Source organism: Apodemus sylvaticus, chromosome 7, assembly GCF_947179515.1.
Source record: "Apodemus sylvaticus chromosome 7, mApoSyl1.1, whole genome shotgun sequence".
Lineage (NCBI taxonomy): Eukaryota > Metazoa > Chordata > Mammalia > Rodentia > Muridae > Apodemus > Apodemus sylvaticus.
The window spans coordinates 50,690,637-50,751,584 of record NC_067478.1 but is presented as its reverse complement, the minus strand read 5'-3'; the positions used below and the strand labels follow the sequence as shown (position 1 = coordinate 50,751,584).

At 44.4% G+C, this 60,948-nt stretch overlaps 2 protein-coding genes across 4 annotated transcripts in view; both read left to right on the top strand.

Moving 5' to 3' along the window:
- Nucleotides 1-11,715: 11,715 nt before the first annotated feature.
- Nucleotides 11,716-30,339, top strand: LOC127688787 (glutathione S-transferase alpha-4). 3 transcript variants are annotated; one of them, XM_052187769.1, is made up of 7 exons: nucleotides 11,716-11,888; nucleotides 21,284-21,390; nucleotides 22,451-22,502; nucleotides 24,177-24,309; nucleotides 25,657-25,798; nucleotides 28,198-28,329; nucleotides 30,048-30,339. In XM_052187769.1, the coding sequence occupies exons 2-7, from the start codon at nucleotides 21,304-21,306 to the stop codon at nucleotides 30,168-30,170; spliced, it is 669 nt and encodes a 222-aa protein (XP_052043729.1). In that variant the 5' UTR covers nucleotides 11,716-11,888; nucleotides 21,284-21,303; the 3' UTR covers nucleotides 30,171-30,339. The 3 variants fall into 3 exon arrangements, with proteins under 3 accessions (XP_052043729.1, XP_052043727.1, XP_052043728.1); XM_052187767.1 differs by lacking the exon at nucleotides 11,716-11,888 and adding an exon at nucleotides 12,708-12,799; XM_052187768.1 differs by lacking the exon at nucleotides 11,716-11,888 and adding an exon at nucleotides 20,576-20,612.
- A 24,495-nt stretch (nucleotides 30,340-54,834) lies between these two features.
- Nucleotides 54,835-60,948, top strand: part of LOC127689641 (glutathione S-transferase alpha-2) — a 12,485-nt gene continuing 6,371 nt past the window's right edge. Inside the window, exons 1-3 of the mRNA XM_052189317.1 lie at nucleotides 54,835-54,931; nucleotides 60,083-60,134; nucleotides 60,932-60,948. The exon at nucleotides 60,932-60,948 is cut by the window's right edge and continues 116 nt beyond it. Of these exons, the coding sequence (XP_052045277.1) occupies nucleotides 54,845-54,931; nucleotides 60,083-60,134; nucleotides 60,932-60,948 (156 nt within the window). The 5' untranslated portion in view covers nucleotides 54,835-54,844. The remainder of the gene's footprint in view (nucleotides 54,932-60,082; nucleotides 60,135-60,931) is intronic.

The window sequence follows — 60,948 nt, the reverse complement described above, 5'->3', positions numbered from 1 at the left end:
AGTAATGTGTCTCCGTGGTGCTCTAAACAAGGTCTGTAAACTTTACATAGAATAACTTTAGATTTATAAAAATGTTGTGAAGTTGAACCACAGAGCCCTCAGCCCTCTCTGGTGCTAATGCCTTACATAACCATGTTAAACTGAGAACAGTGTCCCTGGTGCGGGAGTAAGTGGGTGGCAGTCTTTATTATGATTTCAGTGTGTGTGTCTACTAAGGTCCTCTTACCAGTCCAGGATCCTATAGTGTACCTAGCCATGTTTCCTCGGTTTCCCCAAGGCTAAGATGGTTTCTCAGCCTTTCCCTTGTTTCAGCCCCTTGGCATGATTGAGACTGTCAGTGAGAATTCTCTGGGAGTAATTCCTGCCTCTCACCTTGTCCCTGGCTCCATTGTCTCAAAGAATGTCCCACGGTAGGATATGCCTGATTTCTACCTTGTGATTGGGGGAATTGTTTGTGTTGGGTTTTTCTTCTGTTTGTTGTTGTTTTAACAGGTGCTACTCAGCCTTTCTCAACAACAGGAGGAACAGGACATCCAGATGTCCTCCTTGGAAAACAAAGGTTAAGGATTAGATAGCTGGTACATTGTCTGTGCTTTTCCATTATGAAGTTCCTCTTCATAATAATCAGGTAATCCCTGGGAGATATCCCAGCACTCCCTTAACATTTCAGCATCCATTATGATCCTTATCAAAATAGGTTATTAGAACAGTGGTGGTTTTTTAATTTTATAATTTTATCGTTAAGTGGCACTAACTTTCCATTACTTAGCTATAATGCTTTTGCAAATCCGCTTTTATTTCCTCCTCCTCATTATTTGTATCTAGTATTGGATTTTGGTTTTGCTCAGATCATCCCAGATTTGGCTAGGGAACCTCATCGAATAATACCTTGGCCTTCCTTTCGCCCTCTGCTCCACTTCACTCCTCACAGAACAGACTCAGCCTTTGCCCGCAGGAGCCCTGCCTGCCCCTTTTTTGTGGGTTGCATTATTTGGAAACCAAGATGTGGGTGCTAATGGGTTCTTTCTCTCTTGCTTTTCCAGGACATTTACCTTTGTATTTCCAGTCTCTCACCTGGAATGACATTTACCTTCCTGGGAAATTCATATTCATTCTCTCTCTGTCTCTCTGTCTCTGTCTGTCTCCCTCCCTCCCTCCCTCCTACCCTCCCTCTCCTAATTTATTTAGTTTGATGAAGAATTTCTGGACTCAGAGCAGTTGCACAATGGTGGGTGTGATCGTGGAAACAAGTGTGCACAGGGCTGTTTGTTTTTTAATAACTGATATTTATGTGAAAGGGCAAAGGCAGAATATTTGAAAAACCATGTCCTAAAGCCCTACAAGCAAGAAAGAACACAGAGTTAAAATTGCCAGACAGTTGCTCAGAATCCTAAAGTGCAATACAACCAAACCGGAAGGGCGGTGGATCCCCACTCTGTGTCGGTTTCCCTTCTCATACTATATAATATATATATATATATTTCATTTAAATATATATTATACATATATATATTTAAAGATTTACTTTATTTATATGAGTACACTGTAGTTGTCTTCAGACATTCCAGAAGAGAGCATCAATTCCCATTACAGATGGTTGTGAGCCACCATGTGGTTGCTGGGAATTAAACTCAGGACCTCAGGAAGAGCAGCCACTGCTCTTAACCACTGAGCCATCTCTATAACTCCTAACTATGAGGAATTTTTTGTAGTTTCATTTCAAAACAAGAAGAACCGGATGGTGGTGGCTCGTGCCTTGCATTCCAACACTCTGGAGGCAGAGGCAGGTGGATCTCCAAGTTCTCTTGAGTTCAAGGCCAGTCTGGTTTACATAAAGAGTTCCAGGACAGCCAGAGCTACACAGAGAAACTCTACCTTGAAAAACTAAAAAGAAGTATAGAATAAATAAATAGACAACTAACAGGAGGATATAGAAATGTGGAAAGGTCTTCTTAGCAAATTCCCTCTAACCATGGTATAAGTACTAAGGAAAAACCCAGATGGAGGGGTCGCTTGCCTTTATCCCAGGAGAGGCAGGTGAATCTCCTTGAGTTCAAGGCCATCCTGGTCCACAGCACTAGTTCCTGGACAGCCCAAACTGGCTACACAGAGAAACCCTGTCTCAAACAAGCAAAGTTCAGAACTGGGACAGGGCTTGTGTGTTTCCCTGTCTCCTGGTGTCATTGCCATCATGGCATCTTTTCTGTAAGGACTTCGTGAAATGAGAAAGACTCACCAAATACCCTGTGTCCCAGGAGCTCAGACTGGGTCTCGGCTCTCAAGCGCAGGCTGATAAAATAAGCACTGTTAGTTACCCTTTGTCATCAGTGTAACCACAGATCCCACGAGCTGACCAAGGAACATGGCTAGAAGCCTGCACCTTCTGGATTTGTGTTTTGGACTCCCTGGTTCCAGGAGCTATACATGATGGACAGTTGTGTTCAGAGTCGCTGTCAGACAGATGCATATACATGTGTGTACCCATGTGTGTGTGTGTGAGCACACAGGAGTTCATTGTAGAGGGCATCCCCCTTACCTGTTGTGTCTCTTTGAGGAAAAAAAAAATCTATTCTTACAAAACCCCACACGTACATGTTGCCTGACTTATGGTCAGGTCTGGGTGATTGCCGTCAGTCCCCATGTTCACAAACAGAACTGGAAATGAGGCCGGGCCAATGGGGACAGCATGTAACTTGGACTTCTTATGTTGCTCCTGTCCCTCCCAAGGCATCTGGAACTCCTCGGGTCTAATTCAGTCTAGGAGGTGTGTATCCAGATGTGTCTAGATGCATCCCTTGGAGTACAGTGAATGCAAGACCAGAAATAATTTTTTCTTTCCAATTTCATAGTCTCATCCTGACCTACAGCGGATAAATAATGATGATTCCATTTCTGTATTCTCTCATGCCAATTCCCCCGCCCTGCTCTACAGTCGGGAATGTCCTCTTAATTAATGATGCTTATAAAAGACTGAAAGAGCTGGTTGTGGTGGCCACGCCTGTAATCCCAGCACTCTGGGAGGCAGAGGCAGGCGGATTTCTGAGTTCAAGGCCAGCCTGGTCTACAGAGTGAGTTCCAGGACAGCCAGGGATATACAGAGAAACCCTGTCTCGAAAAAACCAAATCCCAAAAACCCAAAATAAAAAAAATAAAATAAAATAAAGCCACCCTTAGCACTGTGGTATATGTTTTAATCCTGGCACTTGGAGGGCAGAGATAGGTTTGAGACCAGTGAGGGCTATATAGTGAGATTCTGTCTCAAAAACCAGAAACAAAAAACCCACTCTCATCTCGTGCCTTAAGTATACACATGAAGAAGCAGAAAGCCAGGATAGAGGTCAGTGCAAAGATGGTGAACTGGTTGTCTGCAGTGCGAATGCCTTTTCTCCAGGACGGATGGCCTTCCATACAGATCAGGCATCAGCCTGCTAACTGGACCTCCACACAAGCCCCGCTTGCCACCTGTTTATATGAAACTCATGACCTTAGAACAGGCTTTATTTTTTTTTATTTTATTTTTAAATCAGTGTTTTTTGCCTGCATGCATGTTTGTGTGAGGATGTCAGATCTTGGAGTTACAGAGAGTTGTGATCTGCCACTTGTATGCTGGGATTTGAATCCAGTTCCTCTGGAAGTGGAAAATAGCTGTTCTTGCCTGTCCTGCCTCGGGTACCATTCACCATAGTCTCATCACGTGCCCTTTGGCTGCAGAATCCTACTGCCACTCTCACTTCGCCATCAGTCAGCAGATTTTGATAATAGAGTAGAAGGGTTAGGGGCAGTCATCTTTAGAAAACAGCATGAGTTTGCTCTCTGGTTAAGAACGCTGCTGCTCTTTTAGAGGACCAGGGATTCATTCTCAGCATCCACACAGCAGCCAACCACCAGCTGTAACTCCACTCCCAGGAGACCCAACATCCCCCTCTAGCTTCTGTGGGTACTGCACCTACATGGGGCATAGACGTACATGCAGGCAAAACACTCATAAAACAAAAGTTGTTCTGAGATTATAAAAAGTAGAGATTAAAAATAGCTCACTAGAGTGTTGAGGATTGGCCTTAAGTACAGCAATGCCTCTTACATGAGACAAGGAGTGAAAAGGAATGGGAAGCGGCTGTGGTGGTACTCTGCTTTAATCCCTGTGGATTGAGGGAGGCAGAGGCAGGTAGATCTCTGAGTTCAAGGCTGGCCTGGACTACATAGTGAGACCATAGAGGGGCGAGGGGAGGGAAGGAGAGAGTGAGTGAGAGAGTGAATAACTGAATAATCAGCATTGGCCTCACTGATTAAAAAGTCACAACAGGCAAGTAAGGTGTGTGTGTGTGTGTGTGTGTGTGAAGTGCACAGCCATAGTTTCACCATAATTTCATCACATCAGCTTTAAGTACAGAATAAAATAGTGAGGTTACAGAAGGTCCAGCATATAGACAAACGAAAGATGAATTATCCAGGGCACTGGCATCTGGGATGAGGCGATGCACCTAATGCGCCAGGTCATAGCATGTCCTGGCTAGTTGTATGTCAACTTGACACAAGCTAGAATCATCTGAAAGGGGAGAGCCTCAATTGAGAAAATGCTTACCTAAGATTCAGCTTATCATGGTTTGTATATGCTAGGCCCAGGGAGTGGCACTATTGGAAGGTGTGGCCCTGTTGGAGTATGTATGGCCTTGCAGGAGTAGGTGTGTCACTGTAGGTGTGGACTTTAAGACTCTCATCCTAGCTGCCTGGAAGCCAGTAAACTGCTATCTGCCTTCATATGGGGATGTAGAAGCTCCTCCTGCACCACACCTGCCTGGATGCTGCCATGCTCCTACCTTAATGATAATGGGCTGAACCTCTGATCATGTTTTCCATATAAGAGTTGCCTTGGTCATGGTGTCTCTTCATGGCAGTAAAACTCTAAGACACAGCCATAGAGCATTTTTTAAATTAATTATTGATGGTGGATGGTCCAGCCCACTGTGGCTGGTGCACTCCCTGGGCTAGTGGTTCTGGGTTGAGCAAGCCATGGGAGCAAGCCAGTAAGCGGCACACCTCCATGGTCTATCAGCTCCTGCCTCCAATCCTGTCCAGTTGGAGCCCCTGCCCTGACTTCCTTCAGTGATGGATGATAGTGTAGAAGTATACATCAAATAAACTCTTCCCTCCCCAACTTGGTTTTTGGTCATGATGTGTCATCAAAGCAATAGAAACCCTAAGACATTGCATAAAGCTATGCTCTCTAAAAGGCTTTGGTACAGGTGACCATAGAAACACCAGACTCTATCCTGATCTGTTTCTGGCTGTGTGTTCCTGGATGGGGCAGTCATCAGGGGTCAGGCTTCTGGGAACATTTCCAATGAGTAGAAAGTGGATCCCAGGGACAGGGTCTGAACAGATAACACCCAAGGTAGTCTTTTTTGCATTTCTTGGTGTTCTCTTCTCTCATTGTTGAGTGTGATTCTTACTCTTTCAGCCAAAGTCGCCTACCCTAGAACACACAGTAGTTTTCCCCTTTTCCTGTTAGGACAATATAATGTACTAGCTCATATGAATAAGTAAATCAATGTAAATATTAGCTGCACATATAAAGCAGTCTCCTGACCATGAGATCCACAGCACACCTTGCATATCCCTGCATCTCTCTCACCCTGCTGAATTTATTTTCCTCTTTATTTTCTTTTTAAAGATTTATTTATTTATTATTATTATATATAAGTACACTGTAGCTGTCTTCAGACACCCCAGAAGAGGGCATCAGATCTCATTACAGATGGTTGTGAGCCACCATGTGGTTGCTGGGATTTGAACTCAGGACCTTTGGAAGTCAATGCTCTTAACTGCTGAGCCATCTCACCAGCCCCTCTTCTTTATCTCCAATTAAAGTAGGTTTCTATGGCTGGAGAAAGAACTCAGTGGTTAAGAACATCCATTACAGCCGGGCGGTGGTGGCGCACGCCTGTAATCCCAGCACTCTGGGAGGTAGAGGCAGGTGGATTTCTGAGTTCGAGGCCAGCCTGGTCTACAGAGTGAGTTCCAGGGCAGCCAGGGCTATACAGAGAAACCCTGTCTTGAGAAAACAAAAAAAACAAAAAAAACAAAAAAAACAACAAAAAAAAAAAGAACATCCATTACTCTTCCAGAGGACCCAAGTTCGATTCCCTTTATCCCAGCACTCAGGAGGCAGAGGCAGGGCTACCCAGGGAGCACATCAGGCAACTCACACCTGCCTGTCTCTCCAGCTCCAGGGGAAGTAACACCTCTGGCTTCCGTGAGCACCCATGCATGCGGCATATATCAACACAGACACATATATACATCTAGTTTGAAAATTTTTTATAAAGTCAGATATTTTTAAAAATTTATTTATTTTATATATGTCAGTACATTGTAGCTGTCTTCAGACACACCAGAAGAGGGTATCAGATTCCATTACAGATGGTTGTGAGCCACCATGTGGTTGCTGGGAATTGAACTCAGGATGTCTGGTAAAGCAGTCAGTGCTCTTAACTGCTGAACCATCTCTCCAGTCCCTAGTGCAAAATTTTTAAAATTTGAAATAGAGTAGGTTTCATATGACAACATACTTAAATCTTATTTTTTTTAAGTCATAACAGTTTCTGTCTTTTAATTGATACATTTAAAACAATTCACATTTTAAAGTAATTATTAGTATATTTGGTTTTATCGCTACCATGCCTGTACCTGCCTTCTGCTTGTTGTCTTTGCTCTTTTGGTTTGGTTTGGTTTGCTTCGGTTTGGTTTTTGGTTTTTGGATTGTTGCTTGGGAGGTTTCTTACAGAAGCGTACGATCACTGAAAACACCACTCGGGCATGAGAAATGACTCACAGCAGCTACTGGAGTTCAGTAATTGTTTGAAGGCAGCTCCGTGTAAGTCTCCTCTCCCCCAGCAACTGTTTTCTGCTTCTGTAGCTTAAGCTAGTCGCCTCATGTGGCTTACAAACTTCGTGAGTTCCCTGAGTCTGGTAATGCTCCCTCTGCGAGGTTAAGTTTCCGACTGGATGGAATTTCTGCACGACGCCCCACCCCTTTCGCGACGCCCCGCCCCACCCCGCCCCTTTCTTATTCATCCTCTCTGCCTTCACTTCTGCAGTGTTTCCCAAACCTTGGAGAGGGTGGAACTTATTTTGTTCCTTTTCCAGCTGACGTTTGACCTCCCATGCCCCAAGCAAATCACTTATTCTCAACAATCTGACCTGTTATGAGTCTCCATCTCTCACCCCGCCCCCTTCACAGAAAGTACATTCCCCTCCACAACAGGCTGGAAGCAGTAGTCATCTGTGGTCAAAACAGACTGATTTTACGTTAAACATGTGTTTAGGACAGTTCAACACGTAAACAATAGCAGTAGCCTCCCTGCTGGAACTGCAGGATTGTGGCCTGGATTACATTACCAAACATGGCTTCCTTAAATCCAACTGGAAACTAGTAGTTGCACCCAGGATAGCCACAGCATTATTGCCTCTGCTACCTTGCCTGTCATGTTGGTAGTGTAGGATGCAAGATTCACAGCTAAGCAGCAATGCCAGCAATGGCGCTCCCCCTTATAGCCTGTGTATTACCTTCTCGACTATAAAAGTCTCCATCAAGGAAGAAACTTCCAGCTTAGTGCTAGTTTGATTTCTCCAAGTCCTGCAACAAAAGAACGCAGTTTCTTCAGCAGTAGGTATGCTCCTTCCAGCTCTGGTATTCGATCAACAGCGTAGTCAATAGCCTTGGTGGTTTGTGGGGCCTCAGGGCCTGGGTCATCAGCTCCTCTGGAGGTAGCCGCCCAGCCCAGCACTGGGATTCTTACCTGGCAGCTTTAGGGCCGCCTCTGGGATTTCCCTTTCTTCTTTTCTACCTTACAAAAGGATGTCTTCATCCAAACTCTGGAATTGCTGGGGTTGTTATTTATTTATTTATTTATTTATTTATTTATTTATTTATTTTTGTTCTAAATATGCTTTCAAATCTGCAGAACTCTCAAAGGTTAGCAATATATAATGGAACCTTTTCATGGGAAGCATTTCTGAATGTCTGCTGTCATCTGTTACAATCAAATGCCAATTATGGGGATAGTAAAAAGGAAATATTACTAAAAGTCTAGTATAGAATAAAAAGATCTCTCTCTCTCTCTTCTCTCTCTCCTCTCTCTCTCTCTTTCTCTCAGAGGCTGGAGAGTTGCATCAGCAATTCAAAGCTTGGTTTGGTTCCCAGCACTAAAATGGCAGCTCACAACTGTCTGGAATTCCAATTCCAGTATAACTGATGCCCTCTTCTTGGATCTGTAGACATTGCACACATGTGGTAGACACACATGCTACACATAAACATGCTACACACACACACACACACAAATAAAAATTCATCTTTTTAAGAAAGAAAGAAACATCTCTTCATTTCTGTCATCATTGTCAAAAGAGCAGAGCTAGGTACAGCAGCGGTGTGGGAGGAGGACGGCTCACCCTCCCTCACTCCCAGACGCTGCCGCTGCCGTCACAACAGCATATCTTCCCATACACTTTAGTTTCAACAGGTCTGGCTCATAGTGCTTGGCTCAGGCCAGGATAGTAGTAGAGGAGCGCTATGCTCTCCCTGCTACGTCTGTTACTGGAGCCAGCTCCCTGTCTCTGACAGGCCATGGCCCAGGACCATGGCTATAGCCTCTCTGTCAGCCACCTCTGGCTGCTAAAATGGCTTAGCTCAGGGTGTACAGTTTCCACCCCAGTACACTTTCTTGCAGGAAAGAAATGTACACCACACACATGGGTTACGCCCTAATCTTTTTCACCTGCTCAGTTGTATTTTCTACTTTAACCCCTGATTAAACTCCCATTGAGGCCTTCAAGCTTTCCAGAGGCAAAAGAACACAGAACAATCCTTTCCCTTGGAATTCTGCCTTGACAAAAAATCATGCCACATGTCTGTTCTTTTGAGTGACCTAGATAGGCCCCCTTATCTGCTTTCCCTTGTCTTCATCCACTCCTAAATGTTTTACTCCCCCCATGACCCCAACCTGTGTGCTCATCTGAATCACATAGAGCCCCTGAAGCCCCTCTCCGTGACATAAAGATCACATCCCACTATGGGGCCCAGCCAAACCACCGAAACCCCATACCGAATGATCCCTGCAGAAATAACCTGCCTCTGCAACTTTCCTGCGATGTTACAGCTTCCCTTCCCCCTTTTGGAGCATAGCTGCCTCCAGCCTTTGGAGAGGGCAAACGGAGATCCAGTCTGACTTCAGAATGTTGCAATTCCCTTTTTCATGGTGGCATTCCCTTCCCTGTAACGACTCCCCCCACCCCCAAAGGTGGGAGGGGGCAGGGGGTGGCAGATGCCAGCTTTGGGAACAGACAAAAAGCAACAAATCTGTGTCACTGAGGCTAACACCCCCCCCCCCTTGATAGATAACCAGCAGTTCTCTGGTGCAGATGACTCCTGCCCTTGAAGGGAACGGGGAGCAAACTTCCTTGAAATGATAAGAGAAATCATAAGGCTCTTGAACCATGAGAGAAAGGCAATTAAGTGTTTTCAGACAGCGGTGATCAGTTTGTAAAAGTACACTAGCTCCTGATAGCCCCATAAAGTTACTTCCCAGGTCAGGAAGGTCCCCTCCCCAGCTGCACAGTTCCGCCCCGCTATCTGAACAGACATTAACGGGTTTGAAGGATGGTCTTCCCTTGTCGTCTCCCCAGTTATATAACCCCAACAACGTTCAAGGATCCCTGCTCATGCATACGGGCTTATATGCACTCCGAGCCCATGGACACGGGCATGGACACGGGCATGGACACATCGCATCCCTAACCTGCGCAGTGGGAAAGGCTTGTGATCCTGGTCTGACTCAAGAAATAAAGGCTCTCTGTGTTTTTACATTGGATTTGGCAATTCTTGGCATTCTTCAGGGGTTCCTGAGAACTGGGCATAATGACCCCACAACAGCTAGAGGAAGACAGCCACCCTATGATTTCCCCCCAAGGACATCCCACCCTTGGACAGCTTAGCCTCAGTGAGATTTGTTTGTTTTTGAGGGAGGGGTATCTCTGTGTAGCCCTCACTGTTCTGGAACTTGCTCTGTAGACCAGGCAGGCCTTAAACTCACAGAGATCTGACAGCCTCTGCCTCCCCAGTGCTGGGATTAAACACATGCTCCAGCACTCCCTGTCGTTGGTGAGATTTTTTTTAATTACCCATAGCAGGAAGCATAAGATTGCTTCTCTTGGCACATCTTTGGATCTATAAGTCCTTGTTCAGGTGCCACTTGTGATTTTCCATGGAAAAATACAATGTCTATTCACCCAAGATAGGGCAAAAGGGAAGTTATCTAGAAGCCCGTTTATCTTGTTAAACCACTTAGTTTACCATGGTTACTTACAGGAGCTGACTGAGGGATCACTTACTGGAGTAAGGGAGACAAGACAGGTCACTGAGAAGTGCCCCTCAGCATGGGTAATGGGAGCCGCATCCAGAGCTTATTGGACAGCCTGAAGTCAGCTGCAAAGGCTGCTTCTCTCTCATAACTGCCTTACCAACTTAACCTCAAGGAGTAGTTTCATGAGTCTTGCATATTTCTTAAGTTCCCCAACTCTTGCAAGCCTCATCATCCTCACCATCCTCCCAGGATCCTTTGCCACAAACCAAACCAAAGCCTGCTCTCACCTTAAAGAGTTAAGATGATTGTTCTACAGCCAAATTTGGATGATACGGTCCCTGAACATAGATTTAGTTCACCCCAAATTCCACGTTCCAAAGCGGAAGTGAGAGAGTAGGAGAGTGTAGACTCTAGGCAGACTCCCTGGGAGGCAGACAGACAGGGAAAAGGACTGTGGGTAGATGATAAAGGTGGCAGATTCCCAAGAGGACCAGCTTCTTCCTCAGTCAGGTCTGGTCACACATCCTCCATAAGCAGATTAAAAGAGCTCATTTAAAAGTAAAAAGCAAGGGGCTGGAGAGATGGCTCAGTGGTAAAAGAGCACTGACTGCTCTTCTGAAGGTCCTGAGTTCAAATCCCAGCAACCACATGGTGGCTACAGTATATATAATAAATATATAATAAAGTACATATAATAAATAAAAGTGAAAGATCTGGGGCAGTGGAGGTGCACACCTTTAATCCCAGCAAAGGTAGGCAGACCTTTGTGAGTTTGAGGCCAACATAGTCTGCAGAGCAAGTTCCACTCAAGTCTGTCTTCAGGTACTGAAGTGAATTCAGAGTTTAAACAGAGCCTCAGGTATGCGAATTGAAGCGGTCCTGGTCTAGGCAGTGGTCACGTATCGGATGACTGACTCATCGCTTCTCTCTCTCTCTCTTTTTTTAAAGATTTATTTATTGATTATATGTAAGTACATTGTCAATGTCTTTGGATGAACCAGAAGAGGTGGCCAGATCAAAAGATGGATGGTTGTGAGCCACCATGTGGATGCTGGGATTTGGACTCAGGACCTTCGGAAGAACAGTCGGTGCTCTTAACCTCTGAGCCATCTCTCCAGTCCAACTCATGGCTTTTCTGTGCTTCAGCCTCATCTTGTAAGATGCTCTGCCTCGCTGTTAGAAACTGTGCCAAAGAAATGGTTCCCAGGAGACAAGATCCTCCTCTGACTGGATTCCTGGGGAGAGTCCCTTTTCCTTGACGTCCATTGTTTCAATAGTCTGATAGTCGGACTGAGAGACACAAAGTGTCTCTTTAAAATATGTTTTTGCAAGCCTGTTACAGAAACTTAACCCATTTTTGCATTAGCACAACTGTTTTGAGGGGCAGCACTTTTTAAGAGGTGATGAGGTGGATGAGGGCTCGGCTGTCAAGAATGAATTAGTATCGCTAAGGAGCGGTTTGGTGCTGAAGAACTAGCCTGCCTCCATTTTAGGCTTAAAGGCCATCTTACAGCAAAGACAAACTGGGTGAGTTCCTGCTTGTGATTAAACCTCTCTTTCTCAAGGACAGGGCTATGCCCTTAACTACAAACGGTTCTTTTTGTGCTGCCTGGGGCTGTTCCAGGAATGGCAATTACTTCTTTTCTAACCACCCGCCTCATTCCACAGGGTAAAATGAAAGCGGGGGTGGGGGTGGGGGGCGATCGTCTTTAATGAGAAAGAGAGGGAGGGGCAAAGTCTCATCAAAGCGTTCACCGGGAGTCACCCCTGAGATGAATGCTTGAGTTTATCCCTTTCTCGGTCCTTAAGAGGGACACACCTTTTTTCTTTCACTTAACTCTGGGCAGTCAAATTTCCATCCTCAGCAAGCGAAAGCCCCTCAGTTTTGGCTGGCCCAACCTCCAGAACTGTATGCCTCTAATTTGTTTTCAAAAACAAAGTCTTGAGTCTCTGGTATCTGTTTTAGCAGCACAAGAATGGACCACAGCGTAATGCGTCCTTCCTCTCTCTTGTACCTCGTGGTTTGGTTGACCTACGATGAATTCTGTCCATTCAATATGTTGCTGCTAAGGTTATTTCGAATATAGTGCATTTAACTATCCGTTTATATTACTGGCTCCCGCATAGAGGATGTAAACACTGCGAGCACAGGGATTGGAGTCCCCATGCCCACCCTGTAGCGTCAGCACTCGGAAAGAGTGTACCCCGTAATGCTGGTCGAATGAGCCAGTGAAAACTGCTAGAGCAAACCTGTTCTTCCCCCGCCACTCGCCCGGGGAACAAAGCGTTAACCAACGCGCCTAGGGGGCGTGTGCTTTTCCTGTATGCTCAATGGCTGGCGGGCGGGGCTTGCAAATAGACCAGAAGGACCGTGAACTTTCCGCTCGCGGCACCACTTCTTTCTCTAGTGCCTGGAGACAAAATCCCACAAGTGTAAGGTGAGTGCGTCAGCAATTGTTTTAACTTTGCGATTTGTTTGATGTTCATTGTCTCAAAGCTTGTTTAGACCAAATAAAAGGCACAAACTTTTCTGCATAGTAGATAAGTGATTGGTCCAGCCTAGAGGTCTTGATAGGGTTCGTTTTTTTTTTCTCTGCCAATTAAGTAATTACAAGGCAGGAGAAAGTTCAACTGCAACTGGTAGGTAGCAGTGAAGAAATCTCAAACTCTGCAAACAGCAGCAGAGCATCAGCAGCTGAAGAAGGGGGCTTGCTGGGGACAAGGACCCACCCACATGCAGCAGACACAGTAAAAGACCTGCAACGCAGACGCTGCAAAAATCTAACCCCATCCCCCACCCCCGCCCCGTCTCTTGCTTGTTTGTTCGTTTGTTTGTTTAGTCTCCGAAGAACTTTTCTCCCCTAATTTAGGGTCCGTCACTCCGTACGTCTCTGGCCTTGTGTAAACCAGCCTTAATCCAGCCTAGAACTGGCAGAGTTATTCCTCAGCAGTGGGCCTGCTGGTGGGAGACAGAAGCCTGCCAGGCCCTCGTTTCTAAGGGGCCAGGCTTTCGTCTCAGCCAGGACGGTGCAGAAGAAGCCAGCCATCTTGGAAGTTCATCAAGTATCCGCGGCCCCTCTCCCTGTGTGTCTGCTTACTGAGGAATCTAACTCCTAGTCTTTCATAATTCTGAAGAAAATAGCAAATGGGCATTTATCAATGGACAGGTTTGTGTTGTCTGTGCACAGCTTAAGTATAACTGGGCACACTAAAACACCCCCATACATTATAACTCCAAAAGTAAATGCATAAGATTTTTTTAAAGATAGATTAATTAATTAATTAATTAATTAATTATATGTAAGTACTCTGTAGCTGTTTCAGACACTCCAGAAGAGGGCATCAGATCTTGTTACGGATGGTTGTGAGCCACCATGTGGGTGCTGGGATTTGAACTCAGGACCTTTGAAAGAGCAGTCAGTGCTCTTAACCGCTGAACCATCTCTCCAGACCTGCATAAGACTTTTTAAAAAAATCATTTTATTTGTTTACATTTCAAGTGATATCCCCCTTCCCGGATACTCCTCCACAACTCCCCCCATCCCATCCTCCCTCTCCCCCTCCCTTTTGCCTCTATGAGGGTGCTCCTCCACCCACTCACACCCCCTCCTGCCTCACCACCCTAGCATCCCCCCTACCTGGAGCATCAAGCCTCCACAGGACCAAGGGCCTCCTCTCCCACTGATGTCAGATAAGGCTATCCTCTGCTACATATGCAGCTGGAGTCATGGTTGGTTGGTGGTTTAGCCTCTGGGAGCTCTGGGTGGTCTGGTTAGTTGATGTTTTTCCTACGGGGTTGCAATCCCCTTCTGCTTCTTTAGTCCTTCCCCTAGCTCTTCATTGGGGTTCCCAGGCTCAGTCTGATGGTTGGCTGTGAATATCTGCATTTGAATTGGTCAGGTGCTGATAGAACCTCTCAGGGAACAGCTGTACCAGGCTCCTGTCAGCAGGCGCTTCCTGGCATCAGCAATAGTGTGGGGAGTTGGTGTCTGCAGATGGGGTGGATCCCTAGGTGGGGTGGTCTCCGGATGGCCTTCCCTTCAGTCTCTGTTCCATGTTTTGTCCCTGTCTTTCCTTTGGACAGGAACATTTCTAGGTTAAAAATTTTTAGATGAGTGGGTGGCCCCATCCCTCAACTGCGGGCCATGCCTATCTACTGGAGCTGGTCTCTACAGGTTCTCTCTCCCCTTTGTCGCTTATTTTGGCTAATCAGGGTTGGTGAGATGGCTCAGTGGTTATGAGCCCCAGCTGCTCTTCCAAGAGGTCCTGAGTTCAATTCCCAGCAACCACAGGGTGGCTCACAATCTTCTGTAAAGGGAACTGATGCCCTCTTCTGGCGTGTGGATGCATGTGCAGCAGAGCACTCACAATAAATACATTTTCCAGGACCCAGCGGATGACTTTAGCCAAAATACATAAGTGGGGTTTTAACTGAATTTGAAAATACTTAGTATTTGGGCGTCCTCACATGCATGCGAGCAACACACACACACACACACACACATTCTCCCTAGGAAAATCTCATTTTTTTTTTTTTACCTACTTTAAAAGGAAGCAGGTGCCTTCCCTAGAGTGCCATTTGTGCTTCACTGTGTCTACTCCATGTGTTCGGAAGACTTAGCCCAAATGATCAAACACCGGAGTTTTCCTCCCGGTCCTGCTCATGCAGGGAGCTGTGCTAAGGTGAGATGCGGGGGTTCTGGAAGAAGCAAGCTCTGGTAACATGCTTATTGGTTTGTTTCTCAGACTTTAAATACCACACAGCAGGTCACTTTGTTCATTCTTGCACAGCTACAGGGACCTAGGTAGATTAGAGTCTCCTTCTTGGCTTTACGTTTTCATCTAAGCAAGTGTATAAACCCTTGGCATTTTGTGAACATAAACCAATCCACTTAATTAATAAAAAGTTTAGTTTCAATTCCCAGCAACCACATGGTGGCTCACAACCATCTGTAATGGGATCCGATGGGATCTTCTGGTGTGTCTGAAGACAGCTGCAGTGTACTTATATACATAAAATAAATCAATCTTTAAAAAGAGATAAAAAGTTTAGTTTCTGAGTATGGAAGATGGGGAAGAGATACTTAATACAAACACCTGGGTCAGAGCCTCTGTCCCACAGAGGTGCTGTGTCCCACAGGAGTGTGGTGTGGCTGCAGTAAAAATCCACATAACTACTTGAGAGCTTTTTGGAGAGGTTGGTTTCACGCAGGTGCCTGTGCTAGCTGACCCATGTTGATCCAGTTCACGGGAAGAGTAGACAAGGGTCACATGCTGACCACTGACCCTCCCCCCCACCCAGGGAAGGCTGACTGAATTTTCACTCTAAACGCAGTTTCCCATACTCCATCTGGGCAGGTCTTCCAATTTCTTTTCTTTTTGTCATTTTATTGTGTGTGGACGTCTTGTCTGTGTGTATGTCTGTGCACCACGTGTGCAGTGCCCAAGGATGCCATAAAAGGCTGTCAGATCCTCTGGGCCTGGAGTTACGGAGTGTTGTGAGCCGCCATGTGGGTTTTGGGATAAAGCGGGTCCTCTGCGCTCTTTACAGTTGAGCCGTTTCCTCAGCACAGACCTACACCTTCCTAACGGGCACCTAGAAACTGCTGCTGCTGGTCTCCAAGCACGCTCGGGAGAATGCTGCCCGCTTCTAACAGAAGCCAGGTTGACTTCTTTTCTCACAAGCAAATGTTGCCGTAATCTGTGATGGAGAAGGGCCATTTTTAGGTTGCTAGGTTTCTTTGTTTAGTGACTTGCACATGCCTTCGTCTTTTGGCCTTGGAACTAAGCCCTGCTTAAGCTGAACTCTGAGTGGGTTCCTGTGGCCTAACTCTCACAGTTGTACTAGGAGAAGCGTTCTTCCATTTTCTTTTTTTTTTGTTTTTTTCTTTGAGACAGGGTTTCTCTGTGTAGTCCTGGCTGTCCTGAAACTCACTCTGTAGACCAGGCTGGCCTCGAACTCAGAAATCCACCTGCCTCTGCCTCCGAAGTGCTGAGATTAAAGGCAAGGCTTGCACCACCACTGCCCGGCATGCGTTCTTCCATTTTCTAGAAGATTTTGTACTTCTTTTTCGTCTACACGGTTAGCCGTGGTGGCTACTTTCTGCTCAGTCCAGCTGAGCTGTGTGCTGGCTTCTGGGTTGAGGAGCTGCACCCAGGGGTGCGTTCTCTGAATCCTTGTGGGTGGGGTTCGACTCCAGGATCAGCATACAAAAAGCTCACTTGGTGAACTAGCTCTGCTGAACTGAGTGCACACTTGACCAGCTCTTGGGAAGAAGAAACCAGAGTTGAGAGGATGGGTGTGGATCAGAATTGCCAACGTTTGAATGAAATCCAGGACAAGCTGTCTTTTTTGTTCTTGACGGCTCCTGGGGACAAAAATCAGTATTTCTACTGCACTTATTTTGTTCATTCTGACAATGTACTTTATTTTTTTTTTAAGATTTATTTATTTGTTATGTGTAAGTACATTGTAGCTGTCTTCAGACACCCCAGAAGAGGGCAGCAGATCTCATTACGGATGTGTGTGAGCCACCATGTGTTTGCTGGGATTTGAACTCAGGACCTTTGGAAGAGCAGACAGTGCTCTTAACTGCTGAGCCATCTCTCCAGCCCCTGACAACGTCCTTTAAACAAGGAGATAACTACGTTTACTTTTTTTTTTTTTTAATAATATTTATTTAATGTATATGAGAACACTGTAGCTGTCTTCAGACACACCAGAGGAGGGCATCAGATCTCATTACAGATGGTTGTGAGCCACCATGTGGTTGCTGAGAATTGAACTCAGGACCTCTGGAAGAGCAGTCAGTGCTCTTAACTGCTGAGGCATCTTTCTAGCCCCTAGGTTTACTCTTTGAAGGCTAAACAGACGCAGTTTTCTATATTACCAATCCTTAGGTTATATTAAACATTGTTGAATCAAGAAAAAAAGGATTTGAAGACCTGCTTTAGGCTTCTATCCTGTAATGTTGGACAAATTTACATGTGTGTACAATCTCTGTGTGCTAGTTATGTCTACCCCCAAACCCCCAACTTGACACAAGCCAGTATCATCTGGGAATAGGAAACACTGAATTAAGAAAATACCTCCATCAGAGTGTCTGGCCTGTAGGCAAGTCTGTGGAATGCTCTCAGTCTCTGTCTCTCCACCTCTTTTTTGTTTCCCCCCCCCCCCTTTTTTTTTGAAACAGGGCCCTTCTGTGTTGTACCTGCTGTCCTGGAACTGACTATGTAGATCAGGCTAGCCTCAAACTCACAAGAGATTCTCCTGCCTCTGTCTCCCAAGGGCTGGGATTAAAATCAAGTTCTACCACACTCAGCTGGGTCATTTTCTTGATTTCTGGTTGGTGGGGTGGGGTAGCCCACTTCCATGTGGTCCTGGATCCTTGCCAAAAATATTCTACTTTTTTTTTTTTTTGATTTGTTGGTTCTCAAGTCCATTCTCGCCTTTCATTCTGTTGTAGAACGCAGACTGAGCAAGGATTGAGAAGCAGGCCAATAAGTTGAGGGCGTTTCTTTGTGGTCTCTGCTTCAGTCCTGACTTGACTTCCCTCCCTGACTGTGATCTAGAATAACGTAAGGCAAATAAACTGTTTTCAGTCAGCGTTTTTATCATAGCAACAAAACACAAATAGCAACAGAAAGCAAACTAAGACATTCTGTCAGCCTCTGTTCAACACCCATAATGCTGCATTTTGTGTGCCCACACATTGTGTGTGTGTGTGTGTGTGTGTGTAACTCAGCACTTCATGCTTGTGAGGCAAATGCTCTACCACTGCACTCCCCTGCCCCCAGCAGGCCAATAATGTGATATTTTGTTTGTTTTTGCCTTAGCGATACTATTTCTTTCAGTATACTTAACAAAAAATATACAACATTTTTTTTTCCTTTGACAAAAACCTTAATCTCTCTGTTTGGGGTTGATCTGATTGGCCATAATGTATTTGATCAAAACATATTAGGAACAGCATGTCTAATAAAGCTTCCTATAGACATAGTAAATGCTAAATCATTTTGCTAAATGACCAGACACTTGGAAGTGTGTGCTCACGATCCCGTGCCTCCTCCTGGGGTGTGTGCCACTGTGCCCAGGGGCCACTTTATGTTTTGTGCGCGGAAGAAGTGATGAGTGAAAAAGATAGCAGTTTGCATGTTTAAGAATAATTCAGAATTTTGTATTTTACTGATTTTGCACAATTAAAGTTTTGCCTGCATGTATTTAAGTGCACTAAATGCATACAGTGCTCCAAGAGGCCAGCAGGGGGCATCTGATCACCTTGGAGCTGGAGTTAGACAGTTGTGAGCTGCCACTTGGGTCCTGGATTGTTTGAGCAGGGAGTGCTCGTAACTGTAACCCATTTCTCCAGTCCTCTTTCTAGTTTCCAGAACATACATTGTTGTGTGTATTTTAATTTTTCATTTGACTTTAGGAATTTTTTATAAATTTCCTTGTGGATTATTTCTTTGACCCAGTGGTTAGTAATGTGTTTTTTAATCTCTGTGAGTTTGTATAATTACTAGGAATTCATTGATTTTAGACTTTATTACACTGTGGTCTGGTAGACGGCATGGAGTTATTTCAATTTTTCTAACTTTGTTAACATTTCTTTTGTGTCACAGTCCATGGCCTATTTTAAAGAAGATTCATGAACTGCTGAGTAGGATATGAATTTTTTGGTATTCACAAAATATTCAAAGTATTCACAGATATCAACAGAATACTTTGGAATACTCTGTTGATATCCGATAGGTCCATTTGATGTGTCGTGCCATTTAATTTAGATATTTCTCTGTTTAATTTTATCAAGATGACCCACCTATTGAAGTGGGTAATGAAGTGAGCTATATGGTATTTTCTTTCTCTTTTTGTTTTGTTTTGTTTAGTGTGTGTGTTATTGTGTTTTGTTTTTTGAGACAGGGTTTCTTTGTATAGTCCTAGCCGTCCTGCACTCTGTAGACCAGGCTGGCCTCAAACTCACAGAGATCCACCTATATCTGCCTCCCAAGTGCTGGGATTAAAGGTGTGTGCCACCACTGCTTTACTTTGGTATTTTCTAACTTGTCATTATGATTAATATATTCTATAAGCCAGGTGGTGGTGGCACACGCCTTTAATCCCAGCACTTGGGAGGCAGAGGCAGGCAGATTTCTGAGTTTGAGGCCAGCCTGGTCTACAGAGTGAGTTCCAGGACAGCCAGGGCTATACAGAGAAACCCTGTCTCTCTCATTCTCTCTCTCTCTCTCTCTCTCTCTCTCTCTCTCTCACACACACACACACACACACACACACACACACACACACACACACACGCACACGCACACACATTATGCTATTTCATAGATCTCTTTTTATCTGGGAAAAAAAAAAAGTCTTATGGCAGCAGCTGAAGACCCCGCAGTTCCCACTGAATAGTCCAGTTCAAGTAGGCCCGCCTCTTTGCTGGTGTTAGAAAAGATTTTTTTTTTCACAGATATTTATGAAACCTTTATATCAATTCCTGGTTCCTTTCTCCAAATATCAGAGTCAGTCTCAATGACTGATGCCTTGATGGGTACGGCTGTGCAGGGCTTGTGGTATCCTGGGCTGTTGGTGGAGGCTGGGGGAGCCCAGTCTGAGGCCCCGGGACTGCTGGAGCTGGTTGTCAGGCTCGTGAGAACCCAGGCACCAGGTGGAAGAGCTGAGAATGGAGTGGGGGCTGAAGGGGAAAAGAGGGGAGAGCTGCAGCTGGGCCCAGCGGGGAGGGGTCCTTGGTTAGTCAGGCAGGCAGCTTGACTTGGGAGAGGCCATGCTGGGAGGCTGAGAGGCTTCCTGTGGAGACTAGGCTTTAGGTGAAGGCTTGTTCCATTGTTCCCCATGGCAGATCGAGATGAAAGGAGTCCATGGCTTTAAGGCATTCATGGTGGAGAATGGTGATGAGTAAAACCATACCCCACTTCTCAGGGTGGGCCTGAGGTTAAATACCTTTTGCAGGGAGGAATGTCTGGGCAGAGGTTTATTGGCTAAGCCTCCAGGCCTTTAGGTGCCTCATTAAAATGGAGCTCTGTCTTGAGCCTATGGGACTTGTGGTCACATCCTCTACCTGTGGAGGGGCTTGGGGTATTGCCCTTATGTGACTGATGGCCACAAACCTATGGAGAGCTGTGGCCTTGTGTGTCAGGAGCCTGTCAAACCGCCTACCGTCCCTGCAGGGTCACCGCGGTTTCATGACCGTCGACTAGGCTGCCTTTCACGATCCTACATGGCAAGCTGTGAGTGACAGCATTTACACAGCATACAGCAAATCGTTTATGCCCATTTAAATGTGCTACTTTTCCGGTCTGTTTGTCTGATGGGTTTTTGCTTTTTTTAAAAATATTTTTACTTTTATTATTTTTTAAGACAAGGTCCTGGCTGTCCTGGCACTCACTCTGTAGACCAGGGTGGCCTCGAACTCAGAAATCTGCCTGCCTCTGCCTCCCAAGTGCTGGGATTAAAGGCCTGTACCACCACCACCTGGCCTGGTTTTGCTTTTCAAAGCAGGGTTTCTCTTTGTTGCCCTGGCTGTTGTGGAATTCACTCTATAGACCAGCCTGGCCTTGAACTCACAGAGATTCTTGCCTCCTGAGTACTGGGATTAAAGGCATGGACCACCACTGCCCAGTTTAATTGGCTAATTTTAAACACTGTTGTTTACGATCAATAAACCGGAAGTTGACTGTCTAGCAACTCCAATGCTCTGCCGCTGGCCGTCGTAACCACTTGCTCCTGAGGCCGACCCTCGTCCCGCTTCTGTGCACCTCCCCCATAGCTTGCTCCTGTCTGCACATCCCACACGGGAGCTTTGCCTACCATGTTTCGTCTCGGCCGTGAGTGAAGGCGAAGCATACGACGTGTTGGAGTTTGTTTTCCAAACATATTTTTTTTTACTGCTTCCCTTTAGGAAATTGTGAACCAGGAGTCATGGAAGCCAAACCCAAGCTCTACTACTTTCAAGGCAGGGGAAAGATGGAGTCGATCCGCTGGCTGCTGGCTGCGGCTGGAGTGGAGGTCAGGTCCTGGTTGCCGATGTAGCTTAAGTCCCATCTCCTCCTCCTCCCCTTCCTTTCCACCTGTTTTCTTAGACAAGAAAAAGGGGGAGATCACGGTCGTGCGGTCGTGCGGTGCCTGGGACGAGGGGAGTGGAGGGCCGGGGATATTCTGAAGTTCCTGGAGATGAAGTGAAGTATGGGAAGACTAGCTCATTACCTCCATTAGGATTGGTTGGTTTCCTGAGGCCTTGTCTGTGGTCTCAGCACCTGATTCATGGAATTCATGGAGCCCTGGCCCAGATGTAAGATCTGCTTGACTCCAAAGTCCCCTCATGGACTTTATAGAAATGGAAATAGAAACTGCTTCTCTCCCAGGATGAATGCAGTCTTTGTTGCCCTCTATAGAGACTCCTCTCGGGTCTGGTCATCTGCTCCACCCTGTCTCAAGCTGTGAAGGACAGAAACACCCTCACAAAGCTTTAGATGGCTATAGATAGATGCTAATTACAGCTTCAGCCATCAGTAAATGACCATAACCTCACGTGGGTAGGATCTTTGGATATATCAGTCTCAAACATAGACTTAATTTGGCCTCATATGAAGGAGAAATTATAAAGCCAAAGAAGGAGAAGAGAGGAAAAGAAAGAGGGAAAGTCACTGGAGAAGTCTGGGACAAAGACAAAGGTTTGAACTGAGAGAGGAGCTAGCTGAGGAGGAAAGCAAGGGTGGAGAAGAGCGCCTTGGGGTCCCTGATGTAGGTGAACTGCCCAGATGCTGTCTTCAGTCTCATCCAACCAGTAGCCGCCCACCTCCCCAGGCACATGCATCCCGGATAGCTATGCATGCAGCCAACACATTAGTAGATGACCACACTATGTCACAATGCCAAAAGGTTGAACAACGCTGAAAGCTAATCTCTAAATACACACCCCATCACACTCATAGCGGGGAGCTGGCAGCTTTGTGGTTCCTTTTAGATTTTATTCTGAAGGCCATAAGGCATTTCTGACCGGTATCAGAATGTCCCTCCCTGTTTCCTATCCTAAAGTTATAACAATGTCTCTCTGTCCTCAATCTAGTTTGAAGAAGAATTTCTTGAGACAAGAGAACAATATGAGAAGTTGCTAAAGGGTGAGTCTCGGTTTATTCAACACTGTCTTATAGGAAAAAATAAAAAACTTGTTTCTGGAAATATTCATCATGTAGAACACAGGTCTCAGGAATGGTAGCTACTACTCAAAAAGGTTAGCCATTCCTACAAACACTGACGTATTAATCCCTGTCTTCCTGATGCAAAGTAATGTACGAGTTCTGTATGATCTCTGTAGCCTTCATACATGTCAAGTATCTGACTGCACTGGCCTCAATCAGCATCATATATGTTCCTTAGTTCTGAGTAGCTCAGCACGCAACTCCCTTAAACAATTCTTCATTATCTTTTTGTTTTAAATTATTATTATAAATAAGACACACCAGAAGAGGGCATCAGATCTCAATATGGGTGATTGTGAGCCACCATGTGGTTGCTGGGATTTGAACTCAGGATCTTCAGAAGAGCAGCCAGTGCTCTTAATCTCTGAGCTGTCTCTCCAGCCTCCCCTTTTCCCCCTAAAGATCTCCCCTTTTCTTTCTTTCTTTCTTTCTCTTAGATTTTTATTTATTTATTGTATGTAAGTACACTGTAGCTGTCTTCAGATACCCCACAAGAGGGCATCAGATCTCATCACGGATGGTTGTGAGCCACCATGTGGTTGCTGGGAATTGAACTCAGTATCTTTGGAAGAGCAGTCAGTGCTCTTAACCACTGAGCCAACTCTCCAGTCCCCCCAAAAAAGGTTTTTTGTTTTTTTTTTTTTAAAAAGATTTATGTTTATTTTATGTACATAGATAAATGTTTTGCCTGTATACATGTGGGGCACCATGTGCATGCAGTGCCCATGGAAGCCAGAAGAGGGCACCAGATCCCCCAGAATTGTCAACCACCATGTGGGTGCTGGAAATAGAACTTGGGTTCTTTGGAAGAGCTGTCAGCACTCTTAACCACTAAGGTATCTCTCTAGCTAAACAATTTTCAATATTGTCTTGGTGTCTTGGAGCGGGGTAAGGAGACTAGTAGTACCCTTTGTGCTTCATATCTATTTTTCTTGGTGTTTTTAATAGACTGATCAAATTATGGCACAAAGGATAGGTTTTGTTTTTTGTTTTTTGTTTTTTGAGACAGGGTTTCTCTGTGTAGCCCTGGCTGTCTTGGAACTCACTCTGTAGACCAGGTTGGCCTCGAACTCAGAAATCTGCCTGCCTCTGCCTCCCAAGTGCTGGGATCAAAGGCGTGCGACACCAAAGGATAGAATTAAGACTAAACCATGTGCAGTTTTTACTTTTAAATATTCTGATAGTTCTATTCATGTATATTTTGATCACATTCCCCCCACCCCACCCCCCCAATCACCCTCTCTTCTCTCTTCCTCCTACTGAACGCTTCTTCCTAGGAAGTTTCCTTCCTATTTTTATCTCTCTCTTTTTAAAATGACTGAATTTAGTTGGAACTGTTTGCATGAGCATGGTTGGGAGGTTACTTACAAGTGGCTGCACCACTGAAGAATACAAGCCCTCCTCTTCCTGAATCTATTAACTATCAATAGCTCCCCAAGGAGCCGTGGGCCCTAAAGCCCTTCTCCCACGTGCACATACAGCTGACCTCTCTTTGATGATGCTGCCAGGAGTCCTGGAGAGAGTGATATAAAAGCCCTGTGTAGGCTCCAGCCAATGAAGATGAGTATCTTACCCATCTCTTTCGCATCCCAGATGGACGCCTGCTTTTTGGCCAGGTGCCTTTGGTTGAAATAGATGGGATGCCACTGACACAGACCAGAGCCATCCTCAGCTACCTCGCTGCCAAGCACAACTTGTATGGGAAGGACCTGAAGGAGAGACTCAGGTACCTTAGTGTTCCTTCCAGCGCTAAACATTTAACCAAGCGTCTGTGCTCACACACCAACTGAAACCTGACTGGGTTGCATCTTTCAACAGGAACTAAGGGGAGAGAGTGAGGGAACAAAGGGGAGGTGTATTGCTAGAGTTGGCATAGCTTGGACTAAGAACATATTTCACATCCTCTTTTTATATATAACCACACTAGTCAGCTCGTAGGATTCTTATATTCATGCCTAGAAAACTATGTTCTCAGAAAATGACTGACTAGAACATTTTACATGAAGGTACAAATGACTGATTCAGCAAACAAGTCGTGAACATTATATTGATGATCGATTTTGCTATCAACTTGAAATAGAATCACTTAGCAAGCACCGATCTACGGGTTTCAGGGTAGCTTCTGTCTTACCTAGGCTGGAATTATCCCAGCCAGACTCACCCATATGTCTGCCCACCAGTAGTTAGCCAGGGAGCTCTGCATGTGGGTATTGGCTGATTGTCAGTTCAGGAGGAACAGGCCACATCTCCACATCCGGGCACTCTAACCTTCTCATGACATGTAGACAGTTCTAAGAGTGGAAGAATGTAAGTATTATAAGCTTTGAACCCAGAATGAGTCCCCGTATTTCCACCTTACTCATTAGTCAGTCACAAGGGCAGCTTGGGGAAAAGACCTACAGTTGGAAGGACCTGACAGGACTCATCATAAATACTGGAGGATGAAAAGCTGGAGGTTCCCCCCGCCCCCTTGCCTCTATATACCATAAATATCTGTATATGCTGTGCCAGACCTGGCTAAGGATAGTCAAATTATTAAACCAAATGGTTTAATTTTATGTAGATAAGTAGACTTAAGGCAAAAGGAAAGAAAGAAAAGAAAAAGGAAAAAAAGAAGATAATTTAACTTATATTTGGGGTTAAGTAAATGGTCCCTAAGATCTCGTCATAGCAAACACTGAAGTGGCAGAGTGGTCAGTGCATAGAGAAGTTATGGTAGCAGAAAATCCCAAGTTCCATCATTGAGAAAACAGAGAAAGGTCACACAGGAATGAGCAAAGCTCAGAAACCCAGCAGCCGATCTCTCCATCCCCACACCTTCCTCATAAAAGCAGATGGCAGGAATACCATGCACTTTCATTGTTTTGATACGGTTTTCTTTCTTTATTTTTTATAATCTCTAAACCATCATAATTCTATTCTGCTTGTGGCAGATTTCAACTTACAGGCCCCTGTTACCTTTCATACGTCCTTCATTCAACAAATGTTTTCAGAGCCTCTACTCTCTCATCTGGTTCGAGCCAGCTTGCAGTCCAAGGTTCCTTTCCAATGGGACTCTCTGGTGTGTTTTCAGGATTGATATGTATGTGGATGGCACCCAGGACCTGATGATGATGATTGCCGGGGCTCCATTTAAATCCCCTCAGGAAAAAGAGGAGAGCTATGCTCTAGCTGTGACGAAAGCTAAAACCCGTTACTTCCCAGCCTTTGAAAAGGTAAGCGTGTATACCTCCTGATGTGCGGAATATTTAAGAATCAGATTGTTCAAAAAGATAAACAAGGTGGGGCACCGGTGGGTAAAGACACCAGCTCTCAAGTCTGAGAACTTGATTTCAAATTTGGGGACTCAGATGGTGGAAGAAGAAAACCGACTCCTGCAAGTTGTCCTCTGGCCTCTTCACGCATGCCATGGTCCACACATCCCTCCATACATAGTCACACAACATACAGCAAATGCAAATATAAAAAGACGGCTGTATCACAGCTTTTCTGCTAGAGGGTCTGTGGTATTTTGAATGAGAATGGCCCCCACAGGTTCATATTTTTAAATACTATTTTCTTTTTAAGTTTTGACTCTGTTTTTCTTTTCTTTTTTTTTTATTGAATATCATCTTCATTTACATTGCCAATGGTAAACCCTTTCCCAATATCCCCCTCCCTTAAGACCCCCCAACCCCTCCCCCTCCTTCTTCCCCCTCCATGTATGTCCCTCCATCCAACACACTCCCACCTCCCTCCCCCTCTGTTTCCCTTTGTTGGGGCCTCTGTTGAGCCTTTACCTGACCAAGGACCATTCTTCCCACTGATGCCCAACAAGACCTTCCTCTGCTACATTTTTGGCAGGAACCATGTGTGCCTCCTTGTTGATGGTTCAGTCCCTGGAAATCTTGGGGCATCTTGGTGGCTGAAATCATTGTTCTTCCCTTGGGGCTGTAAACACCTTCAGCTCCTCTGGACCATCCTCCAGCTCCTCCATTGGGGACCCCACACCCAGTCCAATAGTTGGTTGCTAGCATCTGCCTCTGTATTTGTGAGGATGGTTCAACTGGTAAGAGCACTGACTACTCTTCTGAAGGTCCTGAGTTCAAATCCCAGCGACCACATGGTGGCTCACAACCATTCGTAATGAGATTTGACCCTGTTTTTCTTTTGCTATAATAAGACAGCATGATTAAAGCAACTTATAGGAGGAAGAATTATTTGGAGCTTACAGTTTCAGAGGGTTAGAATCTATGGCTACCATGGCAGGGAGCATAATGGCAGTCAGTCAGTCAGGCAGGCAGGCAGGCAGTCAGGCAGGCAGGCAGGCAGTCAGGCAGGCAGGCAGGCAGGCAGTCAGTCAGGCAGGCAGGCAGGCAGGCAGGCAGGCAGGCAGCAATCAGGCAGTCAGTCAGGCAAGCAGGCAGGCAGTCAGGCAGGCAGGCAGGCAGGCAGTCAGTCAGTCAGGCAGGCAGGCAGTCAGTCAGGCAGTCAGGCAGGCAGGCAGGCAGGCAGGCATGGTGCTGGAGTGGTGGAGGAGACCTTATGTATTAAGACAGACAGAGAGAGCCTGCCCTAGTGACACGCCTCCCCCAAGGCCACACCTTCTAATCCTTTCAGACAGTTCTACTCCCTGGTGACCAAGTATTCAAATCTATGAGCCTATGGGGCCATTCTCACTCAAACGACTTCAATTTTTATCGTGTTTAATTTGTTTGAAGATACTATTCAAAAATGTAGACTGCAAACAGAAACTACAACCATTCATCATCACAAAGAACTGGTTTCATGAATTTCCACCGAGTTTTTCAATATAAATAAAAGGTATTTTCTTTTCATTTATAGATAATTGTGGTTATATTGAGGATATTTATACCACTATCTTATTACTTAGAAGATGTTCTAAAGCAGAAGTTCTATGTAACTACTACTTGGCATTAGCAAATGTCATTTCTACTACTTTCTTGCTTAAGACCTTTTCCTAATCATTACTTTTTTTATTTAGATTTTTTTAAAAAATTATTTTATCTGTATGAGTATTTTTCCTTGCCTGAATGAATGTCTATGTATCGTGTATGTATCTAGTAACCATGGAAACCAAAAGAACTGTCAGATCCCCTGGAACTGGAGTTACAGAAGGTGTATGTGCAGTGAATCACTGAGACATTTATCTAGACCCTTTCCCAGGTTCTCACATGTATTCTCCCCTCTTTGTGGCATGAACCATCTTTTATGTGTTTACTCCTCAAAGCTGATTGTGGTGTCCTTTTTATATTTGCTTTCCACCGGTATGGCCTTCTAATTCCACTGGTGACTTATTTTGTGTCACAGCAGCCGGGCTCTCGATAGTTGTAGCTCCCGTGTCTCTGTCCTGGTGGGTACACTTTTCCTTCACTTCCCCTGTGCTTTTCAAAGATTGTCAGTACTTCGCCACACAAGGGCCTTGATGCTCACTGACCCTTTCCCAAAGAGAGTGTACCAGTTGATGGGTCACAATTGAGGGTTGACTTCCCCCTTTCTTGTCAGGCCTGGAGATCTGAACCAAAAAAGACGTCAGTGAACCTCTCAGTACAAGCCTACAGATAGGCAAAATCATCATTCCTTCCATTAAAATATATTTTTTTCTTTTCTGGAGATTTTAAAAGACCATGGAGAGGCTTTTCTTGTTGGCAACCAACTCAGCTGGGCAGACATCCAGCTGCTAGAAGTCATTTTGATGGTGGAGGAACTCCATGCTCCTGTGCTGTCCGACTTCCCGCTGCTGCAGGTGAGGACACAGCCCATGAGGTGCAGCTGGAGCAAGGCCTGCGCTAAGACACACCTCGCAGCTGAACTTGAAACCGTCTCATGAAGCACTGTTACCTTCACTCCGGCCCTCTGTTCTCACTCACACTCTAGGGCCTGTCAGGGAATGAAACTTTGTAGGCTGGGAAAATGGGGGTTTGAGGTTCCACTATGAACGTTGAAACTGCTGGGGCACATAGCTTACAGATAAAGCACGTGGCTAGCATGCATGAAGTCTTAGTTCAGTCCCTCATAGTTGTAAAACTATCAGAACGTTCAGGACCGTTTTTCAGTACTCAGAACATTTTTACTCACTGAAGCAAGAATATTAGTCTTCTGTTCTTCCCTCCTGGCGCCTGAGATGGCGCTGGTCACCTTTAGTGGTCCTGAGGCTGGGCCTTTTTTTGGTTGCATCACCCCGGCTTGTGGGGAAGAATGTCGCGACTGCCACAGTTACTTGGCCTTTGCGCTAGCTCCCCACATTTCTCTCAGAGAAAACCACTAGGTGTTGTCTGTTAAGAACAGTGTTTCTGGGACTTTAAAAAATATTGTATTTGTTTTGTTTTTGCGCTTTTGACCCAGGATTTAAAAACTGGAACTGTGGTAGGTTGGAGCAAACATCCCCCAAAATTCTACAATGTGGCTGAGGACTTTGACAATAAATTGTTTTTTGTCTGTTTGTTTTGTTTTTAATAGTCATTCCAAGTATCCATGAAATATATTGTTTCAGCAAGTCCCTCACCCTCCCCAACTATTTTGCTCTGATGTATATCTTTGTACCATATTGAGCCTGATACCTGAGTAGGTCAGACCAGAGAATTTGATCCCCTGAAATTGGAGTAATGGATGCCTACCAGCTATCACATGAGTGTTGGGAATCAATGAAAAATTTCTTTTGCTTGTAGCATTTTCTGTAATGACTACCAAATGTTTTTTTTTTCAGTTATTTTCTTCAGAAATGATATATCCAGAGTTTTGTTTTATTTATCTTTATAGGAAAATTAAGTTTCTCTAGGGGAAAACACACAAGTTTCTGTTATTTTTGTCAGACTGCAGACTGTTTCAGAAATGAGATGTTTTCATGTGCCTGAAGACTATAATAATTAACTATGAATTTAATAAATGAAATGTTTAGTTTAAAAAAAAAAGAAGTGTTTCTAATTAGTTTCTTCTAATTAGTTGCACTGGAAATACAAACCACATTTAAGAGCAGTTTCCATGCCCAGCAATAGATGGCCAACACAAAACTCAGTGGTGGCTTTGGAGTTGGTGGTGGTCAGTTGTTTTGTTTTGTTTTGGTCTCTTACTGTTTTATGTCGGCCCCCTTACTGGTCTTTTACCTATATATTATGTTTTTATGAATTTTGTTTGTGTGTGCGCATCTGTCTGCATGTATATGCGTTTCTCCTGCTATTTCTTAGTTTTTTCTTTTGTTAGTTTATTCTTTTTGTGTTATTTCTGTTTTTTGTCTTTTATTTGCCTTTTTTGAGAGAGAGAGAGAGAGAGAGAGAGAGAGAGAGAGGATGGAGGTGTGGTGTTGAATGGGTGAGGATGTGAGAGGATCTGGGAGGAGAAAGATAAGAATGGGAAAGCATAGTCAGAGTATCTTGTCGGAAAATCACCTTCTCTTAGAACAAAATCCTGATTTGCTAATGGTGGTGACAGCTACGGGGCCTCTCACTTCACTGTTTCTTGTTTCAGGCATTTAAAACAAGAATCAGCAACATTCCTACAATTAAGAAGTTCCTGCAACCCGGAAGTCAGAGGAAGCCTCCTCCAGATGACCACTATGTTGAGGTGGTCAGGACCGTCCTGAAGTTCTAGTGGTAGCATGCTTTAAGGTGACTACTGCAAGGTTCCAATCGCAGCGTCACCATAGGCCAGCTGCAGAGCAGTCCAGAAGCAAGGTATAGATCCCAGGAGTCAAGAGCTTCAAACCACACAGCCACTCTGCCCACAATGACAAATACCAATTAAATACAGTGAAAAATTATGCTTGTTGGAGAGGTGTTTGCTTTGTTTTAAGCTTGTCAGCTGTGGATGACAGTCTACAAATGTCATGAAACTAGAGTTCCTTATGAAGAAGGTGGTAGATGGACATATTCAGGACATTGAGCTAAAGGGGGCACTATTCTTGGTGTCTGTATAAAGGTCAGGACTGGAACTGGGGTGGAGGTGACTTTGGACCTGAGAGCAGAGGACCCCTTCAATATCTAAGTGGTTTCTGAGAATTTGGGATTGGAATTAAGGGCGAACAGTGCTGGGAATCACTGTGCTGTCTAGAAACCTATGCTCAGGTGGGAGCAGAAGGAATGTCTGGGACACTGTTCTGAAATTCTATTAAAGAAAAACATGTTGCACATCAGACAGTGCTCTTCCAGCAATAAGAACCATGGAAGTTCAGGATTTACTCTGCCTAGACAATCCCAGAGATCAGTGGGATCAACATAAAACCAGTGAATACTTCCTTTTTTTAAAAAAGAAAAGATTTATTTATTTTATGTCTATGAGTACCCTGTATCGACGGTTGTGAGCCATCATGTGGTTGCTGGGAATTCGAATTCAGTACCACTGCTTGCTCCGGTCGGCCCTCTCGCTCTGGCTTAAAGATTTATTTGTTATATCTAAGTACACTGTAGCTGTCTTCAGATGCACCAGGAGAGGGCATCAGATTTCATTACAGATGGTTGTGAGTCACCAGGTGGTTTCTGGGACTTGAACTCAGATCTTTGGAAGAGCAGTCAGTGCTCTTAATCACTGAGCCATCTCTCCAGCCCCAGTGAATGCTTCCTTATTTGAGCTGAACAGAAGCTTACTCTGCCTTGGTGTGCTTTCTTTAAGTATTACTATTATTCTCCCAAGTCATACGTTAAAGCTGGACCCCACCCACACAGGGTTTGTTTGGTGGGAAAAGAAGAGGTGGGGATGATACTGTGACTTTTGATGGCTTCTGGTCTAGTGGCTCCTGCCCGTGGCTTGGGAAATGTGATTGCCAGCTCCAAACTCCTCCTAGGACAGCCAGTCTGTTCTTTTTTTTTTTTTTTTAAAGATTTTATTTATTGTTATATCTAAGTACACAGTAGCTGTCCAGCTGGCGTCAGATCTCATTACAGATGGTTGTGAGCCACCATGTGGTTGCTGGGATTTGAACTTGGGACCCTCGGAAGAGCAGTCAGTGCTCTTAACCGCTGAGCCATCTCTCCAGCCTGCCAGTCTGTTCTTAAAAATGACATCTATTTGTTTGTTGTGTGTGTGTGTGTGTGTGTGTGCACATGCATGCGTACAGGCATATGACTCAGTGCATATGGAAGTTGAGGACCACTTTCAGAAGTCACCCCGAGGGTTGAACTCTGGCTGTCAGGCTTGTGGCAAGGACCTCGACCTGCCGAGTATCTTATCAGCCCCCTCTCCTGTCAATTTCTGATGTGTATCATGCCTTTTCTTGTGAAATAACTTAAGGATTTGGATTTTGTTCCATTTCCTTAGGGGCCGCCAAGGAGCACGACTGCACTGATACACACACCCCTGCTCCACCCATCCCTCCTCCCTTCTTCAGATGATGGGCTGATCAACAATTATGACAGCCAGGCCCCTCTGCATACCCCACCCTGGTACACGTGAACCTGGGCCCCTTCTTCCAGAGTGGTATTCTGTAGTCATCAGCTTTGCCGTATGTAATGAGTACACAAAAGTAATGACTTTACTGGGTTCGCATCCCGCTCATCATCTTGTCAATGATACATTTCCAGCCACTGTAAGCGAGGGACCACCTGCGCCCCCTGCGTCTTCCTTTGTGGTTATCTTTGGCTCCATTGCTTGCATGTTGAGTGGAGCTTCACCCAACCCCTCAGGAGTTATTATTGGTCTCTAAGGAAAAGTGAACCTCAGAAAACCCAACAGCATTGGGGACCTTTGAGGCCCCACTTTCATTCCTCCGATGTTAGAGTCTGAGTTTTGGACAAAGAAGAATAGAGGCACTGGATTGGCATGACCATAAGGGTGGAGCTTGGAACAAGGAGGCCCTCGGTTCTATTTGAAGAGGTACAGGCATAGTAATTCTCTCGCTACCGTTGGTTTCTATCTAGTTAGCAATGAGACAGGATGACCAAAAAGCATGATGGGGAAGAAGGATTTCTTTGGCTTATGCTTCCACATCCGTAGTCTATCCCTGAAGAAAGTCAGGACAGGAAACTTAAGGCAGGAGCTGATGCAGGGACCATGGAGGGGTGCTACTTACTGGCTTGCTCCCCAAGGCTTGCTCAGCCTGCTTTCTTACAGAATGGACTACCAGCCTAGGAGTGGGCTGGGCCCTTTCCAATCAATCACTAATTATAGCCTACAAGCTGGGTATGGTGGCATATGCCTTTAATCCCAGCACTTGGGAGGCCGAGGCAGGTGAATCTTTAAGTTTGTGGTGAGCCTGGTCTACAAAATGAGTTCCAGTACAGTCACAGCTGTTGCACAGAGAAACCCTGTCTCCAAAACAAAATAGGCCTACAGTTGGATCTTATAAAGGCATTAAGACATTTTTTCATTTTTTTCTTTTATTGGATGTTTATTTACATTTGAAATATTATCCCCTTTCCAGGTCTCTCCTCTGGAAACCCTCTATCCCACCTCCTCTCCCTGCCTCTATGAGGGTGCTCCCCCCAACCCATTCCAGTCTTCCAGCCCTGGCATTCTCCTACACTGGGGCATCAAACCCCCACAGGACCAAGGGCCACTCTTCCCACTGATGTGCAACAAGGCCATCCTCTGACACATACATGGCTGGAGCCATGGGTCCCTCCATGTGTACTCTTTGGTTGGTGGTGCATTCCCCGGAAGCTCCAGGGGGTCTGGCCAGTTGACACAGTTGGAGCATTGGGCTGCAAATCCCCTCAGTTCCTTCAGTCCCTTCTCCAACTCCTCCATCAGGGACTCCACACTCAGTCCAATGGTTGTCTGCCTCTGTATTTGTCAGGCTTTGGCAGAGCCTCTCAGGAGACAGCCTTATCAGGCTCCTGTCAGCAAGCACTTCCTGACATCCACAATAGTGTCTGGGTTTGATGACAGTATATAGGATAGATCCTCAGGTGGGGCAGTTTCTGGATGGCCTTTCCTTCGGTTTCTGCTCTACACTTTGTCTCCATATTTCCTCCTGTGAGTATTTTGTTCTCCCTTCTAAGAAGCACTGAAGCATCTGTACTTTGGTCTTCCTTCTTCTTGAGCTTCATCTGGTCTGTGAATTGTATCTTGGGTATTCCGAGCTTTTGGGCTAGGGCTTAATGGTTAAGAGCACTCACTGTTCTTCCAGAAGTCCTGAGTTCAATTCCCAGCAACCACATGGTGGCTCCCAACCATCTGTAATAGGATCTGATTCCGTCTTCTGGTGTGCCTGAAGGCATTTTCTTAACTGAGCCTCCTCCTTCTCCAATGACCCTAGCTTGCATCAAGTTGACACAAACCAGCCAACACAGACCCTCAAATGAATAGGTACTCTTTTGGGGAAAATGTACAATTCTTGTCTCTTCCTCCTATGTTGATTGTCTCTGGTAGACAAGAATCACACACAGAGCTGTCATCCTAACTGGGTTGTATCCAGAAGATCTGCCTGGAACCAGGCAAAGAAAACTCAGAGAATGCTCACACACACACACACACACACACACACACACACACACACACCCGCATGGCTTTCTCCTCGGCTTGCAGTCATTCACACGCTATCTGATATATCTGGGAACAGTATTTCCTGGACTCTTTGTTAAGGTATGAAGCTCCCCAGTCAGGTCTGGCAACTTCCACAGGGACAAATGGGATAGAGATATCTGAGTATTTACTGAGGACCACACCCTGGGCGTGGCCTTTCGGGCTTCCTCCTGTGCTGCTCAACACCATGGATAGGCTGCATCTGAACTGCATCCCACGCTGCTTTTCAAGGCCTGGCTGGGCGGACGTCAGGTGACAGAGTGGTGTGACCACTGCCTTTGGCTTTTTTCATTTAGCACTTCTGACAAGTGACATTCCCTGTGGCTTGGGAAGTTTGGAATGGGACTCCTACATAGCAACCACTCTCAGAAACTCATTTCATGAACCATGGGACTTGCTTTAGGAACTTCCCACTTGAAATGACATCCAGCTGGAAGCCCCTTTGAAACACCTCTCAGTTTCTTTCCCCAAATACCCATGGAAGTAATTCATGTAGACAGACATACAAGAGGCTACGATAAATCTTAATGGGAAGTAAAAATTTGAAATAGGACCAAGGAGGGGTGCAGGAAGATTCAGAGTTAAAGGACGCATTGCATTAAGTTAAAACAAAACTATTTCAGTTGAAAGTTTACTAGGGAATTATGTAAGTCTCTTTTGTTGGTGCTGGGGACTAAACAATGAAGGGCCTTGCATGTATTTGGCCAGTGTTCTACCCCTGATCTAAGTCCACAGCACCAGAAACATCATTTTTCATCTTTAATCATTTCAACAAATATTTTGAAAGACTGGAACCCATAGATATTTCATTCATTCTCCACACCCCCAAAAGATGCAACACATTTGTTTCAGTAAGAGTCCAAAGTGGAGGCTGGTAGGCACACATTAGAGTTCTTTGCAACCACATTCATACACAGTAAAAACTCCATGGGAACAATATGAAGGTGAGTCATACACAATAAGGACCACGGCAGGGGGACTATGACCATTTGCATGCTGGGGCAAGGCTGCTCTTAACTTCTGCCATCTCTCCAGCCCCTTGTGTTATTGGATGTATGGTTTTCCACTGGAGAGTGGTTATCTTAGTTAATTTTCTATTGCTGTGATAAAACACCATAACCAAGGCAACTTATTAAAGTTTAATTTTGGGACTTGGTTAGAGTCCATGACCTTTCTGATAATAGCAGATGGCAGGCAGGCAGGCATGGCACTGGGGCAGTAGCTGAGAGTTCACATCTTGAGACACAACCACAAGGCAGAGAAAGAGATACTAGAAATGGCATGAGTCTTTTGAAACCTCAAATCCCACCCCAATGACATTCCACCTGCAGTAAGGCCATACTTCCTAATCCTTCCCAAATAGTTCCACTAATTAGAAACCAAGCAGTCAAACATATAAGCCTATGAAGACTATTCTTATTCAAACCACTAGAGTGGTCCACTTAACCAGAGGTTACGCTCTTGGAGATCATTGATTCTCTCTTTCCCAGTAGCCATCAATAGCCAATAGTCACTCAGCTGGTGTATAACTTTGTGTCCCTTTTTCTCCTGGGACTTTGTCTGCCTTGAGTTTGCACAGGTTTTGTGCATGTTGCTAGAACTATTGTGAGTTTGTATGTTACAGCTTCCCTGATGCGTTCAGGAAACACATTTCCTTATACTCATCCACTCCCTCTGGCTATTACAGTCTTTCTGCCCCACTTCTGCAATGATCCCTGAGACTTGGGGAGACTTTCCATTTGGGGCTGAGCATTTTGCAGTCTCTTATTCTTTGCACTCCTGTGTTATTTACCACCTACAGCAATTAGAATCTCCTTCAATGAGGGTTGAGAGTTATACCCATACTTTTATATGGGTATAAGTACCAGGAATTAGTTTAATACTATGTCCACTTAGCAATAGCAGAGTAGTATGTTTCCCTCTTAGGGCCTATGACCTGTCTACCCACCAGTTCTTGACACAGTAATGGTGCCAGGTGGTTGATTACTCTCATGTTGTTCTTTGTCACTGTGGATGAGAGGCCCTGCCTTGCAAATCCATTGTTGAGGTTTGGAGAATGGCTGGAGGTTTAAGGCACAGGGAATGGCTGGAACACATAAGGAACACCTTCACTGTAAACCCAACAAGAAGAGCGTGCTACTATATAGGAAGCTTATGGTCTTCTAAAAGATGGTTTCATCTCAGATTGCCAAATAAGTTTGAGAACTATCTGTTAAAATGGAGTTTTGGGCAAATAGCTAATAAAAGTAACAGAAAATTCATTAATTATACATTTTCCAAGATGAAAATGTTACTTGCAATACAGGCACATTCTTTTGTGTTTGGGGTTCATATTGTCAACTTGACAGGGTCAAGAAGACAAACCTCTGTCCATGCCCATGTGGAATTATGCTAGTCAGTTAGTTAAGCTGGGTAATTATGGAACTGGTATTTTAAGAACAGCACACAGATTGTGTAGGGCTCCAGAGTGGGGTAGAGGAGCCCTGACTTTAAACCAGGAGGAGGAACCCAATTGAATGTGGTCAAGTTTCCTTTTTGCTCTGAACTTCAATGCCCTTCTCTGCTAATGAGATTCTATTAGCTACTGCCTAGGTTGCTTGTAGAAGGGAGAGTCACTGTTAGATATCACAGAGAATGATGAAAATGGGTGTGAGCCACAGCAAACAATCTAATCTCTTGGTCTTGTTTGTGTTGTCTCAGCAAAACTTATGTCCACCTTTGTTCCTATCTTAGCCTGGCCTCCAAGCCCCATATTTGCACCTGGGAAAAGTTACTTAATAGAAAGACAATTCTGATAACGTGTATGTACAATCAAAGTTCATATACTACTGTAATATGACCTTCAGTTAATGACTAAGGAATTTCAGTGTTTTGTAATCTCTGAACTCTATGCTCCTGATTATTCATGGATTACCTTTTAGTGTTAACTTTACTCTCCCTTTCTGTCTACTGAATTATAATGAAATCAATTCCCTGGTAACGTATGCAGACTCTTAAGATGGGTAGGGTATTCTTCTAAAAGACTTTTTTATCATCTAACCTTGAAAATGCCAAATTAAATGTTTTGTTGTATGTATATATTTAGGGTCAGTAGGGAAGTATCTGTATATTTAGGATCAGAAGGGAACATTCTTGCCATGCATGTCTGATGACCTGGGTTCGAGCCCCAGAACCCAGGTAAAGATGGAGAGAACTTAAGGCCATAAAATTGTCTTCTGACCACTACATGCACACCATGGCACACTCACATATACCAATATATACGGTAAATAATTTAAAACGTGGATATTTAAAATACTTTGAGAGTGATAGAGCAGGATAGCTAACATCCACCTATGGCCTCTGCAGGAATACACACAGGCATGTGCACCCACACATTCATATGTCTAAATGCACATATATACACATATTTCACGCGCGTGCATGCACACATAGAGGCTACATAAAAGAAAACTGTAAACTTCTCTACAAAAGCAACTATATCAGAGCTTTCAAAAGGAACACTAACATTCAGGAAAGCAAATACTATATTTCAAGCCCTGAAAGTATGTAACTATCCATTACAAATTTTTATATATAGGAAAGACAATTTTAAATTTGATAGAGGGGAAAAATGATATTTTCAGAAGAGAACAAACGTAGGCGGTTCATGATTGCCACAGCAACACTGCAGAAAACAGTGCATTTCACTTTTCTCCCCATCCACAACTCACACTTCTTTCTTGTTCAAGGGAATGGCTGGAACATTGAAGTTCAGAGCAAAAAGGAAACTTGACCACATTCAATTGGGTTCCTCCTCCTGGTTTAAAGTCAGGGCTCCTCTACCCCACTCTGGAGCCCTACACGTTCTGTGTGCTGTTCTTAAAATACCAGTTCCATAATTACCCAGCTGAACTAACTGACTAGCATAATTCCACATGGGCATGGACAAAGGCTTGTCTTCTTGATCCTGTCAAGTTGACAATATGAACCCCAAACACAAAAGAATGTGCCTGTATTGCAAGTAACATTTTCATCTTGGAAAATGTATAATTAATGAATTTTCTGTTACTTTTATTAGCTATTTGCCCAAAACTCCATTTTAACAGATAGTTCTCAAATTTATTTGGCAATCTGATATGAAACCATTTTTTAGAAGACCATAAGCTTCCCATATAGTAGCACGCTCTTCTTGTTGGGTTTACAGTGAAGGTGTTCCAGCCATAAGTTCCCTTACCTTTCCTTCTCATCTCCAATCCTTCCTATTTGCTTTTTAACTACAACACTGTATAGTGTAATAATCTCTAAAGTATCTGGACGCCAACACTCTCACATGTTCCCTCCCCAGTCACTTCTCACACTTTTTTTCTGAGTGGATCTAACACTGATCCCTAGCTTTACACAGACTGCTTCCCCTCTACACCTAATCTTAGTAGGTAATATCCTGGCATTTATATTCCAACAGCTATTGAAGTAAAAGGGACCATCCATTGCTTTTCACTGGGTACTACAACATTTGCATGGTGTACATAGCAGTTACAGTTACTTGAACAATTGCTGCTCTACCCTGGGAGTAATATGGGATCATACCTGCTGCCTGGGACACAGAGACTGAAGATCTAAATTCTGAACTCTGCACCTCATGTCTGCCACAGTCTAGCCCCACTTAGACATTTGAAAATCATCAATTCATATGATAAATAAATAAAAAAGAGTGCATATGACTTAAAAAAGACAAAAACATGAGAAATTTAAGCAACAACACAACCCTAGATGAGTAAATCCCAATATAGTAAGAAACATGAACAATCAGGGAAGTACGATACCCACCCCCAAATCCTGCTTCCACATTAATTCTCCCAAAATGCAAAGTAGCCAAAATCCAGGACAAAGGATTTAAAGAATGATTATAAGACTCTTGGTTGAGCTGCCATGCTCAGAGCATACTAAGTTTTGCTTGCTTGTTTGCTTGCTTGCTTGGTTTTGTGCTTAAAGTGGGAGTAAAGTACTCTTTCCCTACTTCATGCCTTTGTTGACTGCCTACAATGATTCTACATGCAGGTAAAGGCCATTGCCACCAAGCAAGGTGACCTGAGTTCAATCCCTGCATCCCACACGGCAAGAAGAGGACAAACTCCGATGAGTTGTACCTTGATCTCGACATGCATGCCGTGACATTTGTACACACAAATAATAAACCGATAAATTAATTAAGAGATATAATGAACAGGTAACTATAAGAACGTTTACTGAAACCAGAGAATATATGATAAAATCGTAAGTGAAGTTAAAGATAATGCAAATAAATAGCAATAAAGTAATAAAGTCACCACGGGAAATGAAACAAGACTTCAATAAAAAGATTGAAATACTAAAAATAATCAAGTTGAAAATTTATATATGTAAAGTTTAGTATGTTTTTTAGAATACTCATTAAAACCTCATCAATAGAATAGATCATATAGAATGGATTATCGAGAACAAAAGAACAACAGATAAACAATAGATAAAATAGAGTATAACCAAAAGAGAAAATGTGAACATTTGGGTTCTGTAGTATAAATATTAGAAGACAAAATTTGGAACACAGAAATGACTCAGCAAGTAAAGCCCAGATTTACAAATTGTGGGTCTGGAAAAAGAAGAATAGGCTAAAGGCACAAGCAATATACTCAGTAGAATAACATAGGAGAAAATTTCCCTAAACCCAGAGAAATAAATGCTAATCTAGACTCAAGAGACATAACGAACACCAGATAGGCAAATAAAGGAAAAAGCCTCCATGTTGCATTATAGTTAAAATACTAAACATACAGAACAAAGACAAATAGTCAAAGCTGCATGAATAATGTTACCTGTAATGGCAAATGAGAATAACAACAGATTTTTTTAGCAGAAACTTTGCACGTAGGGAAATCTCTGAATAATGTATTCCAAGTGTGGAAAGACAATAATTGCTAGCTCATATTACTATACCCAGAAAAACAATCTGTTACAATTGAAGGATGAACTCACCATGATAGAAATAAATAGAAGGAATCACGACACTGAAACAGCACTACATACTACTGGAATGAACCTTTTTTTTTTTTTTTTTTTTTTTAGGATTTATTTATTTATGTAAGTACACTGTAGCTGTTCTTCAGACATCCCAGAAGAGGGCTTTAGATCTCATTAAGGATGGTTGTGAGCCACCATGTGGTTGCTGGGATTTGAACTCAGGACCTTCAGAAGAGCAGTCAGTGCTCTTAACCACTAAGCCATCTCTCCAGCCCCTGGAATGAACCTTTTAACTAAAAACAAAGATGAATACATCCATGAAGCTACAGGGAATAATAAACCATGCTGAAGAATAAATTGTTAAGGAGCAGGAATGGGAAGGTGCCAAACTCTACAAAGCCAATATAAGCTAGAAATAAAGAAATAAATGTAATAAAGTCATTATGTGATGGCGCTGTCCTCTACAGACTCATTTAGATTATCTGTGTTACGTTTCTGACCTGTGTATCCCTCCACACCTTCTACCAGTGGTTACAAAATGACCTGATTGCACTGTGACTGTTGACCTAGTTGGATACAAGTTTGCAAAGAAGGTGCTGGAAAGAAAAGTAATTTTAACAGAAAGTGACTTGAGTAGGGACAGTCTTCTGTACTACCTGTCATTCACAAGGACTGTGAAGACAAGTGGTGTCACCCAGGAGCCCACTTCACCATCATGCCTTGGGGAGGAATAGTCTCTACCGGCTCTTGGTGCTTATATGGGCTTTTTGACTGGACATGGGAAACATACAGAAAGTACACTGACACTAGAAAAGCACAAGCCTTCTATTAAATTCCATATACATGGTGCTCTTCATCATAGATACAGTCCAAAGCATGATGATTCATAAAGTTAAGATAAGGGACAGTGTATTTGTAAAAGAATGATAGGACACACAGATCTCAGAGTTAAAAGAGTACATTCTGGGCATGTTGTAGGAGGGGACAGGGAAAGGCTAGTAGAATTTCAGGGTTTCTCTCATTACAGACTCTTCAGTGGTCTCCTGTGATCATAGTTATGTCTGTCCTTCTCCCAAAGGACTGTCACAGGTCCCTGACATGTGCGAGCCAACAGGTCAAGGAACCATTCCTGAAGTTACAGGTCAATGATTTCAAGCCTGAAATAGTTCATGGACCACGGGCACTATGTAAAGATGGCACGGGCTTGACTTGGCCTGGTGAGCATGCGCCTCAGAAGGCATTTGGGATCCTAGACCGACCAGACCTGGAGATCCATCTTTGCTGACCAGCAGATTAATAAGTAAGTGTGACCTCCCCCAGCCCATTGTTCTCAAAGGATAGCAGCCAGCAACCTGACCTCCAGCCTTCTGCAGAACAAGCAGAACCAGTTTCCAGGCTTCAGGGGAGGGGCTTGGCCTGCCTTTTTATCTTGGGAGAGATGCATTGAAGGTTGAGATTTGAACCAGAAGCTACAGAACTCTACAAGTAAGTCTTTATCTTCTGAACTTCTGGCACTTACTTTGCAAAATGAAGATAACAAGGTTAGAGAGATGGTTCAGTGGTTAGGAGCAGTGGCTATTCTTCCAAAGGACCCAGGTTCAATTCTCAGCACCCACATGGCAGTTCACAACTGTCTGTAATTCCAGTTCCAGGGGATATGACACCCTCAGGCATGGAAGCAGAATGCCAATGAACATAAAATAAAAATAAATAAATGAAGAGCTCTCTTGACATCTTTTAGGTAGTGCCTGACCCTGTGTGAGTGTGGTACAATGACTGAGAGATGAGATCCGAGAAGAGTGAAATTATCTGGGAGAACTCTTCATGGTATAAGTTCCACCTGTGAAATGTGGTTGGTTCAACAGAGTCATGGTACACCTTACGCAGTGGTGCACTCATTTAATCCTAGCATTTGAGAGGCAGAGGCAGAGGCAGAGGCAGAAGCAGAGGCAGGAAGACTTCTATGAGTTGGAGGCCAGCCTAGTTTACATAGTGAGTTTCAGGAAAGCCAGGGCTACATAGTGAGATCCTATCACAAACAAACGAGAGAGAGAGAGAGAGAGAGAGAGAGAGAGAGAGAGAGAGAGAGAGAGAGAGAGAGAGAGAGAGAATGAATCAGATAGACAGACAGAGACAGAGAGAAGAGATAGAGAGAATACATCATTTATTTGCTGGTCTTCACTGTATCCTCAATACCTGAAAGTGACTTCAGCTAAGGAGCTTCTATGCTTCTACAAGAGAGAGCTACTCAGGAGAATCTTCCCTTCCTGCCACTGGATGTAATTTGTAAGGGCTGAAAATTCATAGTGTGGCAGAGGATATAGCCCTGATGGAGATAGCAATGGAACTTGCAGAGTCCTTATACAAACACCACTGTTTTGGGCAAGCCAGTCACCTCTGGAGGTACTGCCAGGTCAATTTCTGAGATGTCACCCTTCTTTCTAAGACAGTCTGAATTTTCCATGACTTGCAACCGAAAGCATCTTAAACATCATAGAGAAGTGTACTCCGTCTGTAAATGTTGTTCAGTGGGGTCTGGAGAGACAGCTCAGAGGCTAAAAGCACTGACTGCTCTTCCAGTTCAAATCCCAGCAACCACATGGTGGCTCATAACCATCTGCAATGGGGATCTGATGCCCTCTTCTGGTGTGTTTGAAGACAGCAACAGTGTATTCACATGCTTGAAATAAATAACATCTTTAAAAAAATGTTGCTCAGTGGCTTTTGCAAGGATCTTGGAACGGAGGGGGAACTCTGAGGGAAACGGAGACAGAGGGCAGGGAAGAGGAGATGAGGTAAAAAAAACACTGCTGTGGGAGTAAGCAGCCTTGAGGAAGACTCAGCCAGCCACTCCAAGACCTTCCACAGAAACATCCCCGTTCAACCCTGTCTGTGGTGGAGCCAGGGATGATGGTGGGTTCACATTGTAGACTGTTGAACGTTCCACAGACTGCTTGGAATAGTCACAGCCACAGCGTCTGTCTTTGGGTGACATTCATGACACCCAGCCCTTGATAAAGAATGAAAGTCATACAGGCATGGCTTCATAGTAAGACCCTATTTTAAAAAAATGAACGTTACAAATGTGCAAAGATTCTCTAATTTGTTAGACGGACTATAAAACAGCCCAGTTTCTATGACCACATTCCAGCGAATATCAGGTGTTTTCCAAGCCTGGCTTCAGCCTGGCCCTTTAAGGCCCCAACATTAACTTTGAATTTTGACCACTTGCCTCCTGGCCCTGACCATTTCCACCTGGGCTTATTGAACTCAGTTGACCTTAAATGCGAACGACGTGAGATTTTGACTTTGTGTCCTTTGTTCCTGAACCCAGTGTTTGCTTTGGCTTGTATTTCTGACTAAAAAATATTTATCTAGACTCAACTATTTTTTTTTTTTTGGTGACATTATGCCTGTCTGGAAGAGAGACTCTTCCAGAACTCTAAGGACTCCCTTGACCCCATGACTTGCTGATTCCCACTCTAGGGGCCCAGGGGCTGAGCTTCCTGCCGTCTCTGGACTCTCCCAACTCCTCTCTCCCCGTGCACATCACACACACAAAGTATCCCACCCATAGCTGCCCGGGGGACTTGAGTGCCCCGTCACACGCATTTACGTCTCACACTAGCAGCGTCCTGAGCTCTACTTTACCTCTGAAGCACTGGGCTCAGAGATAAGGGAGTGAGCAAAAGTTACTGAGCGCTTGAGACGGTGAACAAACTCAGAGTTCCAGGTTCTTCATGTGCAATTATGGACTGTAGCAGCGCGAGACACCGAGGCAGTTGAATTGGTGCACAGCAAAGCTAATCCTGCTCCACACTGCCTCTTCTTTTCAATTGATTTTGTGGTACAGGCAGATGAAGTTATTGTCTCACACAGCTCTGTCCCTAGCCCTCTGTTTCAACCTTAGCTTATTATTATTATTTGTGTGTGTGTGTGTGCTTACACTTTTCTGGGGACATGTGCTCACAGAGAAATTAGTATTGGAACCTCTGGAGCTAGAACTACAGGTAGTGGTTACTACCTCATATGGATACTGGAAAGTAATCTCCAATCCTCTAAAAGAGCACTTAGCCTCTGGACCATTTCTTCAACCTCCATCTTAAATATCCTTAGGAGACAAGGCTTTACTATGTGACCTTGGCCAGCCTGGAACTCCCTATGTAGCTCAAGTTAGTCATGGCATTACCTTTCCTGCCTCCACCTGACAAATACCAGGATTGCAGGCATGTGACACCATTTTCCATTTTATTGTGATCTGGGGGGGGGGGGGTCTTGCTGATTGCCCAGGCTGGACCTCATTTAGCGTGTCATCCGTTTCAGTACCCCAGGTAGCCTGGATTACAGCTTGTGCCACTAGAATGGTCACTCAAGCTGACCTTTCTATTCCTGTGTTGTGAAGGGCTACCTGCACCAAGGAACACAGCATCCTACAGAGCTGTACCCTGCTGCTGACACCAGACAACGGCCAGCTGAACAGGCCTATGTAATAATAAAGTGATTTTTCTGCTTCCTGCTTCTTCCTTTCTACTCTGCTCCCTGACTTTGCTAATATAGGAAGGTCCATTTGCTTCATGACTCTTTTCCTAATATTGACTTGTATGGGCAAAATGATGGTAGTATATTAAAATTCTAGTATATTTTAAAAGAAAATTAATTTTCAACATTTTTCCCAACTCTAATGCATACTGCTTTGTGTTCCTTTCAATATTTGTGTGTATATTTTCTTATATTCATATAATTGGATAGAAAAGTTGCATATACTGGTTCTTTTCATTAAAAACTCATTAAAAATATTACATTATCCTTTTCCCTGAATTTCAGTGACGGCATAAAGTTAATACACAGAACTGATGAAAGAGACAAAATATACAGAGGCATTTATAAGCATACATACACTCACACATAATATCTAACTATACAATTCTATGAAACAGAATTCATTGTTACTCACCAGAATGTATATGCGTATATTTCCCCCCAGTGTCTACAATCAAATCAGATTAAAGGTTGCTCTGTAGGAAACATGGCTGCAAGAAAAGGGTATGATTCATACTCAGTCCCTGACCACTTTAGTTCCCACAGTAACCTTATAAAGTGCACATTACCATCTTCCCTTTCCACAGATAGGAAACTGATACCAGCAAGACAGCACAGAATCAAACGCCAGTGCCCTGATTTCAGTTCAAGCAGTCTAAAAGCAAAGGCGTAGTTTACAAATAGTACACCCTAAGGAGCTGATGTCTGTCCCAGGTCTGAGGATGTCAAGAGGTGACAGCACCCGCGCTGCCACGGTACCGAGTATCGGGCGTAGGCCTGGGGGATTAACAAAAAAACACAGACACGGGTCATTCTGCAAGGAGAATGCCCCCCCCCTTTTTTTTTTACTGAGAAACCAGCAATATATAGGGAAGGGAACAGGAAAAATCAATTATAGTCATTGGTCAGGCACCTGGGAAGTCTGTACCACACGGGGTAGGAAGGCAGGAATCAAGCTAAGCCACGGGATGTTTTGCTCTCAAGAAACCTGTGCAAACAGCTCAGCTGGGGGGCATTGAGCCAAGCTCTCTGGTTCCCAACAAAGAGGAACTTCCAGCAAGCAGTGACAAGTTCCATGTGCGCGAGGTAACCGGAAGCCGCAAGTTGGAAGTGTTGCAAGAGAGAGCCAACGCTTCAGGGTTTTCCAGCCTTTCAGGAGAGGGCTGGTGGGCAGAGGCTCTGATGGAGTTCTGCTAGAATGAAGAGTGGGTGAGATGAGGAAAGCTTGGAATGACAGCTGGCCACTGCAGGCTTCACAAACTGCTGGGACTCCGCCTGAGGACAACAATGGCTCATTGGAGGGTTTAATGGCACCAAGTTACAGAGCTTTTAAGGCAGGGTTCTGTATGCAGGATGCTGGCAAAATCTGTAGTTTTTGAGCGGGCTCTGAGTAAAGCAATTGGCCAGAGAGCCGGAGGACACAGTGGGGAGAGACTAGGGTACTTGGACCAAGGCAAGTTCCCATCCTAGGCATCAGCAGGCACCAAAACCGTGGCTCACGTGTCTCTGAGATTGAAAAACCTGATCTTGGATTAAGATGTGAGTCACTGAGGAGGAAGCAGATGGACAGGGTTCAAGTATCCAGAATAAAGGTCTGGCACTTCTCAGAACCTGTTAAGTTGCTGAAATCTCCAGCTCTTGTGGTCTGAGGGAGTTGGCGTGCTGTGCTGTAGGCAAATTTTTTTTCGAGACAGAGTTTCTCTGTGTAGCCCTGGCTGTCCTGGTATTCCCTCTGTAGACCAGGCTGGCCTGGAACTCAAAGATCTACCTCCTCATCTCACCCTCGACCTCAAAGATACACACATACACACCCAACTTCAAAATGCTGGGCGGGGGGCGGGGGGGGGGGGATGTCCAAAATGTGCATCCAAACACTCACAAACTTTGTAACTATCAAAATGAAACAAAGCCAAAGGAAGTTCTTTATGAACTTAGGGTGGAAATTCTGTGACCTTGGTGCAAATAGAAACTGAAGCACAAAAGCATGTTGTCCTTGTGAGAGAAGGGGGCGCCATGAGGAAGCACACAGGTAAACATCAGAAAGAAGGAAAGGCCAGAAACCAATGGCATTGAGAGTTACCAAAGGGGCTGAGAACATGGCTGTGGTGAAAAGCAGGACACGGGCTTCTCTAAAGACACAACTCTGTGTGGCTCCGACTGTTTGGGCCTTGGTAAAATGTTGTGTAACAGGAACTGGTGATTAGTAAAAAGCAAACAGGGGTGCCACCGTGGAAGACAAAACGACCAACAGCATTCCAAACAAATACCAACCCTCCCTCCAAAAGGAGTTCAGGCAGACCGAAGCGACTTCAAAACCCTTAGGAAGCAGCATTCTAAACAGAGAGTAGACAGCTCGCAACAAAAACAAACAAAACAACAACAATACTTTACAGACATCTCATTAGTCCGTCATATTTCCCTCTGTGCACTAATAATAATCATATGTTTTTATGCCTATTGGGAGTGAAGACATGCATTTACACGTATTGAGCTAGGGTTGTCACCCATCAGAGATAGGGTTGCATTAATAATTAATGAAATATGTTAGATTGAAAAGCTAATATTTGTATGAGCTTATCGTTTTAAGTCACTCAGGTACAAGTAAATTAAGAAATGCAGGGAGAATGGTAAACGTGCGTCTTAGTTTCTCTTCTGTTGCTGTGATAAGACATCTTAATCAAGGCAACCTAAGATGAGTTTTTATGAGGGCTTTCTGATTCAGGCAGTAAGATCATGAACGTCACAGTGACGAACAAGGCACTAGGCTGGTAGGCATGGTGCTGGAGTAGTAGTCTGAGATCTCACACCTTGATCAACAAAGACCAGGTAGAGAGCTAACTAGGAATGGTGTGGACTTTTAAAACAAAGACCTAGCCCTCCATCTCCCATGATATACCTTCTCTAATAAGGCCATACTCCCTAATCCTTCCCAGACAGTTCTAAAATTGGGGGTCATGTATTCAAACATATGAACCTATGGGAACCATTCTCTTTCAAACCACCACAACATGGTGAGTAAAACACACCCTATGTTCATTGTCTGTACATGTGCATGTCTAGGTGGGTCAATCACACACACTAGGATCACTGCACATAGAACTGTATATATTCATGGGTAAAGCACACATGCCAGGATCATGTGTAAGCGTGTTAAACACACATTTGGGGTCACTGTAAATAGAATTATATATATGGGAGGGCTAATCATACAGTCTAGGATCATTGCATATAGAACTGTGGATATAGGTGGGTTAGACACCTTAGTATCAGTACATGTATATCTCATACACTAGTATGTGTGAGTGTGTTAAACACACATGGTAGGATCATGGCACATAGAATAATTTGTATGGTACAGAAAAACTCATACAATAGGGTTATTGTACATAGAACTGAAGTCTGAGTGGCGTAAACATACATACTAGGACCATGAAGGCCCCAGAATCAATGAGTACACACAGAGGCCAGTTCCTCATTTTGAATGCTATTTTCAACAATAAAAACCCATGGGGAAATGGCTGCGTTCAGTGGAGCAGGAAGTGCTGACTAAAAACAATCAAAGAAGGTCAAAGTAGATTAGAAATGAGATGAAGATATGCCCTATACAGTGTTCTCTCCAAAGACTCAAGGAAGTACTGACTAATAAGAAGCAAAGAGGGTGCCAAAGTAGACTAGAGAGATGATGAATGACGATATCCCTATACATAGCCTACAAAGACTCACCCCCTATGTAATGAACATGATAGTGTATGTGAGCCACACATAGACAAGAGCATCAAATATGTGATATTTTGCAAAAACACAGCACTAAATCAACTTATCAGAAAATTTTTATAAGCCCAAGGCACAAAAATATCTAATACTCCTCAACATATCCATGTTGCTACTTTGTTTCCAACTTAATTCCCTGGTAAAAGAAATCTCAACTCAATCAGTAACAAAATCTAGCTAAAGCCTAGATTGGGCAGATCTCCCACTACACTACTCTATTTCCACATATATATATATATATATATGTATATATATATATATATATATATTTTTTTTTTTTTTTTTTGGATTTTTTTGGTTTGTCCGAGACAGGGTTTCTCTGTGTAGCTGTGGCTGTCCTGGAACTCCCTCTGTAGACCAGGCTGGCCTCGAACTCAGAAATCCGCCTGCCTCTGCCTCCCAGAGTGCTGGGATTACAGGCGTGCGCCACCAACGCCCAGCCCTATTTCCACCTATATTATCCCATAGAACTTGTGGTTTCTCCAGGCCACAAGCTTCTCTCTCTGCAGCCTCTCCTGTGATCCCTTGTAGCTCCTCCCCCTTTTGGGGTGTGTGTCCTTTTCTCCTCCCCCAAACTCTCAGCTTCTCCCCCTTCCTCATTGGTTCAAGGCTTTATATGAAAGTTAAACAAAGAATTCTCACCGGATGGCGGGAGAAGCATCTTAAAAAATGCTCAACTTCATTAGTCATTAGGGAAATGCAAATCAAAACAACCCTAAGATTTCATCTTACACCAGTCAGAATGGCTAAGATTAAAAATTCAGGAGACAGCAGGTGTTGGAGAGGGTGTGGAGAAAGAGGAACACTCCTCCACTGCTGGTGGGGTTGCAAATTGGTACAACCACTCTGGAAAGCAGTCTGGCGGTTCCTCAGAAAACTGGGCACCTCACTTCCAGAAGATCCTGCTATACCACTCCTGGGCATATACCCAGAAGACTCCCCACCATGTAATAAGGATACATGTTCTACTATGTTCATAGCAGCCCTATTTATAATTGCCAGATGATGGAAAGAACCCAGGTATCCCTCAACAGAAGAGTGGATGCAAAAAATGTGGTATATCTACACAATGGAGTACTATTCAGCCATTAGAAACAATGAATTCATGAAATTCTTAGGCAAATGGATGGAGCTAGAGAATATCATACTAAGTGAGGTAACCCAGACTCAAAAGGTGAATCATGGTATGCACTCACTAATAAGTGGATATTAACCTAGAAAACTGGAATACCCAAAACATAATCCACACATCAAATGAGGTACAAGAAGAAAGGAGGAGTGGCCCCTGGTTCTGGAAAGACTCAGTGAAACAGTATTCGGCAAAACCAGAATGGGGAAGTGGGAAGGGGTGGGTGGGAGGACAGGGGAAGAGAAGGGGGCTTACGGGACTTTCGGGGAGTGGGAGGGCTAGAGAAGGGAAATCACTTGAAATGTAAATAAATTATATCGAATAAAAAAAAAAAAGAAGATCCAAATGTAAAAAAAAAAAAAAAAAAAAAAAGAAAGTTAAGATGGGGAGAAGGTTCACAAGGAAACTCCTCATCTGTAGCCTCTGAGGAGTGGAATTAGCATCAAAATACAAGTCCAGGGCTCTCCACAACATAACCAACTCCTGAAAGAAGGCAAAGACTACCGACTATAGAGTAAGGTGACTGCACAGAGGTAGCATCTAAATTAACTGTCACACATTTCTAGATTAGCTGTCATACACTTCTAGATTAACTGTCACCACACTTCTAGATGAACTGGTACACACTTCTAGATTAACTGGTACACACTTCTAGATTAACTGACTCCATACTTTAGAAGTTTTCCATGATGGGCTCTACACCAGACTCTTGGGAGCATGGCAGAACAAGCTAAACAACCTAGGGGCACTCTCAGACCTGTGAAACTTTTCTAGAGCCCAAGTTATTTTAAAGAACACATTTGAAGGGCACATTAAGTTTTTAATTGCCGATAAAGTCCAAGAGTTGCACCAAAGAACCTGGACATTTGTAAGTTTGGTGGTGGGGTAGCACATGACAAATGACCAGACTGTCCTTCCTAGACCCTCGCACAGGAACACATCTCCAACAGTAAAGGGTAGTTGGTCACATGTCCATCATGGCCTCTCTCTGTGCGCACACCTGGCCAGCCATGGGAACTTAGAACCAAGCCCTGGGAAACTCCTCCCTCAGGGCATCACACCATCTGGACAGGGACCTGATGGGGACAGTGCAGCGTGCCCTGAGGATGGAGAGGAAAAGGCTGAAGAGGATGGAGAGGAATAGGCTGAAGAGGATAGAGAGAAGGAGATCCAGCTGAAGAAACATGAGTGCAGAGCCTGGACTGCAGAGAAAGGCTAAAGTGCAGCCAGGCTTGAAGAACAGGGACTCAACATGACCACGGGCAAATGGCACAGGCCAGGCAGGCAGCTGAGCGCTTCCTTCCTTTCCAGGCTGGGACAATACACTCAGCTCTGAGGCAACAGCAGTCCTCAGCAGGACTCCTGACTCAGCCCGTGCTGTGCACCTTAGATCTCCCAGTTCTCTCTGCTGGGTCCAGCACTTGGACTTGAGCTTAGTACAAGGAGATAAGAATGGATCGATTTGCATTCTTCTGCATGCTAGCTGCCAGTTGAACCAGCACCATTTGTTGAAAAGGCTATCTTTTTTTCCACTGGATGGATTTAGCTCCTTTGTCAAAGATCAAGTGACCAAAGGTGTTCATTTCTGGGTCTTCAAATTTATTCCATTGATCTACCTGCCTGTCATTGTACCAATACCATGAAGTTTTTATCACTATTGCTCTGTAGTACTGCTTGAGGTCTGGGATACTGATTCCACCAGAAGTTCTTTTACTGTTCAGAATAGTTTTCACTATCCTGGGTTTTTTGTTATTCCAGTTGAATTTGCAAATTGCTCTTTCTAACTCTATGAAGAATTGAGTTGGGATTTTGATGGGGATTGCATTGAATCTGTATATTACTTTTGGCAAGATGGCCATTTTTACTATATTAATCCTTCCAATCCATGAGCATGGGAGATCTTTCCATTTTCTGAAGTCTTCTTCGATTTCTTTCTTCAAAGGCTTAAAATTCTTGTCATACAGATCTTTCACTTGTTTGGTTAGAGTCACACCAAGATATTTTATATTGTTTGTGACTATTTTGAAGGGAGTTGTTTCCCCAATTTTTTTCTTCTATTTATCCTTTGAGTACAGGAAGGCTACTGATTTGCTTGAGTTGATTTTATATCCAGCCACTTTGCTGAAGTTGTTTATCAACTGTAGGAGTACTCTGGTGGAATTTTTTGGGTAAGTACACTATCGTCTCATCTGCAAATAGTGATAACTTGACTTCCTCCTTTCCAATTTGTAGCCCTTTGACTTTCTTTTGTTGTCTAATTGCTCTAGCTAGAACTTCAAGTACACATGTAGAGTGGCTAGGTTGTCATCTGTTTTTCGCAAAGTCAAGAGCCCTTGAAGAGTGACGCTCTATAGCTGAAGAGAAATTAGCAGTGGACATCAAGATAAAAAGAGGCCAGCCCTGCTCACTGGTAGGGTATACAGCCCCAGGCCTGTGACATGCATCCCCGAGGCCAGCCAGATCATCAGGTAATGATTAACGAACCAAGGCCCATGAACCAACCATTGTAACTCAAAGCACAGATCAGCTTGTGGGTGTGTGAGTGAAGTCAGCAGTGCTGACCTTGTTGTGGATAAGAGCTATGTGTCTGAACTTGGCAGGAAGGACCAGTAATTCTCACTAGCTTGGAAATGGCATTGCTAATGGTGACAAAGCAATTTTCCTACAGGAGTAACTGCAGGGACTCACAGGCTGCCTTGAGCAGGCTGGACAGAGTGTGGATGGTCATCCAGACAAAGTTAAGTATGAGTTGTGAAATTCCTTTCTGCCTTTGGGCTCTTGACTTTTTAATTAAAATAGGACAAAGATTAAGACAGATGTCATGCTATTGCAGGATATTAGTGTGCTTCCTTGGATAAAGCAAGCAGAGGCAGTGTGACCTGTGTGTTCTACTTAGCCTTGAATTTGAGACAATGCATTAATTCTATAATTTAGGGCTACTTAACAAGCCAGCCCTCAAATCCAATACTTTAATGTCACATGGTTACATAGCTGAGGGTTCTGAGGGTTGACTCTGTGGTACTATTTATGCTACTAGGGCAGAGTTCCCTCCTTCCTTTCTTCCCTTCTTAACCAAGATCCCTTTAGGGATACTAATGGGAGCATGGAGGACAGGTGATTTAGAGGCTCAGAAGCATTAAACCAAGAGATACATGAGTGGATCTAGATCGTCAGGGAAAGGTAGTGGCTTCTCAGCCCCTCCCCCTGATATGTCACCTTTCTAGTCTATCATGAAACTCTGGAATCTTGGACTCTTTGTGTGCCTATGGGAGGGGCTGTTCCCTATTGGTCCCCACACCCTGGGTAAGAACTGTCACCTTATTAAAGCACCATGCACTCTGGAGCTGGAGTTGGAGCTGAGTGGGGAAGAAGCCAGGACTCTCACGAGGTCAGTACTCTCTGTTACACTGCGTAACCTGTTCTCAGGTCTGCATCGCTGCAGAAGAGTTTTCCATTGTTTTGTTCAGTTAGCATGCACTGATTGTATAAAGTAACTGCATTTATTATGTAATTTTCACTCCTGTATTTAATAGGCTTTGATCATATTCAATGCCCATTACCACTGATTTACCTGCATTTGGCTATGGTTTGTGTGAATTGCTTTGAGACTGAACATCCAGTAGCAACCTATGGCTCCTCCTCCCTCCTTCCCCTCCTTCCCCTCCCCTCCGTCCCTCCCTCCCTCCCTCGCTCCTTCCATCTTTCTCCCTTCTCCCGTCCTGTCCTTAATTCTTCCCTTCTTCCCTTCCTCTCCTGCTCTTTTTTCTCCTTCTGCTTCTCTGTCTGTCCCCTCCTTCCTGCTCCTCCTTCAGTGTCACTGAGCCAAAGGGTGGGGTTTAACATATTTGCAATGGGATCTAAGTGCATGGGATTTAGGATGGTGAAGAGTGGGCCTGTCCTGTCCTCTCAGACAAAATGAAGATCAATAATGCTCATTCCACAGAGAACTTGCAGATTCCTCTCACTTAAGAACTTAAATTCACCCCAGACTCTCTCCCAGGCCACCCTCCTAAAACACATTCCCAGTTTGGTTTTCTAGATCTTTTGTTTCTGTCATGTGGATTCCCATTGTTTTGATAATTCTGTTGAAAGACTAGCAGTTTCATACTTAGGATTTGTTACTTTATGACTAGTTTATTATTTAAATATCCAACATGGCCTGTGTGCTTAAATGGTGAGCCTGAGAAAGCAAGTGGGGGAAAAAAGTGTGAATCTTGAACTATTGAGCCTTGGGATATCTGGGGACTGTGGCTTGAACATGCCACCATGTGCCATATTTTCTGTGTGATCACAGAGGTGCCGTGTAAGGGAATGAATGGGAGACAAGAAAATGGTAATCTTTGGAAACTGTAAAAGTTCTGCCAAAGATACAGCTGGAAGAAATCAATCTGTAGAAGAGCAATGCTGAATACAAGCAACAACCCTGATCAGTTGTGTGGTCAGTCCTGGGCTGAGGTTCAAGGAACCCACATATATGGAGAAGGCTGGAGGACTCTCAGGTAGCATGCATGTCTAAATCTGGGAGGTTAGCGAGAGCTCAGCATGGACGTCACGCATAAGGCACCAAGAAGGCTGCAAGGCAATGGCCTGATCAATGCTGTGCCATGTCTGCAGCATGGGGCAGATGGAGGGAAGGACTTCCCCGAGAGCCTCAGCATCTCAGAGTCCCTGTGTTGTCCCCACGACTATGGTGTCCGGGGCAAATTAGTGCTCATGGGAAAAGATAAAGCAAGCAGAAAGAAAGGAACAGAGCTTTACAACGTGCAGCAGGCAGCTGTCAAATGCCAGCAGCAGATGGGTAACAATGCTACTGAGGACTGGTGACGGTGATGCAGCAGGCAGAGGCCACCACTCTAGAGCATTTGATGTCATCTAGCCTTACAGCCACTGTGATGCGGAGACGGTTATTGCCCTTGTGATGTGAAGTGGATACATCAACTACTCTCCTTCTGCACCATGAAACTCTGTTCAGTCTCACAGTGGGAAACAGAACCACAGGGAGAACTGGACATTGGCACAGCCAGGGTGACATAAAGCCACCGGAAGCTTCTGAACAGAGTAGTCCAGGAGCCAAAGAACCGGGAGGGACTGTGCCTCACCCCTTCTGGGACAGCTCTGCATCCCAAGGCTCAGCAGGCTTCCAGGTTTAATCTTATGTCCTCCAGGTGAAGGCCTATGGCCAGCTGAGACTGGTTTGGTGCCACTGCAGGTTGGTGGTCACCAGTGCGTGAGAAATTAAGTTCCGAAGCTCTCCCTCAGCTTCCTGCATGCCAGTCATGGGGAGGCAGGCTGTCCTTCTCCAGTGTGCTTTCCTAACACATCCCACACACAGGCTCCCAGGCTGATCTCTCTGCTTTTCACTCCCAGACCGTGAAGCACAGTTGCTGCTATGACCGGGAAGCCAGTGCTACACTACTTCAATGCCCGGGGCAGAATGGAGTGCATCAGGTGGTTGCTGGCTGCAGCCGGCGTGGAGGTAGGTTGTGCAGCGTTCTGCAGCTGGACCTCAGATCCAGTTCAAAGGACTTCCCTAAGCCGAGAGACACCGCGCCAGGAGAAGTGTGGGACGTTTGCCTTCAGTGGTAACTCTCTTGGACGAAAAAGGAGATGGATGGTTTTGACATAGTGAAATTTTGCCATGCTTTTGGTGAAGCATGCATTCACATTTAAAAGACCTTTTCAAGAGAAAAAAAATCAAATACTTACTTGATTAATTGTTTATTTGAGATTAACCAAATTACATAATGAAACATGGAAACAGGAACTTGAATATTAGTTATTAGGTGATACTAATTGATTTATGGTATGATATTGTGATTTTAGGATGCCACTGTTCTTTCAACAGGAGTACATATGTTTGGAGTACATGTTACATGAGGTGTTTGTCATGGAGACATGTGACACCACAGGTCTCTGTGACTCTACAGTTGGTCTCAGAGATGAACAGGGTGGACTGACTGCAGCTGGGGTTACTGCAGCTGGGGATTGACAGATGGAGATATTTGTATCTTGTAGTTTTACAACAGAGAACCTGAAGTTTCCATGATAAAAACGGTTTAAAGGGACAGGGGCTGAAGTGATGGCTCAGTGGTTGAAATCCCAGACTGTTCTTGTAGAGGACTGCTTCAGGCTGCTCACAAACACCTGTCACTCTAACCCAGAGGGTTCCCATGCCTTTCATAATCATAGGCACACACACACACACACACACACACACACACACACGAGAGAGAGAGAGAGAGAGAGAGAGAGAGAGAGAGATCTTTCCACATATAGAATAAAAAGCATTAAAACGGATAAACTATACCAGAAAAGCTAAGTAGAGTTAAATTTAAAACCCCCACCACAAATGAGAGGCCTGACACAGAAGGTTGTAACAAACAGCCTGTTGAAACAGAGTAATACTCAGTAATCAGTTTCTCATGACAAATACCAGGCACAGGGCTGTGGGGAGGGTGTAAGTCATGAGTAAGAAAGAGCTCGCATCCTCAGGAGGCCTCCAAGTCTATGAGCTTCAGCTTTCGGTGTGAGTGGCCCAAGCGAGGAGTGACAGCAGAACAGCCCTCAGCAGTTAAATTCAAGCTTCTGAGTAGAAAATGCTGATAGAGTTTAGTGCTGCCCTCTAGAGGCGCCAGTCGGGGAAAACCCCTCCCTGGTCACACCAGGGGAGCTCAGTTGTTGAGCTCAGATTTCCTGGAGAGAAGTTATCAGGGACCTACCTAGCTGGAGAGGACCTTGTTCTCGGGTAGGAGCAGATGGGAAGCTTAAAGGATGGAGTGGCATCCTGTGAAGGCTGCTGGTGTCCTCCTTCAGTGTCATGGCAACGTGTTTACCTCAGCTGTGGAATCGCACCTTCGCCGTTCCTAAAAGATTAGGGTTTCTGCTGGATCCTTTCTGAATGAAGGAGCGCATAAGAGCTGAGATCTCCGGTGCAGTCCCCGAGGGAGAATGCCTTAAATAAACACGGAAATGGGTCAAGAATCTCTATGCCAGTTTTGTGGCTCAGGGGTATGTGCTAAGCCACCGGGCTGTTGAGTTCAGCACAAGAGGAAAGTGTGTGGTGTGTGTGTGTGTGTGTGTGTGGTGTGTGTGTATGTGTGTGGTGTGTGTGTGTGTGTGTGTAGGGGTGTGGTGTGTCTCTGTGTGTGTGTGTGTGTGTGTGTAGGGGTGTAGTCTGCACAGAAGCCTTCCTCTTCTGAGTCCCACAGTGCCTGAGAAGGCAGTGGGCGGGGCTGTTAGAGACCCTGGCTCAGACCTTTCAGATGAGATGTGCCTGTAGGCCTGCCATTGACATCTGTCTCATCACCCCACCAACCCATCACAATTCAGCCCCTGCCACCACCACCCCGCCTCCACCACCCCACCCCTCCCCCAGCCATTCCCCCTCCCCCCCCCCCCCCCCCAGTCTGTGGTGACAGACAGCCTGCTCTTCCTGTACCTCTCTGGAGGCTGTGTGAGTTGCCGACATTTCTCATCATTAGGTTGCCAATCAATCCAATCCTTTGGGGTTATGGAACCATGAGCAAGCTGTCTTGCCAGGCAATGGAGAAGCCGGGTTTTCCACCTTGTAAGGCTAAAATGTCTTTTTGAACTATGGAATGAAAGGAAAGGAGTGAGTTAAGGTCGAGATGGCTCAGAGGCAAGGCAAAGACGCAGGTCCGAGTTTGGAGCCTTGGTTCCCCTGTGGAAACACAGTTTGTCTTTTAATGTGCCCAGCATGTCCTGGTGTGTGTGCGTGCCAAACCAAATCAAACCTAACCAAGCCAAATAAAACAAAACAAAAAACCCCAAACAAAACAAAACAAACAAACCAGAAGTCCCATGCTGTAGGAAGCTTAGATAAGAGGCTAGAAATATGTCTCAGTAATTTAGAGCACTTACTTGCTTTTGCAGAGAACTCAGATTTGGTTTCCAGCACCTGTGCATGGTCACTCAGAATTGCCTCTACCTGTTGTAGTTCCAGGAGGAACCGAAGTCCCTGGACTCTGCTGCCTCTGTCCTCTCTGGATTCTGTTCTAATTTCACACACACACACACACACACACACACACACACACACACACACACACATTTAAAGAGGGTACAAATAATAAGGAGTTTGGATCTGGCTTGAACACCAAGCAGCCAATGGAGTCCCCAGGAGAGCTATGGGCCTGTCTCACCCATCACTCAATGCAAACCTGTCAACACCAATGACCTGCACATCTATTCTGAAACATCAGAGGGAAAGAGTTGATCAAAGCATTTGAGAATTATTTGTAGGTATTGTTCCCCAAACTGCAGAAAGTTTTTATGCATTGTATAGAGGAGGAAAAGGCACCTGATTCACAGCTGGGAAATTTCTCAATTTTAAAAGATGTCCTTTCAACTGTATTATTAAGAAACTTAGATTCAGGGAGACTTCTCAAATGAGAATAGAGTACCAACTATTTATATCGAAAACTTTGAAGATGAAAAAATTTATTATTAACATGATTGAGAGGGATTATTACTGAGCATGTTAAATTCAAATGTCAATTCAACTGGATATCCAGTTCTTAATCACAACAGTTGTGAACCTTCCTTTGGATGTAAAACATGGTGTTTGGTCAAATAATTAAAGGACTGTGTGTGGCAAGGATGTTTGGAAATTCGGGGATGAAGGACATAAAACCTCCCACTTGTGGGTTTCTGCAGGGTGTAGAGAACTGAAGGGAAGGGTGACTGGGCTTTTCCTCAAAGACAGTGACAGTCACCCAGATTTCCAATAATGATGTATATATAAATGTAATTTTGAAACTGCATTTTGTGTGTATGGGTGTTCTGCCTGCATGGATGTGTGTGCACCACATGTGTACAGTGCCTGAGGAGGCCAGAGAAGGCACTGGGTTCCCTGGAACTGGAGATACAGACAATTAGAAGGCACCATGTGGGTGGTGGCAATGGAACCTACATCCACTGGAAAAGCAGCATCACCATCATCCTTCTCCGCAGCCCCCAGAGATAAAATTGAATGATGTAGACAAGGGGAGGAGCAGTGGGTTAGAGGCTCAGAGCGCCGGCTGCTCTTCCAAAGGACCGCAGTTTGATTCCCAGCACCCACATTGTGGCTAACAACTTTCTGTAATTCTAGTTCCAGAGGCTCTACTGTCCTCTGAGGGTACCAGGCATGAGTGTAAAGCACCAACGTATATGTATGTAAATACCCACGCACATAAAATAAACAATAATTTAAAAATGATATAGATAAAGTTTTATTAACAGCTGGAGAGTTTAAAAACATTTTGGAAATGCATGTTTTCACGGTTTAGAACTGGGTGGAAGGCTATGAAAATACGCAAAGGTTTTTAAAGGTATGTGGACATGTCAAAGGCTGTTACTGTGAAAAGAGATATATTCAGGAGACAGCCTACAGCCTTAGGTCATACTCAGCATGGGTGCTTGTAGATGGAAGACATCAAATTGTCAAGGAACAATGGACAGTTGTTTAAAAAAAAAAAGCACAGTATGCAAAGCTGGAGGATGGTAGAAGTGATTGAGATGGCAGAGTACGATTGAGCGCTGGCCAACAGTACCATCCAGGCAGAACTGCTTAACGTGAAACCAAGACAGAGTTTCTCTATGTAGCCCTGGCTATCCTTGAACTCACTCTGTAGACCAGGATGGCCTTGAACTTACAGAGATCCACCAGTCTCTGCCTCATGAGTGCTGGGATTAAAGGCATGCACCACTACTCGACTCAAAAATAGTTCTTTAATAAGGATTCAATTTTGGCCAGATAATACTCACCAGTTCTATAAAGGACACTGTAAGAATTAGTCTACTATGATCCCTGATGTTTCTGTGATGCGTTTTGTCCTCTTATTTATGGCTGAGAAGTACTGAGAAGGGTCTCTACCTTTATTTTGGTGTGTGGGGGGAGGGGATATGTTTTGTTTTTTTATTGTTTTGTTTTTAACACAGGGTTTCTCCTTGCAGCTCTAGTTATCTGGAACTCCTTTTTATTAATGAAATATTATAAAAATAATAAATAAATCTTGCAGTTGAGAAATTTACTTGATAGGGCTGGAGAGATGATAGCTCAGTAGTTAAGAGCACTGAACTTCTGAGTTCAATTCCCAGCAATCACATGGTGGCTCTCAACCATCTGTAATGAGACCTGATGCCCTCTTCTGGTGTGTCTGAAGACAGCTGCAGTTGACTCTAGTTAAATAAATAAATAAATAAATAAATAAATAAATAAATCTTTAAAACGTTTTTTAGATGATCACAGGCCCATGTAGGTGCCTTGAAGGAGACACAGAAACTCCTATCCTGTTCTCACTGGACTTAACAGGCTTTCCTGAGAGCCCAAAACCTCAACAGTTCAAATCCAGGGCTCCCCGGACAGTGAAATCACGCTGTTTTGGGGATCTAAGTATGGACTCAAGGTGGAAGAAAACTGCTAGAATGAGCAGCTTGGTTTTGCACAACGCCCTTGTGTTGATGGATCTATTCTGAATTTCCAGGTGGCTGTGAATAGATTCTTTGCATCTATTGGAGGTTTTAACTTCTGCAGGTGAAGTCCCCGACGGGGATCACTGAAGTTCAAAGGTCTACAATAACACAGAATGAGCTAATGAGCATGCTTTTATTTTTCTGCTTTCAGTTTGAAGAGAAGTTTATACAGAGTCCAGACGATTTGGAAAAGCTAAAAAAAGGTAACACTGGGTATCTGTATGACCTCAGTGAGGAGCCTCAGGGAAGGCCTGTCTAAGGGGATGTTGGGGGGCAGTGGGTGAGAATGACTGGGATGGCAGAGTGACACAATGTCGGTGGTGGGTCTCCCTGAGTGGCCTGAAATGGGAACTCGGGCAGGGTCAGATGTCCCAAGGATTTGTCTGGTGACTTGTGAATGTTTTCTCATTATTTCTGCATCAGAGTGAGCTAGTTCCCTCACTCTCACTCATGTCCTCTGGGTTTTATCCCCACTGCTCATGAAATCACACAGACACCTGACCAGGGATTTAGTCATGGATAGAGAAACATCTGGGATGGTTTTCTTGAACATTTTTGCTATAGCTGCTGATGAGTTACTATTCCCCTGACAGATACAGGCTGGAGGACCATAAAGAGGCTCACTCCATGCAAACTGTCTTACAACCCTAATGCCATGAACAGAATGAGACTGTCAAACTCCCTGCTTAGCTCTGTTGCATGGTAGCCCTCAGCCATTCCTCCTCATATCCTGAATGTACCCAAGGACATGAACATAAAAACCTGCATGAGAGATATAACATGTATCTGGAAAGAAAATAAAGATGACTGAGAGACGCTCAAAAGAGGATGAGATGGGGGAGACAGAGAGGAAATGGGCTGAAACAAACAAGATTCCACTTGAAAGATGGGCATCCACTCCTCACCTTTCCTCTACATGTTCAGACATGTCACTACTTCTCTGCTGCAGAGAAGTGAGACTTGGACACTTGAATGACCTTTTTCCTTTATCCTTTCACAGATGGGAATTTGATGTTT

Excerpts from the sequence above, each read along its gene's own strand:
- LOC127688787 (XM_052187769.1), top strand. The coding sequence starts at position 21,304 with ATGGAAGCCAAACCCAAGCTCTACTACTTTCAAGGCAGGGGAAAGATG. Across the intron at positions 24,310-25,656 it reads GACCTGAAGGAGAGACTCAG|GATTGATATGTATGTGGATG; the intron begins GTACCTTAGTGT and ends GTGTGTTTTCAG. Across the intron at positions 28,330-30,047 it reads CCGACTTCCCGCTGCTGCAG|GCATTTAAAACAAGAATCAG; the intron begins GTGAGGACACAG and ends TTCTTGTTTCAG.